The 72,089-nt window shown below is 37.6% G+C and overlaps 1 protein-coding gene across 1 annotated transcript; it reads right to left on the reverse strand.

The window, feature by feature from the left end:
• Window positions 1–28,765: 28,765 nt before the first annotated feature.
• Window positions 28,766–51,747, reverse strand: SLC5A7 (solute carrier family 5 member 7). The gene is made up of 8 exons (XM_069494895.1): window positions 51,570–51,747; window positions 47,596–47,709; window positions 46,678–46,833; window positions 41,038–41,186; window positions 37,698–37,841; window positions 33,122–33,275; window positions 30,521–30,738; window positions 28,766–29,395 (listed from the first exon to the last, which is right to left on the reverse strand). Exons 1-8 carry the CDS (start codon window positions 51,745–51,747, stop codon window positions 28,766–28,768), a joined length of 1,743 nt encoding a protein of 580 aa, XP_069350996.1.
• Between the last annotated feature and the right edge of the window lie 20,342 nt (window positions 51,748–72,089).

Raw genomic sequence — 72,089 nt, forward strand, 5'->3', positions numbered from 1 at the left:
ATTACAGGCATGAGCCACCATGCCAGGCCAACAACTTCTTAACAAAGGGACGGGGTGTCCTAAATGTAGAGATTTTAGGATGCTGATTGCATAACAACTTCTAGGAAATATACCAGAAAAATAAATGGAGTTAGAGATTCCTGGGTTGGGATCCTGGACCTAACTAGGCAAGGTGCTTTACTTTGTCAAATCTTATTTCTCTCATTTACAAAACAGGGATAATAAGAACATCTACCCATCTACCTTGTCAGATGGTTATAAAGATTGGGTAACACAGATAAAGTGTTTAACACGTGCCAGACACATAGAAAGCGTGCACAATGACAAGAATTGCCATCATCGCAGAAAGGATTGCTTGCTAGCTGTGGGAAGAAGGAAAGAAGGTATTTTGGGGAGCGATGCTTCAGGAGGAACTACGGTTCCCAGAACATGTCTCTCTCTCCAGCATCAGAGCAAAGCCTTAGAATCTGCTGTCTCGTGCCTCTTCCCAGCTCTTGGCATTCACACGCCATTGACCAGATCACTGCTGCTCAAATCCATGGTAAGGAGGGGCCAGTTTTTCTTTTTTTTAAATTCCCAATTCATTGCAGACTAATGCTTTTAATAAAACACAATAAAAAAGAATTATTAGAAACAAACATAAAGACATAAAATAGAAGCCTACTGATCACATACTTGGATATTTGTCCAACTGCCACAAAAAGATTCTTAATGCCTATTCTCAATTGTGTACTTACCTTGTCGAGATAACAGACAGTTTGTGAATTAGCACTAGTGTGTGGAACTTGCTTTGAGTAGCACTGGCCTAGACTGCTCTGTGACTTCTATTCTTCCATTAGGTCTCAGTTGAGATGTCCCTTGTCCTGGGAAGCCTTCCTCGAGCTCCCCAAGGCTGGACCTTTCACCTTTCCCGTGCTTCTCTTGCACACTGAGCTTTTCTCAAACTTAAAGGGACCGTGTCTTGTTCACATTCCTATTTTCATCGCTAACAAGACCTGACACACAGTTGATGTTCGGTTGTTCAACAAGCACTGAAAGGAAGCATTTCTTCCAAGTTAGGAGACAATTGAGGTGCACATGACTCAACTCCATGATCACTTGAACTTGGGATAGGATTTTTCCTGACATTAATTAGACTCATTACACCTTTGGAAACAATGCTTCCTTGACAGGAAAATGAAATTCATAAACAACAGTATGTTTGGACCCTGGGGAATTTTTATTCATAGAACCTACCCATCAAGTGGATTTTATTTACGAGCTTCAGAAAGAAAATTGAAGGCTTAGTTTGTATTTCTTTCTTAGAGGTAGATGTATAAATCTTTGGAAACTCTTCCCATCTTGAGATATGTTGCCTTAGAAGATTTGTCTTTGACAAGCTATGATTCTGGGGAGTCACAGGAGACTTACTCAGAGTGTAAATTGATGTCTAGAACAGTCAATCCAAACAGCAGCAGCTGCCTCACCAAGGAAATAGATAAGGCTCTCAGGAGGACTTCTTTTTTCCCTTAAGGATAAAGGGAAATGTGAAAATATGCCTTCTATTTTATAGATGGAGTTTTTATACTTCTTCACTGAGAAAAGGAAGTGCCAATTCCCACTTCATAGAACAGGTCACTTGATGGAAAAGGAAGAGAAAGTGCTGCTCACTTGACAGGAAAGCAAATCACTTACCACCTTGTGAGTGAGGATCAGTTAGTCTCTAATGATTCAGACTGAATAAATGTTTACGACATGCCCATGCGCTAGGCATAGAGCCCACGGTTATCTGTCGTTGCTCTGAAGAGAGAAGTGACTCCCCCTCTTTTCTGGAGACACCCTCAGCCCCACCCTACTCCCTTCCCCAGGGACACGGATCCATAATCGGCAGACATGAGCCCTCGCTCTTCCCCAGTCTTCCAGTTTGCAACTGGAAAGTGAGGACTGAGGCTGTCTTCCTGATGCCAAAATCCTTAGCTCTCCTAGTACCAGAGGGGAATTAGTCTAATCACATGGACCCAGTGACCTCCACTTGCAGGACAGAGTCCCTCAGTGCTGTGGAATTAGAGAAAGGCCTCTGGACCCTAACTTGTAGACCGTACATGATCGGTAGGTTGAGCTTTTTTTGCTCACATGTACGACTATTTCCAAATGTGTGTATCGTGTTATGCTTAATTAATTCAACATTTTAAAATGAACTACTGAATACATCTCATAATTTTTCACCTTTCTTTCCTCAATCAACAGATGACAAAAATGCTACTGCTATCATGTGTAGGTTTGTGAAAAATGTTGAGATTAAGAAGGACCCCCGAGTCTCTGCAAGATTGGAGACAGTGATGTCTGCACCCTCGTGTGCACAGAGCCTCTGGGGCACCGAGGAGGATCCTGTTGCCTCCTCACAACAGAAAAGGCGGGTTGAGGAGAAGACAAAGCTGAGGGGAATCTCCAGGGAAAGGGAATATCAGTGTACCGTCGCCGTAACCCTGCCTCTCTCTTACTCATGGTGAGTTAAGGCGTTATGTGGAGGCGCTTATGCTCTTAAACACCTCCCACACCCCATCCTGAATGCTCTGTGTTCCTGTAGCAAGAACAGGGTGCCCTTCACTGTGGGGCATCCTGGTTTCAGATGAAGCTAGGTGGGCTCACTACCACTTTGAAGTAACACATCTCCTCTCTTCACTTCTTGAAGAAACACCTAGATCAGAAAAGAAGTCTATAAGGCATAAGGTGTAGGGAGTTTGGAAAGAAAAAAGAGTGCCATGGAGGGAGAAAGAGTATGAGTTTTCATGCCATGAATTTAGATTTTGAGGCAAGACAGTTCTGTGTCCATGTGGAGTAGGAATGAGGAGTCAGGGACCTCCACTGGGAGAGCAGCACTGGGGCATGGTGGACTGCAATGATGCATAGATTAAACCAGGCAGGCAGAAGGCCCAATACGCTGGTGCATTGCCAGGAAAGCCACATGTGAGGCAATGGTTGGCCCTGGAGCTCCAGTAGCATAGAGGTGGAGACATGGAAGTAGGGAGTCCTGTGGGCTGCAAGTCAGAGTCTAGGAGGTTTGCTTTTGGAGGACAAAGAATCTGATCGCTAGACAAGCTTTTGAGGACTGGGGTCCAAATACCAGGAGAACAGTGAACAAAAGCCTTCAGCATGATGGAAATGAGAGCCAAGGGCCAAGGGATATCATAGACCCCAGTGACTAGAGGTGGGATGTGCGGCAGCAGAGACCCCTCAGGGGCTGACATGGGAACCCAGTGCGCTACACTGCAGTATCAAGGTCTGGGAAGAAGATAAGAACTAAGCTCTGGGGCCCTGAGTCAACTTAAATACATCTAAGTACTGCACAGCCTGCATCTGAGTCTGCTTACAACAGTGGTATTGTCACTCTGCCTCAGGAAAATTGACTAAGGAGGGTTTTGGGCAGGGAAGTAGGTACTGATACCTTCACAGGAAAGACATCCTCTGCAGCTCCACCCAACGCATGGGGAAATGAGTGTCTTTGGTCTGTGATGCGTGGCCTCCTTGTTAGCAAAATGAAGCCAGCCTGTGTCCATCTATAACTTACAGGAGTTGTGCATTGAATTTGGGGGCTCAAATCACAACCACAGAAAATTTTTCTTTACTGTGGTTGTTTTCCTTGGCACATAACTGCTTTTTGAAAACTCATGGGAAGGAGGGAGCAGGCAGCTCACAGTAGGATTCAGGCATCTGTTGGTCCCCTGACCAAGAGGTCATCACAAGAACTCACCCATCACTGTGTCCACTCTGAAGCTTACCATGGGTGATGAGGGCAGGAGAATCTGTCACACTCCCTGGTACTGGGAAAAAAGAAGGGAGCGAGGAAGACAGCAGGATAAACCTTATTTCTGTTGAGCTTTCACTCCCCCATCCATCCTGGCCACATTGGTGGAATAAAAAGTAGAAGAAGAAGAAAGAGAGGTAGGAGAAGAGGCCTTACCAATTACGTTTTCGAGGTTGAATTCTTAAAACACTGGGATTGAGAACCTGCTGCTTACAGGTCACTCTTCCCCTCTGTGGTGGTGGATTCCTCCTGAGAGGTAGGGAGGGTGACCAATGCGGAGGATGAGTGCTCCACAGGGCAGGGACCTTGCAGTCTTGTTCAACTACTCTATCTCCAGAGTGAACACAGATCTTGACATACCAGAGGCCCATAATAAATATTTGTTGCTTTTATGGATGAACGACCTCTTTCTAACAAGGACTTCTCAAGACAGATTTACTTACTTACTCCATGGCTTCCACTCACCCTTCCAGCACCAGTGTGAGTAAGGTTAGTCATTCACATTAGTTCCTATAGAACAACGTAGCTTAAGATCATTATCTCTGGAGAGATTTTAAAAGATGCCAGTGAGAAGCAGATCTGCTGCTACACTTACTAGGTGAAGCTAGCAGCTCCCAAACCTATGTCATACATATACTTTACCATATAAGGTGTGCCTGCATAATAGTATCTCAAGGCACATGAAAAAAATCACTTTCATTCTAGCATATGAAATATACACTTTATATTCATCTTTGCTTTTTAGGGGGAGGAATTAATGAAATCCGTGCCATTTCCTAACAGAAGTCTAGGGTAAATGAAGTCATTGCTGGCACCATCACAGGGCACTCTGTGGCTGCTGAGTTTACAGAGGATTGCTTCCATTTCTTGCCTTATTTTCACCTATTTTTCTGTCTTTGCTTCTCATTTTTATGCTCTCTCATCTTCTCATTTTAATTTTCTTGCTTCTTTATATTCTATTTTCTGTTCCTTTTATATTTTGCTCTGCTCTGAAATTCCCAAGTTTTGCCCCCCATACCCATAAACAGCCACGCAGAGCTAAGCCACCTGGGAGACACTCTCAGCTTTATATTTAGAAAGAGCCTGTTTAAGAGATCGCCTTCCATGAAGGGATGGGAATTTTCTCCCTGAGGTTATGCCAAGATAGAGGTGTTGGCTTATCATCTGATTTTAACCACTGGAATTAGAAATTAGATGACAGCAGTTTCTTGAAACTGTGCCTAATATGAGTAGTCACTGAAAAAAAATGATTGTTGAATAAATGAATGGATAATTCACGTGTATGTAAATACAAATGGCAAGTTTCACAATTTGATGTAAACAGATGTGGTCTATCTGCAGCTGTGCCATCTGAAAATGGTGACCACCCGGCAGCTTTGCAAAGATTCCATTGAATCTTAGGAAAACAAAAGCCTCACATTCCCTTCTCCCCATCCACAGGGACTTGCTTGGATCTCTCCAAATCCATAATTTGTGTCGTTCCAAGCCATGATTATTTGTTTCTGTGATGAATACTTAATGCAAATGGCAAGCCATGCTGAGGGAGGCTGGCATCCGTGCCCACTGAGAAGGCCAGTGAACAGTGTGTGAAGAGCTCACGTCAAAGGCCATTAACACAAATGAAAATTAACATTTTTCATCAAGGTCTAATAGTACACCAACAGGTAGGCCAACCACTGTGCCACCTGTTTACAGAAACACATTGCTAATCAGTCAGGAAAATCCTCTCCATACCTGTGTTCACCCACATTTGCTCTTAAGCCTTTCGAGAGCATTAAATTAGTTTCAATTAGTAAAGCTAATGTGTGCAGAAATATTGAATATTTTAATTTAATGGAAAACACCCTGCTGGGTGAGAAATATCATTTCGATCTGGAGTTCATTTTTTAGCACAAGCTGTTGGCTACATGTCTTGAAAGGTTAATCACAGCTTTATTACAATGCAAAACACCGATGTTGACAATTTTTTGCATTTCTTACAGATCATTAAAAAGCTTGAGATGAGGCTCCATCTGAAGTTAAGGATCTAATTTGTGAATTTGAATTTTACCTTTTCTCCTGTTGTAGCAACAAAAGAGAAGCCACTGCATCGTGAATGTTTTCTATCATGTGAATAGTTTTTATACAAATGCAATAGTAAAATACAAACAAGCAGCAGTAATGAAACAGTCACCCTTTTCCTCATGATAACCTTGTACACTCTCAGCTCTCCTACTAACTGCCACGTTAGCTCTGTTTTATTTATTGTGCCTGAGGTCTGATTTCCAACCGGAGGGCCTGGGAGGGCCTGATATAATAGAATGCCAGTAGAATTCTAGCTCCCTGTGATTTAGATGTCAGCTTTATTCTCCATAATAAAAGAATAGAACTAGACACACATAATGAAAAAATACATTTTATTGACCGGCTGATGTTTGTATGTTGAATGTTAGAGGGGTTTAGGTTTTCATCCATAACTAAACTTCACAGAGTTGGTGACTGAACACAGTGGATCAAAATAACAAGACAACCTTAAATGTGGCATTTGACAGATTTGACATGTAGAAATACATGTAAAGTGTACAGCCATTGGAAGAAGAAATCTCAATGATCAAATGCAAAACAAAATTAAATACAACGTAAAATGAAAGTAATTATTCTTACCCATCGTATTATGAAGACCATAATGACTCCTTATTATGTCCAATATGTATATATAAAGCACTTGGGTGCTAGAGCTCTAAGGGAAGATGAGGGTGGGGGTGGGCATAAGAGATGGAAAGGGACGAACGAGAGTGTCCCATGGAATTCAGTTTCTACTTTGAAAGTAGGGAAGTCTGAATGTCTTGACCCTGATTTCTGGCTGGGTTTGGACAATGGGTAGTGGCAGGAAATCAGGGTGGGGGGATGAGTGACCAGTGTGCCACCAGCAGAACCAACCCACACTGAGATCCCACCTGGCACCATCCCTGGAGAACCAGCCAGGTACCCTTACTTCATCTTATTAAGAACTAGAACTGGAAGCTTCCCAATGGTTTAGTTTTGCTTGCAGTAGCATTTTAAGTTCTTGAGTGCAGCTCTGGAATCTAATTCAGCTTTGTGACCCTGAAAACCTAGCACTGTGTTTTGCATATTGTAGCTATGTAATTAGTATGTGATAGCTTGAATTACTCTAATCTTTGACAAATAGCTTCATACATATTTTCATAGGTGCATGTATAATTTTTTTTTTTTTTTTTGGGTAGAGTGTGTCTTCTTAGATTTTAGAGAACTAGGTTTCTAGGTACAGAAGAATGAAACATTGTCTCTGGATTTAGCTCTGGGCTAAGAGATACGGAGTGTTTGCAGAACAGTGACAAGAGGTCAGATAGGCTTGCAAGTGTGGCTTGGAAAAAATTACACATTTTGACATTTATGACATGATTTCCATTAATGATAGACTTGGGGTTCCTATTACTCACATAAAGAGTATAACAGTAAGGAGATCACTGCTTCTCCCCACAGTCACTGGGAAACCAGACACCAACTACCTGCAGCTGACAAAAAAAGCACATGGGGTAAGGCTCTGTGGAACTTGAAGATGCCGTAAGATGAGGACTGGATTTTACTCTTGCAAAAATCTATCTTTCAGTTGGTGAAAAGAGAAAATAATGACACTTCCATGAGGGCTATGCACAGTTATGATTACATTTATTACAAGGGTTTAAAAATCCCCCTAAGTATATTTTTTGAGCAAAGAGAGATAAAAATTATAAAAACATTTATTTTATTTAATTAGTGCTAGGCAATATGCACAATTTTGAGAAACTCAGCATGTAGTTTTTCTGTAAGTTTAGTTAGTATTAATTCTCCTCCATCCTTGTATCTTTAAAATTGCATTTTAGTATCTTATCAAGACAGGTGTTTCCATTACACTGTTTATTGAAATTTAAACTTAATAATGGATGTTAAACTAATATTAAAACTTAGCCAAGATGAAAAAAGCTAGAAACAACAACAAAATGTATTGCATAATTCCATTTACATGAAATGTCCAAAATAGGCAAATCCATAAAGACAGAAAGTAGATCAGTGGTTGTCAAAGGCTGGAGGGAGGGGGAAAGAGAGTTTTATTGGTTACGGGCTTTCTTTTGGGATTGAAAGTATTCTGGAAATAGTGGTGATGGCTGTACAATTTTGTGACTATGCAAAATTAGTAAATTGTACAATCTTTAAACAGTTTAATTAATATGGTGTGTGAATTATATCTCAAGTAAGAAAAAAAAGAGTTTTTCAGTAGAGTTCAGAAACAAATCCATTTCTGCACATGGAAGCTCTTGAAGTTTTAAGCTCTCTAAATGAGAATTACTAAAAGTTTTAAATTATAAAATACATAGAACTAGTATATAGTGGGACAATAGAGTGTTAAAACATTTTTAATAACAAAAAAATGAATCCCTGGTGATTTCTTTTTCTTGTTAACCATGTCTTCTTGTAGACTCCCTATTTTTCCTCCTGGTATTCCAATCCTTACTGCACACAAGGCTGGACATTCAGGCTTCATTTCTGATGCCTTTCTCTTTCTTCCATTCTCATTTCATCCCTTTCTCAGTCCTGTCTGCATTTTCTTCACAATCTCCGTTGGTTGACTTTCTTCTTCTATCCATTCCATAAGTACATAAACATTTTCTGAGCTCTCACAATGTGCCTGGCACTGGGTTAAGCGTCCATACTACAAAGCTATGTAAGATACCACGTAAGTCAGGATCCAAATAGGGAAACAGAGCCACTGTGAGTATTTAAAAGTAAAGGACTTTCATTCATGCAGGGGGTTGATTAAAGAGATGATGGAAGAACTGAAAATTCAAACAGAAGACAGTGACTTGACCAGAAATTGGCAAGTACCAGGAGTCACTGCAGCCTGTAGGTGGGAGGTGGTGTCATCAGACCTCTGGGGTGAGATCAGCAATTGAATCAGGAACCCTGTCAGCCTGCTCAGGAGAAAGGGGGCCATGGATGAAGCACAGGTGCCGCTGGAGATGCTGCTAAAGGTGACGCAACAGGGAGAAATACTCCCCCACCCGCTACCCCCTCTCCAGTGCCTCCCATTGGCTGGACAGAATTGGAAGCCAGCTGACATGGGGACACAGCCTACAGGGCTGTGCCCCCCACAGTACAGAGCAGAGCAGGGAAGGGTGGTGAAAGGATCTATGGGAGAGAGCCTGGGGCATGTGCAGACATTGACCCTGTTCACGAGAAACTTAAAGGCCAGCGTAAGATGTAGACATGTAAGCAGGGAAACTGTGATTCACATGCAAATAAAAATACATCTAAAAAGTAAATCATACATATAACTTAGCAATTGACTCTGTCAGGCAGATTCAGGGTAATGTTTTAGCAAAATTTAAAGTATGAATAAGTGTGCAATCAAGACAAGGACAAGCCATCTCTGGAAATGGTGGTAGTATATGAGAGGCACAGAGGCACACAACAGCGGGCTGTGTTTGGGGATCTGCCAACCCTGTAGGGCTGCTGCCTGGTGGGGTCTGAGGTCAGTGACCAGGAGGGGTATTGGCTGGGGCCAGAAAATTGTGGGCTTTCTGGGCTATGCAAAAGAGTTGGGTGTTTATTTTCAGGGGATCTGGAGTTTTGGATGGTTTGAAGCAGGTGAGTGATAGCATCAGATCTGCATTTGTGAAAGCTCTCTCTGGTAAGGGGTAGTGTATAGATATGAAAAGTTGAGATTTGAGAAAATGGCCCAGATGTGTGATGATGAGACGTGGAGAAGATGGAGAAGAAAGGGCAGGGGTGGGGACAGGGCAGAAAGGATGGAACGCTGGTACCAGTTGTGCGTGTCAGATGACTTGGTTCCTGGGGGATGTTGGAGCCACAAATGAGGAGAGAATATCCAGGAAGAGGAGTGCATTTGGATAGGAGAGGTGACACCATGAGTTCTCTTTCAGACAGGAAGTGTTTAGCTGTCTGCAGAAATTTTCAGGGGAGCTGGGACGACCAATGAGAAATCTGGGTTAAAAATGACGATTTGAGGGATGTTGTAGTGTGGACGGTAGTTAAAACCAAAAAGGTGGATGGAGTCTCCTAGTGTCTCCTGGCAGGAAGGGACAGTTGAATACCAGGCGCAACTCTGCCACTGAGGTTTCTTCCCCCGGGCGCACCTCTGCTATCTCCTTGGCCCCTGGCAGGTACAGCGTAGGGACATTGCCTGTACCTGCTGCCCCTGAGCACGTGTGAATACAAAAGTTCCCTGATTGCTCTTAGCAGAGATGGTAGAACCTGGGAAAACTTCATCAACGGGATAATAATGGGGCATAGAAAGACCAAGAATTGAAAAAACAAATATTTTAAAAGTATAATTTTCTCCCTGGAACTGGTTAAGTCTCACCATTTCGAGTGAGCTCTCAGGAAGAAAGAGAGGTCTTCATGCCGAGGTTCCCTGTTCCTGACCTTAACTCTTATCTCCCAAAAGTTCCCCCCTAAATAACCCACCTACAGCCTTCCCTCTTGATTTCCTCTTTTCATTCTGAGAAATTTCTCTGTGCAAGTGACCTCTGCTGAAATGAAGTGATACAATTGCACTGTGCACCCCACATCGCACCACAGCAAAGCCAGAGCAGACACACAATCAGAATCGTACATACACGGCAACCAAGTTGTTTCCTCACAGAAGCAAAATGGCTTTCTTTAGATAATTCGCTAAACTATTCACTAAGAAAATATGGCTATAATGAGTATTGTTCATTGACAATTACAAGTTCAGACTCTAATGATGAAAATTGAATTTATTAATTACAAAAATCTGTACCATTTTCATCTGGGTTTATGATATGGTCCAAATTCACTTTCATCATGGCCATCCCAGCCTCTGAGGGTGACAGCTCAGGTTCCCTGGGGGCAGACGTTGTCACCGCAGGAACTTTGAAACATTATTCTTCCCCTTCAAAACATTCTCTTTCTTTGAAGATCAAAACCTTTCTCTCATCATCATTCTTGTTGCTACAATTGACAAAACTTCCTCCAACTCCCCCTCTTTCCTTAAGGACTTACGGGCTCCCAATCTCTCTCTAATGCACCAATTTATGCCTTTGTTTTAACTTGAACTTTTCCCAGTTTTAGCCTCCCTCTCCCATGGCTACATTCTGGATTTATAACCGCCCAGAACTTTGGCACAACTTTTTAGTCAAGGCCTTTACCCTGAAACAGTGCATGGCGAAATTGCTTTTCTAAATGTCAATCTCTCCAGCCATCTGCCTGGGAACTATTATTCTACTTGGAGATTGCAAACATTGTGCAAACTTACATGAACTAAAATAACATCTCCAAAATATAATTAACCTCCCTGTTATATTTGAAGATGTAAGTCATGTTTTTTCATAAACAAAATAGGCTTATTTTTACAGCTAGCTCCCAGAGAAAGTCATTCCTTAAGGCCTACTGCCAACATTTATGTATCATAATTTTGCTTTCAATTTTGTATACTGATTTTATGGTCTGTAGCATAGAAAATAAAACAACAACAAGAAGACTGACTGTTTTTTTCTCATTCTGTCTATTACATTTGGGATTAACATATATCCTGAAAAGTAACACTCCGTCCCTGAAAAGTGTGAAAGCAACTTGAAGCATGTTTGTGTAGGCATAGATCTTTATACCTATCCAAAGATGTCCTCTGGAGTGTGTGTGTGAGTGTGCACGTGTGTAGACTGTCTTAAAAAAATACGTCCTGTAGAACTGTGATCCCCAGCCCTCAGGCCGTGGACTGGTTCTGGTCCGTGGCCTCTTAGGGACCAGGCTGCAAGGGCCATGCCGCCCCATCCGTGGAAAAATTGTCTTCCATGCAATTTAGGAACCAGGGGCGGGGGAGGTCACAGCAGGAGGTGAGTGAGGGAAGCTTCCTCTGTACTTACAGCTACTCCACATCACTGGCATCCCAGCCTGAGCTCCGCTTCACTATTCCCCACCTCTCCCCAACACCCAGGTCTGTGGGAAAAGTTGTCTTCCATGAAACCAGTTCTTGGTGCCAAAAAGGCTGGGGACTGCTGCATAGAAGTCACATTTTGAAGAGAATCATTCTTTTCACTGCCCTGGAGGATCAGGGTCCAAAATGTATCCTGAAAAAGAAAGCTGAATTCTTTCCTTGAGCCATTTTCCTTCTCTGTCCTAGGCTCCCTTAGTTTAAGATGCTCCTTTGGGCAAATGCAGCCTTAGCCTCTCTCGGTCCTGCGCTGCTGCCCCCACCTCCTGGGCAGCAGCCACCTGGGAGCATGGCCTGGGAAGTTACATGGAAGAGAAATGCCTTCATATGACGGCCCTGCCTTTTATTTCTCTGTCCCTAGGCAGGTGTTCAGCTTCTGTAAGTGATGAGCTTAATCTGCTCTTTCAAAGTGCCCCAGGGGACGTTCTTCTGTGTCTTAGCCATTCTGTGCAAAGTATGCAAGGGTTAAGCAGTCCCTATGTAGCCAAGCTTCTACTAGATTGGTGCAAAAGTAATTGCAGTTTTAGCATTGTTGAAATTTGCCATTTGATATTGGAATACATTCTTAAATAAATGTGGTTATATTATACATCATTTTAATGTGCATTTCTCGCTTTATGTGTTTTTACTAATGACTTATTACTTGCTGTTTATTTTATATTTATTTTAGACTATGGAAATGATGTTAGACATAAGCAAATTCAAGCAATTTTCTTATTCCAGTTCAAAATGGGTTGTAAAGCAGCGAAGACAACTCGCAACATCAACAATGCATTTGGCCCTGGAACTGCTAACGTACAGTGAGTGGTGGTTCAAGAAGTTTTGCAAAGGAGATGAGAGCCTTGAAGATGAGCACAGTGGCCGGCCACGGGGAGTTGACAATGACCAGTTGACCAGTTGAGAGTAATCATCAAAGCCGATCCTCTTAAAACTACACGAGAAGTTGCTGAAGAACTCAACGAATGTTGGCCGGGCGCGGTGGCTCACGCCTGTAATCCTAGCACTCTGGGAGGCCGAGGTGGGCGGATCGTTTGAGCTCAGGAGTTCGAGACCAGCCTGAGCAAGAGCGAGACCCCATCTCTACTAAAAATAGAAAGAAATTATATGGACAGCTAAAAAAATATATATAGAAAAAATTAGCCGGGCATGGTGGCGCATGCCTGTAGTCCCAGCTACTCGGGAGGCTGAGACAGGAGGATCCCTTGAGCTCAGGAGTTTGAGGTTGCTGTGAGCTAGGCTGACGCCACGGCACTCACTCTAGCCTGGGCAACAGAGTGAGACTCTGTCTCAAAAAAAAAAAAAAAAAAAAAAAAAAAAGGAACTCAACGAATGTTGACCATTCTACAGTCCTTGGCATTCGATGCAAATTGGAAAGGTGAAAAAGCTCGATAAGTAGGTGCCTTCTGAGTTGACCGAAAATCAAAAAAATTGTCATTTTGAAGTGTCATCTTCTCTTCTTGTACACAGCCACAACGAACCATTTCTCCATCAGATTGTGACATGCGAAGAAAAGTGGATTTTATACAACAACCAATGATGACCAGCTCAGGGATTGGATAGAGTAGCAGCTCCAAAGCACTTCCCAAAGCTGAACTTCCACCAAAAAAAGGTCATGGTCACTGTTTGGTGGTCGACTGCTGGTCTGATCCACAACAGCTTTCTGAATCCCAGGAATCTATTACATCTGAGAAGTATGCTCAGCAAATCGATGAGATGTACCGAGAACTGCAATGGCTGTGCCCTGCATTGGTCAACAGAAAGGGCCTGATTCCTCTCCACAACGCCCGACTGCATGTGGCACAATCAATGCTACAGAAGTTGAATGAATTGGGCTATGAAATTTTGCCTCATCTGCCATGTTGATCTGACCTCTCGCCAACTAACTACGACTTCTTCAAGCATCTCCACAACTTTTTGCAGGGAAAACGCTTCCACAACCAGCAGGATGCAGAAAATGCCTTCTAAGAGTTTGTTGAAACCTGAAGCATGGATTTTTGTGCTACTATAATAAACAAGCTTATGTCTCATTGGCAAAAATGTGTTGATTGTAATGGTTCCTATTTTGATTAATAAAGATGTGTTTGAGCCTAGTTATAATGATTTAAAATTCACGGTCTGAAATCACAATTACTTTTGCACTAACCTGATAGTTGCATTCAGCAGTGTCCTTTTTTTCCTTTTTTGTTTTTTAAGCCTATGCATCATGTCTGACTGGTGAAGGTATCCTTTAATAAGTAGAGTCATTAGTGCGTCAGCGGAGGCTGTTGGTTCAGTGTGTGATTCACCATGCAGGTCCTTGATTTCTTGGGCTGGCTGACTTAAGGGTGGGGGGTGGGGTGGAGGGAAAAAACTACAAAGCAGCCTAGTTCAGAAAATACTTGGAGGTAGAAGACATTGACTCCACAGCCTCAAATTAAAGTTTGGGGCTATTTATGAATTTTAATTTGGTGTTAATATCCTCGGCCTCCTCCAAGTGTCAGTGCTTAATGCCATGGCAGATTCCCAGGAGTTATAGCAGGCACACTGTTATTAGAACTCCAGAAAGCCATATGATATTAATTTCAGCAGAAGTTTCACTTCAAGTTTTCTGCAATGTGCCAAGTGTCCAAAAACCCATATGGTATTAACATAATGGTAAAATTGGCCACAGAAGCAGTTAGAGTCCTAACATTTTCTCCTGTTTCAATTTTTTAGTAAATTACCCCATGGAAGAAAACATATTGTCAGCATCTCCATTTGGATTTACTGTCAATAGATGACAGTCTAAGATACAGAAATAATTCTAGGTATTCGTCTGTAACTTTATCATGTTGTATTACTGAGAAAATAAGAAACTATAGTAGGTTCATATACATACATATTGAAATATTCATAAAGTTATTTATTCATAAAGTTATATTTATATAAATTATATTTCTATGGTTTCTGGTTGCAATTATACTAGTAAAAGCTTTTGTGTGTAATTATTATACCAAATTCTACTTAACAAGATAGTGAGGTTTTAATATAGCAGAAAATTAATAGAGGACTGACTGAAAATTATGTTTAGTTACAACCAAAGTGGCTGGTAGAATTAAAAAGAAACTTGTAACTTCGATTTGTAGAATTGTAATTGGCCTTGCAACCTTATACTCTCTATAAATGAAACAGAAATGTTCTAGGGGGAAATAACATTTGAAATAAGGGGCATTTGTAAACCCAAAGTGCTGGTGTCTATTTCAACAGAGCAGATTATTACATTTGAAGAGCTGGCCAGCAGGAAGTTGTAGTATTTTCTGAAGATTTAACTAAAGAGTCAACCTTTTTTTATTTGTTTGTTTTTGTTTCTGTTGTTTGAGCTGCAGGCCTATCTATTATTACCAGGAGGTTAGCAAGTGTGATAAGCTCCTTTGGGGAGTTTCATAAACTGCTGGTTCCTGGAACCAGGAGCACGAGGCTGGGGCAAGTGGAGGGGCTGGCTTACCTTCTAAGACTCAACGATGATTTCCTTCTTGAATCAATTAAAAGTACCTATTTATATATTTTATATAGTTAATTATTAACCAAATTAAATTATATATGTATAGTTAGCCCTCCATACCTGCAGGCTCCTCATACACAGGTTTTATATCTGCAGATTTCAAGCAGCTGATGAGTAAAAATATTAGAAAAAAATTTAAAAATGACAATAAAAATAATACATGTTAAAAATACAGTATAACAACTATTTACAAAGAATTTACATCGTATTAGGTGTAAATCTAGAGATGATTTAAAGTATATGTGAGGATGTGCGTGGGTTACATGCAAATCCTACACCGTTTTTTATCAGGGACTTGAACATCTGTGGATTTGGGTATCCTGAGGGTCCTCAAACCGATCCTCCTTGGATACCAAGGGGGGATTTGTATTTAAATCTTAAATTTTAGGGTTATTTATCTGACAGTATTTGGAAACACTCTCTGCCTTGGAGGATGGGACAGCTGTGCGCCACCCCAGCACCTCTGGGAGACCAGGGCCAATCTGTTGCAAGAGTCCTGGGCTCCTGCCACACGGTGACCTGCATATGGAGCTGGTCTCCTCACTCAACTGAGAGGCAGCCCCCAGCCCCCAAAATGACAAGAGCATTAGAAAGGCCTCAAAAACAACAGAATTCTGCATTTGATAATGCAGCAGTAACAAGCTTAGATTTCTGTTCCTCTGACAAAGAAAATTCTCAACTCAAAAGGAGCCACCAAGTCTGGCTCAACCTAACATAGTTCTCTTCTCTGGTCTGTGACCTTTCTGCTGTACCTATAGTCCAATCACTGATATGCCATAAGCAAACCGTGTCGTTTTAATAATCAAAGAAATGCAGACGTCACTGTTTCTTGCCAACTGTCTTTCCTTAACACTTTGCACTAGGCTGACAGCAGGAGTTAACGGGAGCCAGTTTTGTTGAGTAGCTGAGAGAGTTATGACACCAGCCCCACACCACACAGGAGGTTTAAGCAGCAGACTTAGCATTTCTCTTTGAAATACTTTACAAATACTGGTGTGTGTTTTTTGTTTTGTTTTGTGTAGCTTTGCCATTCTGTTCCAAGGATATCCCCTCACAAATCAATAAAAGTGTAGTGAAAAGTATAGACTACAAGCACTTAGATACGGCTCACTGTGTGCCAGGCAGGACTCCAAGCACTCTTCACACTCACATCAGACCAACACGGAAAGTGTGGTTCACAGGAACGAAGTCATGATTTGAATGGTCAGCTCCAGCATTCATGATCTTAGCAGTTACATTCTATGCATACAGGGGAAAAATCATTTTCTTAAGAAACATAAATTGAGCTTTAATATAGAAGCATGAGTCAATTATGGCTAATTTTTGAAGATCACTATTTTGTAAAGTTTGGCACTGGCAGTTTCTCAAAGTTTGTTTTATTTTGTCCCATTTAAAAAGTATAATCAGACCAGGCGCGGTGGCTCACGCCTGTAATCCTAGCACTCTGGGAGACCGAGGCAGGTCTATCGTTTGAGCTCAGGAGTTCGAAACCAGCCTGAGCAAGAGCGAGACCCTGTCTCTACTAAAAAAATAGAAAGAAATTAGCTGGACAACTAAAAATATATATAGAAAAAATTAACGGGGCATGGTGGCATGTGCCTGTAGTCCCAGCTACTTGGGAGGCTGAGGCAGGAGGATTGCTTGAGTCCAGGAGTTAAAGGTTGTTGTGAGCTAGGCTGATGCCACGGCACTCTAGCCCAGGGAACAGAGTGAGATTCTGTCTCAAAAATAAATAAATAAATAAATAAATGAAAAGTATAATCAGAAGTAGACTAGCAAGCAGTGAAAAATGAAGGATAAAATGCAAAGTATGCATTGCATATGCTAAAAAGTGCACCCTCCTAGCCAATGTTCTGTGCACCATGCCCACAAGACAAGCATGAAAGTGTGTTACTGGGAGAGCATTTGGTGTGTGATGTATCAGTTCCTTTTGATCAATAACCTTGCCTTCAACATCAAGATTGGTGGCCATGTCCTGTGTTTCTCTCCTTTTCAATGACCACCTCTACCCCAAATGAGTGACTTACTGAATATTTCTTCTAAGTTTGAATATTCAAAGAGCAAACAGTTTCACTCAAGTTTCACCCACAGTCACTCTCTGTGGCTCATTTTGTTTCAGGTAAAGAAAATGTATCTGCAGCTAGAGTGTTCCATTGACAACTGTTTCTTTGAAGAATTTCCTCTTTAGCAGAAAGCCTTTTAGAGTTCTTGAAGATAAAGTGAGCCTGTTGATATGTAAGTTGTAATTTATTGTGCAAGTTTTTCAAAAGTAAGTGACAACGATATTGAAAATATTTGAGACCATCTAATCTTGATTCTTGGACCTCAGGTAGGAGGCTCTGATTTAATGTAGTCTAGAGAATGGACTGGACCTTTGGGTTTATGAGAACCTTCACAGGAAATTCTAATGTACAACCAAAGTAAGAACCACTGTATGAGACCCTTCAGATCACATAAGCAGAACATTCCTCTATGAAACTAGCATTCTAAACAGAAGACAAGAATATACATACACACTATATATTAATAGAATATACACTTATATATGTAAATATACATATATAATATACATTTTATATATATGAAAGTGTGTGTATGTGTATCTATACACTTTCTTTTTACTACATGATAATGCTTTGACGTTGGAATGACTCATGATTAGAATGCTGTTTTTCCCAGTCAATAAAATCACCTTAAAAATAGGACTAGGCATCATGTCCCAAACTTCCCTAACAACCAGAATCAACTAAGGCATTTGTTCCATATCCATATTCCTGGGTCCCAGGAGCAAAGCTTGAACAGTTTTATACACAAATGTGTCATTAATGTCTCTTAATTGGATTTGTTAATGGAAAGAAAAAATGTGAATCTAAAATTTAATGTTGTCAGTTTCAATGCTCAATTTAATTAGGCAAAGTACTTCCTAAGTCTCATCATTTAAATGTGAGATAATAGTGTTTCTAGAGCAGAGCCTGTCATGAGTCTTGGATCATGTATCTGTTTAGTCCCCTGAGTTACAATTCTTTTGAAAAACACAGATATTCTTCTATTAGCAGTTCCTGGTTTCCAATTCACTCTTAACCATATTATTCCAACTTTCTAGCTTGAAAATCATTTTTCTTGAAGAAAAAAAAAACAGAGAAGCAATAAAAGAGCATTAAAAGCAATATGTGATTCTTTATGGTTTACGAAGCCCCTTGCACTTAGTACTATTTTGACTGATCTTCACAGCATCCCATTTTATAGATAGTAAAACTCAGAAGCTGTGAGTTGCTTTGTACAAAATGCATTAATTACCATGGGAATTATCGAGGTCATTTTGTAAAAAAAATAAAAAATTTATTTAAAAATAATTAAAAGTTTCAACTCAAAAACACGAGTATTTTAATTTCATTTTATGGATAATTTAATTTTTTATTTAATTCTTCATTTATTTACTAGGAAGTATTTAATGTATAGAAACATATACATCAACAATAAATAATAATCCATTACCCATATTAAGAAATAAAGCTGTATATGATTCTGTGTGTATGGATTGTGCGTCAAGGCAAAGGCACCTCAGAAAGAAGGTTGGTATTTGTTTGGGGCTCAGCTCGGGTGGGAGGTGAGGGCAGATGCAGCTGGGTGCAGGAGATGAAAATGCTCTAAAATTACATTGTGAGGATCGTTGGGCAATTCTGTACATATACTAAAAATCACTGAATTATACACTTAAAACAAGTGAAGGAAATTATTGGAATTATTACAGCAAGGCAAATAATTTGAAAATGGTAACCTTAAATTCTTTAAATAAGTAGCATATTAACAAACAGATTTTTCAAGAAAGGACACTTTTAAACCTTCCAACTCATATCTCCTTGAATGGTATTATAGGCCAAGCTTATAAATATAATAATTGTTTATAAGCTTCTTATTTAGAACTAGATCAGGAAGTGCAAAAGTCGCTGTAATAAATATCCAAGTCAGAGTATCTTCTCAACAGTTTCAGCTATTCTATGCATCACAAAACTATTTAAAAAAAGGAAGCTAAGTTGTTCAGTCTTATTTTAAAACAATATTTTAATAAAACTAAATTTTTTTTCTCAAGCAGCTTTTCTTACTTTTCGTGATGCAAAATAATTTGTTGATGAAATTGTAACTATCATTATTTCTGAGTGAATACCATTTAAGCAAACATAAATGTATATATGAAGAAGTCATCAAAGAAGGAAATAAATTACAAAATCATAATTGAAGATAGTAAATTGAAAAATTACAGTAATTTTGTTTAGAGTGATTTTTTGTAATGTGCTTTAGTAAATAAAATCAGGTGTTCTCCAAAAAAATATGAGTCTCTTGCTTCACAATAAATACATTCAGAAGTATTACTATTGCTTGATCTTTGATTTCTACTAGTACCCAATAAAAAATTGTTTCCCAGACTTATGAAATTGAGTAAATGATTCTCTTTCCAATCCAGAAATACTCTTATTAGCCTCAGGGGCCTTTTTCCTTGGCTAACCAAGCATGCCATGTGCTTGCCAGATAGTACCTGAATGTGTGATTCCAACTTGTGAACTTACTAATATCCCATTGAGGAAAGAAACCTGAGGTCCCTGAGTCTCTAAGCATCTCACAGTTTTCTAATGACTGCATTAACACGAGCAGATCAGTGTCTTTAAGGTAGTTGGGCTGGCTTCTTGGTGTTCACATCGATCTCTGTATGATCAAGCACCAGAGTGGCAGGTGTGTTCATTCAGTTTTGTTTCTTTTTACCTCTAATTAGCTGAAATATATGTAGTATACAACTATAAATTAGGCAAAGGCAGGGAATACTATGCTTTGCTTCCACCTTTCTGTTCAATTCCATTTTTGACACATTTATAAGGATCATAAATTAGGACACTTCCCCTGAATTATTTGAAGTCCTGTGCATGATGTGTCTGAAACCAATAGCCTTTTTCTACAGGCAAGAGGCCAGGCAGGGTAAGTAGCCTCCCCATGAGTGATGGATGAGTTCCTGCTCTCACGGAGGCTGCTCCCTCAGGGAAGAGGGGGATAAACGCACAGAGTGGGGAATCCTATAGCTGTGTGGGCATGACAGTAGTCAGTCTTTGATAACCAATGCCTTTTGTCTGGAAAATTAAAAGCATTCTCATTTTTCTGGTTTAGTTTTATTAACTCTTTAGGTTTTGTAGCCACACCTAAATGTGCTTTTAGAAAATATGAGAAAGTTGTACTCTTAGAACATTAGCAATGTTGATACACCCAAGTATTGGGAAAGCACATTTTGACAAAAATGAAAGCGTTTATAGATTTTCCCTTTCTTAAGTTATAAAACGGGCTTTTTGCAGGTTTGCCACATTCGGTCTGCTGATCTAGGGTATGGAGTGAAGACACAGGATCGAGGAAGACTGAGATTACTGAATCCTTTTCAACCTGCGGAAGAATAGGCAAGCAGACTCACAAAGAGAGGCAGGTCAGAGATTTTGAGAGGATGAGACAGAGAAGGGAGAAAGGGCAGGGCCAGGCGCTGTGAGACATTGCACGCTCCAGTGGAGAAAGTTTGGCTTTAAATGGAGTGGAGTGTAATTTTCTTTTTGAGTAAATACGAAGGATGCAGTTGCTGGAACTTCCATTACTTTTCTTCAACTGGTAGTTTCTTTGCTATCTAGCATGAAAAGGTTCGAGGCTCCTCTTGACATTTCTTGCCACAGACTGGAATCACAGCCATTCCCCAAGGAGTACTGATTTCCTGTAGTGGGAAATGGTATTTAGAAACAATCTGAACGTCGGGCTAGTGTTCACTCATTATGGGAATGGCACTTTATCACTTGAATGTGTTAAGCCACTGAGGGCACACTTTCCTGAACCCACCGATGGATTTGTTCACCTTTTAGGCACTCTCACATGGCCCATACGCGCCCATTCACAACACTTCTTTTTTTTTTAATTCTAATTTTGAGAGCTGAACTAAATACTCAAATAATTTATTATGATCCCCATTTCTTACACTTGGTCCAGATTGTCCATTTCTCATGTGATTGCTTAATATCTAAAATTTCACAAAAGCCTATAATTTGAAGCATATTCAATTTACTTAAGCCAAAGTTAAATTAGGTCAAAGTATATTTGGTAGGTCCCAACTCCTTCCTTGGGTCATGCCTCTCATTTTTCTATTCTTCTTTGATTCATATGACTCCTGAGCTATATTTCAGCTAATATCCAATCCCTAATTCCCTTCTTCCAATCTTCTTTACTCCCATTGGCTCCAACTCTATAAGAAACAAAATAATTTTTTAAATGGTTACATCAAGTAGCCTTTTCTTTTTCCTGATTTTTGTGTCCCAGGCTGATTCTCCGTGGATTCACAACGCTGTTCTTGCGGGAGAGCGATCCACTCATGTGTAGCAGACCGAGATCTACGCCTCTCTCTCTGGGAGCAGGAATTCAGGAGGTCACCTCCACTCTACCATTTTTTTCCCCACCTACTCACAACACTTCTAACCCTTAGTATTCTTCAATGTCTATTTTCTTTGCTAGGTGAAATCTGTAAATCTGAGAAGTCATCTGTGGGACAAGTATAGAAAGAGGAAGCTACACTCTTATTTCCAGTCTGGCATCAGATAGATTAGTAGACTAGACTATGTAATAGTTCTTCCTTATATCACAGTGATGTAGACTCTAGATCAGTGTTTCTGAACCCTGGTTGCACCTTAGAGTAGTCTGAGTACTTTCTCAAAAGTACAGATGCCAGGCCCCACTTCCACAGATTCTCAGTAAACTGGTCTAGTATGGATCTAATATGTTTCAAGAGCTTCCCAGCTATTTCTAATGCATATTTGGGACTGAGAACCAATGTTGTAGATTAAAGACTCAAATAATTTCATCTACAATAGCTTTAAGCACTTGAACTACATTTTCTAATGATTGCTAGAACCCACCACCTGGAAATTGTATAAACAGCTCAAACTGAGTATATAGAAAAGCAAGTTAATAACTTTTCCCCAGACTGGCTCTTCCTGTCCTTTTCATGCTACTAGTGGGCTCACACCCTTAGAGGTTTGAATCTTTGGGGTCTGCCTCCTGGATCTACCAGAGAAGCTGCTTCTGGTACCTCCCAAACCATTTTGTTCTTTATAGGGCATCGTCACAGGTTCTGACCTCGTTCCCATCTCTTGTCCAGTTTACAATTGTTTCCCAACAGGACTCTGCTTTCATTTTCTTCCCCCTTTAATCATTCCTATAATTTCATGATATATTTTCTCAAATTTCTCCACCTGCCATTTGAATTAACCCCAGGCCATCAACAGGAATGTTGAAAACTTTCTTTTACTTCAGATTTTATTGTTTAAAACCTCTTTAATTTTTTTTTTAAATTAGGAGGTAAGGTGAACTAAAATTATTTTAAGGATAGTTTTTATGCCACATTTCTAAATAACTGTGATCTCTGAATTTTGTAGATAACAGATGTAGAAAGAGTAGGAGGCTGAACCAAATGTGTACAAAGTCATAATCAGGTGTTTTAATTTTATATTATGTCTTTAAATCTTTAGTTTTCAAAACTTATTTTTTGTGACTTTGTAATTCTCTCTAAAAAATGAAATGTGGGAAATAAATACTTACTAAACATGTTGCTACTTAGTAGAAATTTTACGTAAAAACTAAAATAAAAAGGAATTTGTTATAAAATAGAACCCTATGTAGGTTAGATTTTTTTCTAAAGGCTAAATTTGGACTTAATGTTGATTAACAGAAACTAGAACATGCAGCATCCATTGTGTATATTCAAGCTCTGTGAACATGAACAAATGTGTTTGGGACTGCAAATGCTTTCCATGGGTTCAACCCAGATGGTTCCCTGCACTTAAGTCATAGCTTACATTTTGTGCCCATGGCCATCTATGCCTGGGACATTTTAACCTATATAGAGTGAGGTGGTTTGCAATACTTTCTTGACCCTGATGTTTTCAAATTTCATGTTAATCCTTATTGGTATCTATTAGCACTTATTTCCCACCCCACCCCCAATATACACATTTACGAGCTAAAGCCAACTTTGGGTGATTTTCAAATTAAAAAAAAATTACTTTTTAAATATCTTATTATTGTTATTACCTCTTTAAGAACTCTTTGAATCATGTGATACTTTCTAATGGAATGATCAGAAATACAATCAAACTAAATAGAATTTTCACTGACGTTTCCAAACCTGCAAATCTGTGGATTTTTCCCTTTCTGTTCTTTACCCTTGGCACAAAATATTCTTGGCAGGTGATGTTGCCTGAAAATTCTAATATAAATAATGAGGTAAACTTTACCATGGATTTAGCCACTCCTAGTTAAACTGATGGTCATACGTGGAGCACAATTTTGGTGCATGCAGCATGGCATGAAAATTCTTTTATGTCCTTGAAAAGCCAAGTAAAGCAAATATGGTCTATAGCTCAATGTACTTTAAAACATAACTCTTCTTTCTTCATTTCTAATGTAGAATGCACTCTAATAACCAGTTGAATACAAGATTAAAAGTAAAAATGCTTTTCTAAATAGCTAGATATATTTTGTCATAATCCTCCGAGTTGGAAAGCTATATTTACAGTTCCATGTCTTTACACCTTTTATGTGTGTTCTGGCAGACAACCTTGTACGCATCATGTAATTTACTAATAACAGGTAAATACCAACCCCATCTGGGATGCTGAGGCCCGCAGAGGTTAAATGACTTGGCCAAGACCACACAACTCTCGAGGGCCAGCTGCTATTTGAAGCCATGTGTGTCTTCTCTAGACCAGCTCTTAGCTATTGTCTACCAAGCTATGCTGCATTCCATGAGCAGGTTTCCTAAGAAGGGTCTAGAGATATGAGACCTTAAAGATTATTTCAATCAGAGGACTTACATAGATAAAACAGATCAGAGAGTTTCAATAATTCTCCCAGGCCCCAAAGCCAGTGGGTGTGACTGCTAGCTCTGTTCTTCTGCTGGGGCTCACCTCAGCTGCCTTTGCAGCACTCTCAGGGTCTGTTTTCATTTCTTTCTTTCAGTAATACATACTGCTCGCAATTTTATCATTAGGCTTTTAGTTTTAACTGGTGCTTACTTTTAATTGCTTCTAGATCATAAATTGATAAATCAGCACTGCAGTTTGGCTCCAAAATATGTAACTCACTATGTCTTTTAAATTGATAACTACAGTTTTCAAATTAAAAATAAAAATGGAATTACCGTATCCTCTGATTTTAGATGACTATTAAATGACTATTTTTTTTTACTGTTTTGGAGCTTTTCTTTAGGCAATTGTATTAAAAATGTAGAAATAATCATTACCATTACCCTGCAGCCCTGTGGGTCTCTCTCAAGAGTGGGTCTATCTTAGAGAAATGCTAATGATCAAACTTAAACTCTATACATACAATGGTTAAAATGAAGATAACATACACAGCTCCAATATTATATTCTAGTACATTCCTTTTTCTGGCTCCTAATAATTCCTCTATAGTATAGATTCGTGATAAAGCAGAAATGCATGCTCTCCAAAACTGTGTCTGTAACAGTAGACAACTGACTCAGTGTGGTATTTTCCTGACTTAATGACTCATTCTTGCCTTTGTTCTTCCTTACACTTATTCTGGGCCTCTCTGCCCTATGGACATCCAAAGGCACTAATGTTTATTATGATGAAGGTGTGAGAAGCCAAAGTTCTTCTGAGAGTATATATAATCGCACTTTTAAAGATACCTTGAGAGAATTAGAAAAGAGATATGGAGTACATACTTAGAGCATAATGAGACCCAGTTCGTCAGTTAGTGATTGGTTGCACATCCTAAATCAACAACTGTCAAACAGCTATTTGGTTTTTAAGATACAGATTTTCTTTATGTTAATGGAATGTATATAGTGTGGATTGCCCGGCTGGCTCAGTCTCTAGAGCATGAGACTTAATGGAATGGATATAATGTCTATTCATTTCTTTGATTCATAAAAGGTCTGTGTGCAGTGGTAGAACATCTTTTCCAAGAAAAATAATTTACATTTTGTTTTGAGATATGATATCATGTATTGCCTCAAGACTTATGCAAAGTGTAGCATTTCCACTTGGCATTTGCATATCCTCCAGTAATAAGATGGTTTATTTTAATTTCATTGCATAATTCTCTTGAAGCACCATGTATATTTATTTTAAGGAAGGGCCCCAAAAAGCCAAACCTAGACAATGATATCCTAAATTGCACCAGCACAATTTAATACAATACCATTACATTTAAAACATTTACACATGTAGTTGCAAATCTACTTATTTTAAGCATATTTCATATAATATTTTGACAGACAAAAATATATGTTTTAGAACCATTATATGCATCTGTCTGTTCAGTAACAAACTTACAATAAATTATCCACTATAGCAAACTTACAATAAGTTATACATTATACCAGAGTAAATTTTCATGAAGGTTAAAAAAGAAAAAGCCATAATTTATGTTTAAAATATAATGCTAATTCATTATTTCCAAATAAAAAACCAATAGCTTTTATATTAGATTCACTTATTTCAAGCTTACATTCATTTGATATTCACATAAAATTCATCACTTGTAAGTGTAGCAATGAAGTTGAATTTTGACACTGAGTGTTTGAAAGCTTGACATTGCAGTCCAGCTACATGCTTGATGTTCTGAATAATATATGTGCACAAAAAATTTAAATTACACAAGAAACATGGTACAATGATATTCAAAGTATGAAAACGAAATATATATTTTATTCTAATGTTTTATCCACAGATATTGCCTCCCACGATTAATATAGCCAGTGTCTAAGTGTTTCCATTGTTTTATTTTCATTGAGGACAGGTTTCAAAAACCAGTTCCACGGAGTGAAGCTGGATGCAAAGCTGTCGCATTACTCGCGATGTCAAAGCAGAGCTGGTGATGGACACATAGTGTCCTCGTCTACATTTTGCAGCTTTGTGTCTTCCTTGGAAATTGAGGGGAAATTTATGCATGCATGTACATAAATAAAGATCTTGTGATCATTGTTTGATTCCTTTTCAACTTTTTTTGTACTTAAAAACATCATCTTGCTAGTAGCACATTTATTTGTGGATTTAATAATAAGCTTGTTTTTACATACTTAGTTTGAGAATAGGTGGAATTATTTAAGTCACCTAGTTTTAGTATTTTGGACAGAGTAAACATTTTTTCCTGTATCTGTTTATTGTTAGAAAATGAATTGAATGGAAGAAATTTTTACTATTGATACTTATTCTTTTTCAATGGATTTAAGTGTAGTTACTTGTTTCAATTGCCACCCAACACAATTGTAAAATATAATATCTATAAAGAGACTGTTCTTCCCTGTTGTATTCTATTGTAGTGTCAGTGTTAATACACAGGATGGAAGCATGTGCCTCAGTAGGTTAGACAAAAGCTCATGCTGATGGAATGGACAAAAGTCGTTATTCAGGTACGTGCTGGAAGGGATGGTGCATCTGAAATACCGTGTTCACTGGGAACCGCAGTCTCTATCAATTAGCTACTTTTACATGTCGAATGTTTTGATCTCTGTGGCTTTCCTTTAACAAATTTCCTGTCCCTTGCTCTTTTCTCAATCCATGTCTGAGAATCTGAGACTTCCATCCTTACCGGTTCCAAAAACATACTCTTTCCAAGTACGCCACAGGGTACTGAATAGATTCTGGGCAAAAGGTGAATAAACAGAATTCTTTTTTTATTTAGGTGTATAGGATGTTAGGTAAAGATTTTGAGAGAAATGTAATATTCACCATCAAGTTTTGATAAAGCACTGAAAATGGGAGACATTACAACATGTAAAATTATGTAATTCCACATTTCAAAAATCACCCTGTAAAGTTAATTCATGTTTAATGAAGAAGGAAATATTTGATGCTTTGAGACAGCAATTAAAACCTATGAAAAGGAGTTCTACAGTCAAAACACAACTTTCCTACTTAATGCTGAACACTGAGTTAGGTTTATTGTGTTTATGAATATCAAAAAAAATTTTCTGAAAAAAGTATCTTAGTTTCAACAATTCACAATGGCTTTCTTTATTGGATCAAATTCCCAAATAATTTTTCAGCTCATCAGTTCACTTTGCTGTTGTAGACACAGCTCCAGTTGTTTCTATATTGTGTGACTAGTGGGAGAGCATTTGAAATTCTATATTAAATACAAACCATTATACATATATATTAACTCCAGAAAAGGAGCAAAATAATATTTAATGACCAATCTAATGAAAGTTACATAGACATCGGATGTTAAAATTGATGGCTTCTTTCCTTTAGGATTTAGTTTTATTTTCTGCTTTCTTCCATATTTTAAAATTCACTACGGACTTTTCGTAGTGTTGATTTGTCCAGTCCCTTAAACTGGTTTATGTGGAAAAGTGCCACAGAGTAGATCCTTTAACAATAAATCATCCCCATTAATGAATATCCAAAAATGAGTGGGGTTTTTTTTTTTTTGTTTTTGTTTTCAGTTTTACTACCATCAGGAAGTGATGTGGGAGCTGCCGGTAATAAATATTCAATGAAATACATGCTAATTTAGCCATTTGTCTCTCATTAACCATAACCAGTGCTCTATAGCTACCTCTCCTTACATAAGGCTCAATTTCACTTACAATATTAATTTAGATACTAATTTAGATCTTTTTGATCATGAGGCAAAACTTTATATACTTCAGATGAAGATTAAAATCCACTGTTTTTCCTATTACTTTCTGCTTAATACCTTCTTGATTTATTGCTTTAAGGTTGTCAGTGATCTTTCTAGGCTCCAGGTACCCTCTCCTATGCATTAGTAATTATAGACATACACAAAGTGTGCCAGGGCTCCTTGACAAAGATGGACTCTGTTTTCCTATTACCTTGCACATAAATCAATGCCACTATATAATATTTTTTGTGTGTTTGTTTTGCCTGGGCTCAGAATATTACATACTATTACTAAAGGAATAACAGATTGCATATTCAGCAAATGTTATAGCTCAGAACATAAAAGAAGGAGTTAATGAACACACCAAGAAAAATCAGCTGGTTGATTCATTGCACCATTCATTGGAGTGACTATGAGTTATTCTCATAGCTTCAGTGTGATAATTAAACTAGACTCACCCATGCATTAGCAAACAATGTTTGTATCAGGATTATCCAACTTCCTTTTTCTTAGGCTCTTTCATATCTCCTTTTTTCATAATAAAGGTAAATACTCTGTTTGGCCCTCTGTTCTTTGAGTGGGGCCTTATTCACTTTTTATACCTGACAAAACTATATCTAGCATCAAAATCAACACTATTATGGATGAGAAAGGATGTTGTTGCTTTTTCATGGATGTTTCCTTCTAGATTGGCTTGTATTTATACAATTGCACTTTATATGGATTTTTGGCCTCCTGATGTTGTTTCTATGTTTAATATATTTTTATATGTTGCAAACCACCTTTCCAGAACTACTCTATTATAGTGCTCTGTTTGAGAAAGCAGCGTTTTACTGAGACGGGGTCATTGTAGATTATCTTCAGTCCCAGACCCTTCGGGACTGGAATCGATATCAAGGAAGGCCTCTTTATTGGTGAAAGTTGTGCTGAGAGTTATGCTCTGTCGAGGCTTCACAGGTGCAAGTTCATCTAATTTAATATTTTCATTTCTGACCAGAATTGTCTTATCCATGTTTTCTTCACTGTGTCTTGCAACAACAGCATCAAATACATCTAATTTTGGTGGCAAGCTTCCACTTTCAAATAGGTATTTGGCTAGATAAGAGATGCAAATGTTGGCTAAGAAGGAGGTAACCATGGCAAGTGTTTTAAATGGGAACCTTTGATTATATATACCGTTCTTATCGGGGTAGTAGCCAGGGTAGAAGATCAAGGGCTGTAGGTACAGGTATGGCTCCCCTCCAGTTATTCTTAGGAAAAGGCCGGAAACATAGCCTGCCACAGCCCCGTAGGTGTTGGTTCCCTTGACAAAGAGCACGCAGAGCAGCTGGGGGAAGATGATGATGTATACGAGGTCGGAACTGAGGTACCACAGCCCATACACAGTCTTTGTCAGCAAAGCCATGGCTGTCGCAGATGCTCCAAACACAAACACTGTGATTCGCATGACCCAAACGATTTCTTTGTCTGATGCCTGTAAGAAATTGCACAGGGTCAGCTTTTCACACAATGTGTTGGCTCATGTAGGCCAAGAATGAGATACATTTTGTGCTTTAAAACTGGTCTAAAGAATTCCCCATTTAAATGGCTCAATCTGTGGGAAAACCTAACCTAAACTGGGGTACCTGAAGCAAAAAATCCAGGTGGCCTCGTGGGTGGACCTTTGGAAGGGGTTTCTCTGTACCTTAGCATGAAGCAGAGACCACCTGAGCCTTTCTCTGGATGCACTGGAGGGGGAAGAGGTAGGGTGAGCTAACGTGGTGTCACAGAGGGATAGTAAAGCAAGGGACTAAGTTTACATATTAAGATACAGTTCTTAAGTGGCATGGAGAGAACATGGACCATCCCTACCTCCTCTCTTCATAGGAAAGTGCTACCATCTTTAAGGCTAACCACCTTCTGGTGCCCTTGAAAAGGGCTTGTCTAAGGAGTTCCCTTGGTTAAAAGCAAACAAACAAACAAAGCAGAACAAAACAAAAAACACTGACCAGTTTGTTAACTGTGATCTAGACAACTTAGAGAAAAGCAAAGGTTTAATCAAGCAAGAATGTGGAGAGGGACTTTTGGTCGTTAGTGACCACAACAGCATGTTGTTTTGCAACCACTTGATTCAATAAGGAAAATCAAATTGAGAGAAGATTTTGGATTTGGGAGTTCAAGCAAAAGCAGTCCAGATGTTACACAAATGCATGTAAAATAATTTCCCATTTCCTGCTTCCACCATGGTTCTCTAGTCTCCTGGTGTACTTAATTAGACTAAAAGTTTTGGTGAGATATTTTAGGTTTCATTACTCTTTCATCAGAAAGACAAGAAGTTTAAGTTATAGCAATTATGACTGTACCTCTTGGGAAACAGTTATATTGATTTGTTTCCTTCATTATTAAAATGAATAACATGTATTGATAACATCCATTTAGAGCAGAAATAAAATTTGTTGTCATTTAATTTTGCATGCTTAATCAAAATAGGGTCAGGTTTTAAGGTAGAATATTAGTAAATATACATATATTTACTATATAATTATTTGTATATAAAAAACAAATACAACAGCAGTAGCAACAACAATAATAAATTACAAGTTGGAAAAACCGTCCTTACATTTTGTCTGAAGGAAAGCTGGTAGATGTTCCGAGCAAACATTGAACTTGCTGACAAGATGGAAGAATCTGCTGATGACATGACAGCAGCAGAAACGGCACCAAGACCAAAGAAAGAAATGTACACAGGACAGAGATACTGCAGAACAATTGGTAAAATCATGTCTGCTTCTTCCTTGTCCTTGGGATCTGGAAACCCATATGCAGTCTGGTTCCAGTCTGTTGAATAGAAACAACAACCATAACAACCACCAAAGAGCCATATGCTCTTTATCCAGCCAGGATCATCCTATCTACTAGGTGGTTTTGAAATAAACTCAGAGTCATGTAAGTTAGTCTACTTAGGTAGGAAGTCCATGGACTGATCAAGTGAGAATGACTCATATGTCCTGACTTCTAATGGGTTAAGTATTGGTCACAGCTAGTCTAATTCACAACACCTGTGCAGGTCATGTGGTGAGATATACAATCCTTTTCTGCAATGGTGGTGTTACATTGTGTAGGATCATGGAAAACAAATGCTCTTAAACTGAATCATAGAGTTTTCCTTCATCCACTTGGAAATGCGACAGGATATTCATTGCTTCTTCCTTAGGGCTTAGTTATCCACGTATAAATAGAGAAAGACAGCAGTGGGGCATTCTCAGCCATCATTTTCTTGCATACATTGCATTTCTCCCAACTAATTCCGCCTTGCATGGAATTTCACTAGATTAAGGGCAGTCATTCTTATGGAATAAAAAGTACAGTCATAGACTGAAATTTTCTGGAGGTTTTTTGATGTGGTATGGTAAGAGGACTTAAAACATAAGTTTATGTTTGAATACACGGCTTCTTTACTCTTTAGTCATAGCATGTGTTGGAGAATACAATAGAACTCTTAAATGTACATTAGCATAGTTCATTTTTTATTTGCTAAACTTCTTTAATACCATGATTACATGACCAAATAGGAGTGGTTTCCTTTGGATTCTACCATTTTTTCTTACCACATTTTCCATTACAATTGGCATTGAAGCCATGCTTCGAAGAAGCCAATTTTATAGCCTTGACTGAGATGTTTTTAAAACAGAAATAACAACCAAGCATACCTAATCCAAGAAAAAAGTAGGCTTTATGAGTTTGCTATCCTACAACACACACACACACACACACACACACACACAGAATGTCCAGATCTATTTTCTGCTTGCAAGAGAAATGCTATTTTTTTCCCAAAGGAAAACACTCCATATCACCTTTGTCAGTCATCTTTTTTATCTTTTTAAAGTGTTTGTTTATGTCACAAACAACAATGAACAACTGGAATGGAAAGTTTACATTATGAACCATGACTGCTCTCTTAAAAGTTAAATAATATAATCGAATAAATAGCTCTACTAATTGAAAGTCAAAGTCACCACGTGAACATCAACTTGGATCATCTTTACAAAACACAAAAGGGTGATAGGTGAACTTTCTCTCTAATCATTTCAAATTACCTCTATCTAGAAGACTCCTTTGAATTTGGGTTAATGCGATATATTTTCATTGAATGCTCTTAAAAGTTGTATAGCATGGGAACATAAGGGTCAGGTAATTAATAAGTTCAATCAAACTAAAGGTGTGATTTTAAAAATGTTCCCCATAGAGGTTAACAGGGAGATAAACATTTCATAATGCTTCTTTTTTTTCTTACCAGTTTTAAGTAAGTTATTTTCTAAGTAATTTAGTTTCTTAGTTTATCTAACCATACACTTACTGACTGATTTCTCCAAGAAAGAAAACATTTTTTTTTTTGAGACAGAGTCTCACTTTGTTGCATGGGCTAGAGTGCCATGGCGTCAGCCTAGTTCACAGCAACCTCAAACTCCTGGGCTCAAGCAATCCTCCTGCCTTAGCCTCCCGAGTAGCTGGGACTACAGGCATGTGCCACCATGCCTGGCTAATTTTTCTGTATGTATTTTTGGCTATCCATATAATTTCTTTCTATTTTAAGTAGAGATGGGGTCTCACTTTTGCTCAGGTTGGTCTCGAACTCCTGAGCTCAAACAATCTGCCCGCCTCGGCCTCCCAGAGTGCTAGGCTTACAGCCTCTTAATTAGCAAACTATTGAAAATATAAAGCAGGAATCTCAAGTTCAAAGTGGGCTTACATGGTCATGATAATGCCAGGTAAGTCAGTGGCTCTCAACTCCGGCTGCACTTAGCCTCACCAAGGGGGCTTAACAGAACACTGGTGTGTAGCTTTATCTTAGATTATTAAAATAAAGTGAAGTAGGTCGGAAATCAGTATTTTTAAAAGTACTCCCCTTACTCCCCAGATGATGTCAACATGCATGTTGGTTGAGATCCACTGTTGACAGCAGTGCATAGGAACAATGCATAAATGCACCAAAATCGGGGAGGGGGTGTGCTCACCAATGTTTTATTGGTGGAGTGAGCAAATAAGAAAATGGGAGACTGCTGAACTATAATACAATTTACTGAATGTTAAAGCTGTATATGGGAACATGATGAGAAAAATTCACTATGTGGGGGTAAGAGGGAAAGGAGACGGGGATACAGCTGGGTGGGGATTGGTAAACTAACTGGCACCTGTGGTGAAGCTGCAAGAAATTTACCTGTTGATGCTCCAATGGCCCCGATGAGTATGGCTGGGAGAGCCATCACCAGGCACCCGAAAGCTGCCAGGAAGGACAGCACTTGCGCATAGGTGGCTGAGGATGAGGATAGGACCCTCTGGAAGTAGGCTTGCCATGGGATTCCACCGAGCATCTGCGTGAGAACCACAGACACTCAGAGTAAAGTAGAGGTTTATTAATAAACATGTTTAGAATAGTCATAATTATGGCTTTGAGATATTAATAGAAAATGTTCTAAATGCCATAGTTCTCAATTGCTATCATTATATTTGCTGTGGTGTGAAGTTTATGTCTCCTCCAAATCATACATTGAAATTCTAATCTCTAAGGTATTAGGTATTGGTGGGAAACTTTGAGAGATGATTAGGTCATGAGGGCAGAGCCCTCTTGAATGGTATCAGTGTCTTATAAAAGATGCCCAGAGGAGGTTATTTCCCCCTTCCACTCTGTGAGGATATAGCTAGAAGGCACCTTCTATGAGGAATGGGTCCTTGCCAGACACTGAATCTGATAGCGCCTTGATCTTGGACTTCCCAGCCTTCAGAACTGTGAAAAATAAATTTATGCTGTTTATGTGCCATTCATTTGTGGCATTTTGTTATTAGCAGCTCGAATGGACTAAGGCAATGTTTTTGCCATACTTTCAATTAGGCAACATTTCCTTAAATTATTTTCCTTTATAATGATGTAGAACAATCCTTTCTTTTCCTTAATTTACAAACCTTAATCTGCATTAAAAACCACCCAGAAGCCTTCAATTTGTTCTTATGTGGAGGTACTAACCATCATAAAATATTCTCGAAAAATAATTAAGATTCTAAAAGTATGAAGATCTAAGTCCATACAAACCAATAAATATTTATAGCCTCCAATCATGTGCCAGGCAATGTAATGGTTGTAAGGGCACAAGGATGAATAAGTCATGGTTCTTGCCCCAGAACTTGCTCTCCACTGGGACAGTCAAGGTATTATGGTGCTTTCCAGAGTGGGATGTGCGGAGTGATCAAGGCAATACAGTGGGGCTCAAAGAAAACATTAGAACTTCTATTTATATTCATTTATACCTTATATCTAAATGCTATATATTTTTAAATATGATTTTTGTCCAGGCACAATGGCTCATGCCTATAATCCTAGCACTCTGGGAGGCTGAGGCAGGAGGGTAGCTTGAGCTCAGGAGTTTGAGACCAGCCTGGACAATAGCAAGACCCCATCTCTACTAAAAATAAAGAAATAAAAAAATAGCCAGGCATGGTGGCCTGTGCCTATAGTCCCAGCTACTCAGGAGGTTGAGGCAGGAAAATCACTTGAGCCCAGGAATTTGAAGCTGCGGTGAGCTGTGATGACCCCACTGCACTCTAGCGTGGGCAACAGAGAGAGGCCCTGCCTCAAAAAAAAAAAAAAAAAAAAAAAAAAAAAGGAAAAAATAATAAATTATTTTCTTGAATCTTCTCTCTTCTTTTCTTGGCTAATCTAGCTAAGGGTATAATAAAAACCCAGACTTCACTGTAGTACATTATGTACTAATACAAGCAATTGATAGATACACATACCTACATGGGGTATGTACTCAAATTTCTTATTGAGGATATACAATCAAAAATTTGAACTATAATGCAATTTTTGGCACGATCTAAAGAGCGGATGGGGGTGGGAGGAGGGGATGGGTGCATACCTACATGTTGAGTGTGATGTGCTCTGTCTAGGGAATGGACACACTTGAAGCTCAGACTCGGGGGGATGGGAGGCATGGGCAATATATATAACCTGAACTTTTGTACCCCCATAATAAGCTGAAATAAAAAAAAGAGGCTGTATGGGAACAAAAATGAAAATTAATTATTTGGGGTGACACGGGGTGGGGAGAGAGGAAGGGCGGCTGTGTGGTCATCAGGAAAACCTACAGAAATGCCACTGAGTCAGTCCTGGAGCACTGAGAGGGTATCCCCAGTGGAGAAGGAGGAAGAAGAGTACCTGAGAGAGAGACTAATAGGAGGAAAAACAAAACAAAACAAAACACAATACCACCTAGGCAGCTGTGAGACCAGTGGGTATTTGGTGTGATTAGAGGTCAAGGTGTGTGGGCATGGTTACAGAGGAGGCTAAAAAAATGCTTTCATTTAGGTTACTGTCACTACTCTAGAAAAGAATCTGCATTCAGTAAATATTTATTATGTGAGGGAATGACCTGATGAATGAACTCGCAGTATCACAATGTACTGAGGTTTCTTCAATTGCCTGTCTCTCCCACTGGGCTCTGAGTTCTGGGATGTCTGTCTTGTTTATCATTGTCTCACCTAGGCCAAGCACAGTGCCTGTCACATATTGATTCTGGAACAATTTCCTTCTTACAAAAGCCACACATGTTTAAAGATTAAAAACAAAAAGCTAGAAGAAATTCTAAAATTCATAATCCCATTCTTCAAGTCAATATTCTTTTCCTTTCATTTTGCATCCTGTTAATAGATCACTAACATCTTCCATGTCAATGAATTACACGAACTGATACATCATATTATAAATTACATACCCATCACCTTGGGCATTTAGGTTGTCAGAGGTTTTTAAGTAAGGTAAAATCTGACCTCCATTTACAAACAGAAGCTCTTAGGGTGCAATGGACTGAATGTGTCCCCCCCAAATTCAAATATTGAAAGCCCAATCCCAATGCAATGGCATTCAGAGGTAGGGCTTTCTGGAGATAATCATCAGGTCATGAGGATGGAGCCCTCATGATGGAATTAGTGCCCTTTTAAGAAGACACCAGAGAGCTCTCTTGCCCTCTTTCTACCACGTGAGGATAAAATGAGCTGTCTGTAATTTGGATGAGGGCTGTCACCAGAGCCCCACCACGCTGACATCCTGCTTGGACTTCTAGCCTCCAGAACTACAAAAAATAAATTCTATTGTTTATACATTGCCCAGCCTATGGTCCTTTATTACATAAGCTCAAACTGCCTAAAACAGAGGGTAATATGGACAGTGGGCCTGGGGGATAAGAGGTGGGCAGGCTGCCATCAGGGAGGCCAGTGGGGGCTCTTACATCGGCCAGGTGAGGAATGTGGTTGGCCCAATATAGGCTAATACAGGGACAGTGGGCAGGCTCCCAGGGGGACTGGAGTTACCTAGACAGTGTCATGAGCAGGACTTGACAAGTCATTTTCATATAGCAGATGTCTGAGAGACAACTGGAAGATGAGAGACCATTGGGAAAACATTTCAAGGCTCATTTCTGGAGTGAGTTCATTCATTCATTCAACATGTATTGTTTCATTTCAACTCATTTTACAATTTGAATCATGCATTTGACTTGGTCATATAATTTTTAGGGTTGGAAGAAATTTAGCAATCACTGGATAGGATATAATGTCTTATATCAAAGATAAGTAGCCTGAGGACTAAGGTGTGGTGTAGGGGAAGAGACTTTGAGATCTGGATGTTCTATATCAACCCCTAACTCAGACAATGGTGTGATTACCAACAAACTGCCTAACTTTTCTGAGCTTCTTCATCTCCTCGCTGTAACCATAAGCACACCCACCCGCAGGTGCAGTACATATGCGTATGTACCCCTATCCCTTCCATTCACGATTATAAACCATTCCAGAAAAATGAGAGTCAGCAGATTAATAATCTTTAAGGAAAAAAGCCCTTCAATCCACTAATGTAAATACATTTTCCCTCATATTTCCCTGCCTCCTTACTAGAAAATTTTTTACTGGGAAAGGCATGCTCACTTTGAGTGTCAAGGTAATGTTAAAATTTAGCAAAGTGCCATGAACCAAAAGTCATAAAATATTGTCAACCCTCTAAAGAGAAAACAAAAATAACCAATATTCCCTCAATTTTGACATAAAAAGCAACCAATTTCTTATGTTCAAATCAAATATGATGTGTTATTTTCATATATAACCTCTCTAATTAGCAAAGTCGTAAAATCTTGTTGGTTCTCCTGGTTTTCCTTCTTTTCAACCTGTGATCTGCCATTATTTCTGCCGTGTCTCCCTCCCCCACCAGCACCATCGCTGAGGTTCTGCCTGCGTGTTTTCAAGCCGTCTCTGGCTCTCAAGGGCTTCTCTCCTGGCATCTTTCCTGAGTGACACCTTTCTTCCCAACTTACCTTATGCACTTAGGGCCTGTGGCACGACTAATTCACTTACTCTGTAATTTAAGACTGGACGAGTTACTTATTTCAAGACACATTGGCTTTTAGGCCTTAATTGAAAACACAAAATAAAACTTTTAGGTGGCTTGGCTTTCAGATGGTGAGAGATCCCTGGGGGATGGCACTGTACTGCCTGACGTACGTGGGGACAGGCAGGTGGACACACCACACACAACCCCACGGTGCTGTCCCTCAGGGCCTCATGTGCTTTCTGCCTCGACACTATCGGACACAGTCAGGATGTGGCTCTGCCCTCCCGGTAGAGAGCCAGCAATTCAGACATAGACATTACCTGTAGGCAAATTTTTTAGTATAAATATGAAAATCTTTGAAATGCATTTTATTTTAGGAACGATTAGATCACATTCCTCAGGTAAGAGCATTACTTACCAACAATAGAAAACTATCAAGCCAAGTGTAGACTTCAAATGACTCAATGGTTCCCAGCCAGGGCTCCTGGTATTTAGTGTGCACAGCAGTGAATCCGATGTCAGAGACTGCAGGGTGTGACAGTGCAAAGGGGACACTGATCCACTGTAAAAGGAAGCGACATTGGAGCCTTAGGCTATGGATTTTAATTGTCTGGTGTATGCAAGGTTTATACACCTCACAGACTGCATAGCTTGGTAGTTCCTCTTGTTCACACAGAGAAGGACCTCAAATCATGTTCTCTTTGGGATTACATTAAATATTGATTTAGAAAAATTAAAATAACGTATTGTCTACTTCTGTGCTTGATTATACCATATCAGATAAACAATAGGAGCACTTATCAGAAACCTTTGGGAATATATCATTTGAGATATAGATAGATATTGAGATGCATACATACATATATAGACACACACACACATACATGATTTTACATGTTGTGTGAATTAGGGAAAAATATCTAGTCATTAAAGTGACAAGCAAAGATCTGATTGAGAAATGTATGAGTGAAACAAGCCTTCAAGGGTAGGCCCAGAACTAACAGTTAGAAGAGAAAGGAATTGAAACAGGAGATGGTCTAGATGGAACAAGGCAAGGAGTAGAGGCATCTATGGTGCATGGGTATGTGTGTGGTTGTGTATGTAGGTGTGTGTGCAGGTCTGTGTATAGGTATGTGTGTGTGTGTGTAGATGTGTGGGTGTGGGGTGTGTGTATGTAGGGGTGTGTGTGGGTGTGTGAGTGTATGGGTGGGGGTGTGTGTGTAGGTGTGTGGGTGTGTGTGGGTGTAGGAGTGTGCAGGTGTGTGTGTAGGTGTGTGGGTGTGTGGGTGTGTGTGTATGTAGGTGTAGGGGGTGTGTATACAGGTGTGGGTGTAGGTGTGTGGGGGTGTAGGTGTGTGCAGGTGTGTGTGTAGGTGTGTGAGTGTATGGGTGGGGGTGTGTGTATGTAGGTGTGGGGGGTGTGCATATAGATGTATGTGTAGGTGTGTGGGTGTGTGTGGGTATAGGTGTGTGCAGGCGTGTGTGTAGGTGTGTGGGTGTGAGGGTGGGGGGGTGTGCATGTGTACTTGCTCCCATATTTGTTGGGTGACAAGGTTTGCTGGCATGAAAGTGGCTTAGGGAAATGGAAGAGACAAAAGATAGATGTGTGGAAAGAACTTTGAATTGCAAGTAAAGGATCTGTGTTTTGCTTCTCAGGCAACCAGAAGCTAGAGAAATTTCTTCTGAGTCTTAAAAAAGATTTCAGTTGAATTCCTTTTGAAATTTAATATTATAGATGTGGACAGTGAATTTCATGGAAGAGAGGCGTTAGGGAGAGCAGTAGGTGTTTTCAATACCACCCAGATGAAGGCCTGAAGCACAGCAGTGACATTGGAATGGAAAGACATTGGTGCTAAAAAGGTTTATGAAGAGACAGTCTATGACTCTTAGATTATAAAAGGAGAGAGAGGTCAGAGAGGGAAAACCAACAGAGGGACCTCAAAATTACAGTTTTGGAGTTTCAAGGGTGATGACAAAACCAACAGAATTAGAGAATTTAAGAAAAGAGGACATTTTAAGGTGTAAGTTAATTATGTATGCATGTGTAGGAATTAAAGCTTGGGAAACAACTGTATTTAGTCTTTTATTCGGCCAATTCAATAAGGCCTTCACTAGCAACAGTCAGAACTTCATTCTTTATCAACTTAGCTACATTTTGCAGCAGAGCTGCATTCTAACATATTTGCCCTATCATCTTTACACTTGCACACTTGATTTATGCACCTGTGTGTTTTAAGTTCTGGTCTCATATAAAGCAATGAGAAATCACATATGTCATCAGTAATAGATTCAGCCCCTGGGCTTGTGTTTCTTAGAACACCTAGTGCATCAGTTACCAGAGCTGTCATGGCCAAACTAACCTTGCTTCCGATGTTCTGCAGAGGGATTTATTTCTGTGTTCTCTGTTTTATTTCTGGAAGTTTATGATGATGCTAAGGAAAAATCAAAACTTCGGTACTGTCCACTCAACTTTAGTAATTTAAAGATAAAAAGTGGAAGTTCTCCAGAAAATTAATATTCAATTTCATTCAGTTAAACAACAAATTCAATTAAAATATGAATGAATGAAATTTCATGAAGTGCAAATAAAATGTCTAGGAGAAAAAGAGGAAATATTATCATCTTTGCTAGCATATGTAAATTTACAGTTAAATTATAAATCTGCTTATAGTCTGTTCTTTTAAATTTTCCTCCAGGATGTTATTAGAGATGCTAGAAAGTTTTAAAAAAGAGGTGGGATATGAGATTCTTTCTTCATCTTTCTTTTCTAAGTGTCTAGTGTAAAAACTAAAATAGAGTAAAAAGCTTTCCATTATAAGAAAAAATAAAGAAAAACAAGGGGAATCAAAGTCCTTCGAGTATCCTTGGGAAGACGAGTTGTGATGTGCAGTGTTAGCTTGCCCTGGCCAGGGCCTTTGCACAGGGCATGGCCCCTATGAGCTCTACAACTGCAATGATACATGTGTAAATGAGATAATGTACGTGAATCCATGACGGCCCCTGGCACACAGTGGGCACACCATTTTCTTTACACTTCTTTCCATGTTTTGTAGATGTTGGATATTATTATATGCATAATTATAGTCTTCACATTTTAAGATGTGAGTTTGCAAAGAATCAACCTTGACTAAAATGTGCTCAAGAAACACTAAGGTGCTTTTAAAGTAATACTCATAATACCCATGTCTCATAATTATATAGTACCTTTTATCTAATAAAACATAAAAGCAATATATGATAAATTTTTCCAGTGCCTTATATAATTAAGCCTTTTCTTTGTTTTTAGACTACAAGTAGTGATGATTAATATTGGAAATCCAGAGTTTTTCAGTGGGATAATTTTGTGTCCTCTGAGCAGTCTATGGTTAACCAAACTAACATAAGGAGAGGATAAGAGACTCGTACAGGTTACCCCTAAGATTTAACTTTTGTTAACTCTGCGGAAAGTGTTGCCTTCAATACTCAAAGGAGATCACAGGTAAGTTTCCATCAAATCTAGGCATGATGAAAAGGAAGATCTAGACTTCTCTAATAATTAAGCAGAGGGCTCACTTTTCTGTCAAAATCTAACAAAATGACTAGAGTTTTTTGTCTAATTAATTCATAGAGAAATTTAAACTTTTATATAGTATGTGATTTCTTATGTATTACTCATGGAAGATAACATTTCTACTAAGTTTTGCTGAGTCAGTATAAAATGCATTATATTTTACAGGAAAAAAAAAAATGAAGACAAAGCTGCGCCTGACCCCACTTACCAGTCCTACGAAAATGCAAAAGAGCTGAACGACATCTGTGTAGGCCACTGAGTAGAGCCCGCCCACCAGGGTGTACAGAGTGGCGATGAGCGCGGAGACGATGACAGAAGCGCGCACGTCCACGTCGATGATCACGCTGATGGTGGCGCCTGAAGGAAACAAACAAGGGAGCTGCGGTTAAGGTGCACAAGTGGATTCTGATTTCTGTACAAGGACATATTGGAAGTTCAGTGATAGTTGATATTTCCCCCTGCATCGTTTGAAAAGCATTGGAATTTTTGTATTGAAATTTTTATATATTAATTATCTATCTATTCTTGCTTTCTGAAATTAGTGCTTTGCTAACTTATTTATGTGGAGATCACCTGAAATCTGTATCATGATTACAGAATACCCTGAATTACTGATAGATTGAATTCCATTATAAGAACTTGCAACAACTTCACTATCTGAAACTCTGAATTAATTAAATACAGTTATGTGTTGCTTAACAACAGGAATATATGCTGAGAAATGCATCAGTAAGCGAATTCATCACTGTGCAAACACCAGAGTGTACTTACACAAACCTAGATGGCATAGCCCACTACACACTCCTGTACAGCATGTTGCCTTACTGAACACTGTAGGCAATTGTAACATAATAGTAAGGATTTGTGCTAAACATATCTAAACATAGAAAAGGACAATAAAAACATGGTCATCCCGTAGGACCACTGTGCATTCTGTTCTTGATTGAAAAGTCATTATAATAGTCATTGCATAACTATATATGCAATGTATTTTATTCACATTTATGAGAAAACAAGGCTAAGAAGCATGATCTCCAATTTCCACATTTTACAATTAATATCTATTTGCTATTTTGCATTTACTCTGCCTCTTGCTAGCATCCTACAGCTGACAAATAGTTAATGTATCAAAAAGTTGAGAAAAATGTATAGGAGAAAATAAAAAAATTAGTAAATTGTATCTGTTAACTTTTTCTCTCTCAAATTCTTAAAAGATCATTTTATTTTATTAAATAGGGGGAACATGCCAGTCCTGCTCCTATGACACCAATATACTGAAGAGCCTTAGATTTAAACACCATATTTTAAGTAATTTTCATTACCAAATTTTATATTTGTCTTAGAAATAAAATTTATGTATCTCTTTCTTTATAACCTTGTTTATTGTGTTTGTCGGTGCCTATATTCCCACTGAGAATATTGTGGTGTGGACAGTTAGGACCACTGTGGTTCTTGAACTGACAGTTCATAATTCATTTCTTGCTTTACAAGCCCTTTCCCCACTGTTCTCAAAACTATACAGTTTATGTATCATATTATTAAATGTGGCAATGATACATATTCTAGCACACATGCAACAAATCTGTGGTTTTCTGTATCATCAATTGCAGCCAACCGTCCTATACTCGCTTCCCATTCTCAATTGGCATGCTAATAGTCTACAAACCCCATCTGAGATGAAAACACATTATCTCAAAGAGAAATCTAAGATATTTTGATCTAAAATATCACTACAAAATATTTTAGAGAAATTTTTAGTGCTTTTGCTATGATAATAAGATTATTCTTTCAAGTAAAAATTCAAAAGAAAAATCTAGTAAGGAGTTGGAGGATGAAGACAAAGGGGTCGCTTATTTGTAAGTTGCTTTAGAAAATTGACTGAGTTGTTATATAAATATTTAAAAAGTTACTTTTTTCCTCAAATCATTTACTTCACACGTTGAAACTTTACTTGAAACTCTGTCATTCTTCTTTCAGTATAGTTCTCCACTTTAATAACACTGCTAACTTATATCCCATGAATTATGAAAAGTTCAATTATAAAAGAAAGATTACTGGACTAAGACCCTAAGGATTTGTGGTCCTTATATATGCTGTCATTTGATTGTAACTCAGTGAATTTAGAGAAGTCAACCACTCCTCTATTAAGAGTATAATAACTTTTCTCTATGATATTTTCTGGTTAATAAGATCAAATGTAGTGAGTAAAACAAAGTTATAATTTCAGAGCTGCTGTTAAATATTGGTCTACTTATGAAGCTATAAAGTAAATATAATGTAAGTAAAGTTATGAAAATCCACTGAATTTGAGCTGTTAGAAGTATAAATATACATTGCTTTAAAAAGTTGTAAGATGTTGTCCATTTATGCCAAGAAGATAGGTTAGGATTCTCCTATGTTTCAATGGTGAACTATGCACATTCACCATAAGGCGGTAATAGATATTATACTTGTATATTCTTAAATGTCTCAAGTTATTTTTAATAAACACTAACCCTGAATTATGTCCAACTATTATTTATGAAGAAAATATAGGTATTAATTAATTGATTTCAAGCAATAGCAGTGATGTTTTTATATATGTTGTTTGATATATGTGAGTCTGTGTGAGTGTGTAGAGAGAAACAGACTTTATAACATATTTTATCTATGTAGTCATGCATGATACAATAATGTTACTGTCAGTGATGACCACATATACATACATGGAGCTGAAAAATTCTTATCAACTAGTGACATTGTTGCCATTGTGTTACAATTACCTACTGTATTCAGTGCAGTGACATGTTGTATCAGTTTGTAGCCTACGAACAATAAGCTATACTATATATCCTAGGTGTGTAATAGGTTGTACCATCTAGGTTTGTGTAAGTGGACTCTATGATGTTCCCACAATGACGAAATCAACTTTTGTCACATTTCTGAGAACACATACCCATCACTAAGAGATGCATGACTGTACATTGAAATATACACACAGATATAGACACATATATACAAAAATAACAAATTATAACAAGTCCAGAGGTTAGCTACTGTGTTCTGTAATTCCAAAATACTTTAGAAGCATTAGCTTATTAATTATATTCTCCCTTCAGGTCTCTGCTATATAAATTCATTTTTATTCAGTGAGAGTGAACATTTTGTATTTTGTTAGATATTCAGCCCACTCCTTTTTTGATACCTCAGCAGGTAGTTTGTTCTTAAAACCAAAATTTGCTGGTGTTTAAACCAATGGCAAATAAACTCCCATTACTTCTCAGCTAATGAGAGCCAGGTGGGAAGAGAGGTGTATTTTTACACATAATTTCATTAGGATGTAAGTGCAGCAGTAGGTGTGGAGGATTATTTTCTAGCATTAGGGAAGTGCAACATTATCCACTGAGTTATTACTATATTTTATAACTATAAAATTCTCTTCTTTTCCACATCAAGTTGGGGACCAATAAAATAAAATAAGATTATATGGGAGTTTGAGAAAGGAGCAAAAGATAGTGTACAATAATATTTGATATAATATCACACAGGCTGCATATGATGTTAATACTGGAGCCAGAAGACAAGATTGCAGTCCAGAATATATAACATAGAAGAAAATTCATCAGATCTTACTTTTATTGTGACCACATAAAGTCTGGCTGTAAAGCCCTGTATTTCCATTTGTAAAAAAAAATAAAAAATAAAAAATAAAGAATAATACACATGAATGCCCAGATGCCAAAAATTGACATGGCTCACTGGGGAAGGTTGAGCAACTTCCAACTCTGCTGATCTTCAAGAAGGAACTCAACACTCAGTAGGATGGGGCAGATTTCCCCCTGATTAAAAAGTAGGGTATTGTACCTGAAGATTTCCCATGATCCCACTGAAATCTCTTGTTTCCTAAATCTTGCAAGTGGCCTGAGAATCCAAGGGCCAAGGACAGTTCTAAAGAATCTATGTTCACTTTCTCGGTCCCTAAAAGTGTCTACAACCCAATACCTTATGATGTAATGTGATTACATTGAGGAGAAAAGAAGTAACATTGTAATTCTTTTTCTCTTTTGAAGAAAGTATAGCCACATAGGACTCACTCATTCATTCATTCGTCCGTGATAGGATTATAACTGTTAATAAGACACAAGTCCTGCCTTCAAGAAACTTACAATCCATTTTGTACATTGCAAGGAAATTGGGCATGAAATAGGTAAACAGGCAAATAATTATACAAAATGGTAAGTCCAATGAGAACAAAATTCCAGGTGCCTGAGGAAGCCCATAGGAAAGGCACCCAGCAAGTTCAGCAGGACTGCTCTGAGGAAGTGATATCTACCAGAAGATCCCAAGGACACGTTAAGGTTGGCTAGGCAGATGGAGGGGGAAAGAGTGGAGATGAGTCCACAGCACAGGCACTGGGCTTGCGGTATCAGCCGCAAGAGCCTAGGGCCATCGTTCTGGTGGAAGAAAGAGGGCAGGCAGGGCGGGGGACCAGGGGCGGGGGGCCGGGGAGATGAGAGGAGAGCATCAAAGCCCGGGTTATACTTAGGAGCCCTATTGAAAAGTTTGGTTTTGAACAGGAAAGGGACATGATGAGATTTGAACTTAGAATTTGGCTGCCATGTGGAGATGAGAGGTGGAGGGCAGAACTGTAAGCAGGGAGATAGTTTCATTCATCCAAATAAGGGAGGCTGGGTAGGGCTGAGGCAGGTAGAAGCAGAGGCGGATAGGGGAGGAGCCAGGTGGAGGCTCCCACAGGTAAGGATGGGTCCCAGGGCTGAGCTGAGTATCCTGCAGGATGAAGGCGGATCTGCCGGAGGTGAAGCAGCGCACTCCTCTGCAGAGGGCGCCAAACTTCCCAGCTGCTTCAACAGCTCAGACGTTCAGACATTGTCATCTGGCGCCAGGCAGCGCACCTTCAAGTCTGCATCTCTAAGACTAGAGTGCAGGTGAGGAGAAGTTCAGGATGGGGAAGCCTTCTTAGATGAGTTATTAAGGAGATGTTTAAACCGGAGGGGAAATCCTTGTTACAGTTGGCCATACTTAATATTTCCACTAATAAACCAAACCATTGTGCTTTTTAAAATATCAATTTATTGAAATATTTCAAGTGTGGTAGTTATCCTGTGTGACTTACATTACTTACCTATTCCATCAGCAGAGGACTGGTGAGATCTCACTTCTCTAAGAATGTTCTTTGCTGTTGGGACTCATACTTGGTTTTATATTTGCTTTTAATTAGACATATTTTATTCAAAAAGCCAACATCTCTAGAAATATTAATGCTTTAAAAATAGCATGCAATACTCTTCTTCAAAAAGTTTAAATAGCTTTGTATTTACATTTATATCAATTAACACGGCAGTTACTAGAAAGAAAACAATGGAAATTAAAAAGTTCTCAGTTTACAGAAAGGAGACTTACCGGAATAAATTAAGATCCAAACCATTGGTTTACGTGTATTCAACACCAAGAATATATATTGGTATTCCCCCTAACCTCTGGCTCCTGAACACTTGTTTTGAAAATTATTTTTAAATAAACTGCACTTTTTAGTTATGCATAATTAATTATGCTTTGATCAAAATCATATGTGACGTATAAAAACAACTCTTGATCATTATACTTTATGTTATCACTCTAATGATGCAATTCACGTTTTAAAAATGCAATTGAGGTTTTATTTAACCTCCACAGCCACACTGTAAGTAAATACAGAATTTATGTTAAGCTTTTATGAATACAAATGTAGCTCTATATATGGTTTTAATAAAAATCTTTTAGAAACCAAGGCTGAAGAAAGTAAGTTTGCATATCTGATGTTTAGTTAACTAGAGAGATGCAGTGAGAACAACACTCAGTTGGTCCTTACCCAACGCAGAGAAAATTGCTGCAGCCCAGAACATTTCTCCCATTAGTGCAGGGATAAATAGGAGCCCACCCATGCGTTTTCCATAGATCTGCTGAAATGGGTCTAACATGGTCACATACCCCTTGGAACGCATAGGTTTTGCAAAGAACAGACCACCTAGAAGAAATAAACAAGTCTTTATGAGAAGATAAAAAATTCATAATATAATAGTCTTTGCCAACCTTTTACTATGCTATAGTTTCTCAAACAAAATGTTGTTTTGAGAACATGTGTATGTATTAAGGAACCAATCTGAAATATCCTGTGAATATAGTACCGAGAAATATTTATCAACCGAATATAAATTCTTTAGTATATTTAACACTGTATGTGCCCAAAGGATAATTGGACGATGTAACTGAGGCATGTTAATTAAAAAAAACCTGTCCAGAACAGTGTTCATTAAAATGCCTTGGTACCTTTGTATTACCCAGCACAGCATTTAGATATTTTGCATAAGCACAAGATCCAATAAAAGTACACTGAGTGAAAAAAAAAAATGAACTCCATGTTACATAATATTTTTACCTTTTATACTAGTTTGATTTACAAAAAGAAACTCAGGTACAAGTTGATTCATTTTTAATGATATATCCACAATGTTTTTGAAAGAAATAAAATATGATTATGGTAAGAAATTCACTGCCCTGATAGCCATAGGATCAAAGGAATTTTTTGAACATATCATATTCCATAATCAAGAGATCAAATAGTGTTCTGCTACTTACCAAGTTCTGGTAACAGCTACTTAGAGAGTTCTCGTGACGTTTTTTCCACAATAATCATTCTCATTGTTTGATTTATTATTCCACTTGTTATTTATACTCCTATTCGTTATGCTTTACTGAGTGAGTCACTGAGATTTATACTTTCACTTACCTAAAATCAGACTCAGAGAATATCCGATTGGTGCCTGAGCCCATGCTAGACCGTAATCAGGTACATAAACTGCTTCAGCTGTGCCGTTGATATACCCTCCTCCGACCCAGGTGGCTGAAATAGAATGAAAAGTGAGGGAATGACACCATCTTACCTGTTTTAGCTTACACCTGCCTGTCCAACGCTGTGGCCACTAGCCATATGCAGCTATTGAGCACCTGAAATGTGCCTGCCATGTGGCTAGTGTGGATTGAGATGTTCTATGAGTATGAAATCTGCACTGGATTTCAGAGTTTTTCTTTTATTGATCACATGTTCAAATGGAGGCATTTTGAATGTATTGAGCTAAGTAAATTATATTATTAATATTTATTCATCTATTGCTTCTTATTTTTAAATGAGGCTTGTAGAAAATGTAACATTACATTAGTGACTCACATTGTATTTCTACTGAACAGTGCTACTCTAGGTGTTTTCTAAATGCATTTAGTCATCAAGCTTTTTAATGTTATCATATATAATAAATCTGAATTCAAACACAATATGTCATATGACTATTTCTATTCTCAATAGTTCTATAACTTTTCCCCCAACCCCCATAATATGGGGTCAAATGCCTCTATTTCAAAGCCCTTCCATTTTAATTACATTGATCTTTTCTACATTTATTATGGTTATTGTCTTTGAGGAGTGCTTTGTGTGTGTGTGTGAATGTGTGTGTACACACATGCGTGTATACATGTGCGTAAGTGGATGTATATGTATGTGTGTGTGCCAGTGTGCTCTTCATTAATAGTCTTTTCTTAAACACTCTGAGGACACAGGATATGGCTAATCTGATATGCATCACAACTAAGTTGTAATTACTACTTTAAATTGTTAGGAGAGTGAAAGGAAGAAAAAGATGACACTTCTACTCCAAGGTGTCCTAAAGTAAGTTTAAATTTTGCCTCTCTCTAAGTACCCAACATATATTAATACTTAGGGTCTAGACCAGCACTCAGAAGAATGAAAAACGTTGAATGTATACCCACTCATAATTTTTTAATTTTAATCTGGGTGTCTTAGGTATTTCATAGGGAATATTAAGAAACACGTCTTCACCAGATATATCAAATTTCTGTAGCATAACAACTAAAGGAGGGAAGTCAAAAACCAAAGAATACAAGTTTTGGTTAAACAAGTTTGGGCCAAGAATGATCTACAAACTACCATTTTTTTCTGAGAAGACAATATAACATTTGATCCTTGCTAAAAAACTAATATTGAAGAAGACAATAAATCTTTGCAGTTTATATCCTTTTAACGTACAATATGGTAAAAATATTTAAAACAATCCCTATGTAGAATTTGTGTAAAATTATGAGTGTTACAGGTTGGTAACAAGTTTATCAGATATGAGAATGAATTCTAGGCTGTATTGTTCCATTGGGAATAAAACTGAACTCTGTTGAGTTCTCCAAAATATCACAGGTAGAATGTAAGTAAATAAAATTATATGTATATGAAACTATCTAAGACAAGTGTTTCTATTGTGTTTATGCCAGAATTCATCTGACATTTAAGCCAACACAAGAAAGAAGAGGGAGTGTCTTAGAGTTAATATTAATTTTGAAAAGGCTGACACAAAAAGACTTTCCTGCAAAAGAATTTTAAGTACATTTAAATGGAAATTTATATACAAATCCTGAAGTAGACATTTAAAAACAAAGTACGTCTTTAAGAACCACTTCCATCTTCACAGCAGCTTTTGCATCAGGTGTTAACAAATAGCAAATGCCATCATTTGTTTTTGTCATTCTAAGCCCTGCTAAAATTTTAAAAAGAACTTTTTTTCACTTGGTGTCTAACAAGGGCCTGAAGAAATGAATTCTATAGGCACAGAACCTGAGACTTTATCTTCTTGCTAGGTAACAGGAACTGCCAACACACCAGCGACATTTCACTGCTTAAAGTAAATGGTCTGATAGTCTTACAAGCACAAAGCTTATTAGTGATCATTTTTCATTGTGTAGGTCTCTTGTCCCTTGTCCAAAAAGAAAATTGGTGCCTGAATGATTGCAGATATTATAACGTAGAAGTGAAGACTTCGTTACTTATTATGATTAAACTAGTCCCTCCATTTTTAATCAATCTAGTTCCTTCTATGCCAGAATTTGCTCTCCATGTTTGTATATTTTGTGTCAAATTCAGGAGTGAGAATGTGGACTCTTTTAAAATACATTCATTTTAAAAGAATCAACATTTTCAACATCTATTCGTTATAAAATATATACAAGTCAATGAATTGGAAAAGGTTAGGTAACATGGTTCAGATTTTAAATGAATTATGACATTGACCATGATTTTTTTGGGTTCTGAGAAAGAGAAAAAAAAAAAAAGCTTTAAAAACTGAGCTAGACCATAGCACTTTATAAGAAATAGCGTCATTCAAATATTTTCTATATGCTTTCACAGCCTATTAGATTGAAAAAAATCACTCCAAATAGTAAAAATACATTCTAAAATGTTATCTTTATGATCATACTAAATAGAATATTAAACTAGAGTAATGTAACACTATAATGATTTGCAGTGAACAAAAATACTTTGATATACAGCAGCTTATTTATTTCTTTCTACTGTTATTACAAACTATGCATCTTTATAAATAAATAAACTGAAGCCAGTTACAGGACTGCATGTGGTGCAGGCATGGAGGGCCCAGGGATGGCTGCCAGAAGACCTGGGTTTGGTCCCAGCTCTGGTCCTTGTTAAGAATGTAACCCTAGGTCTTCACTTTACCCCAGAATCCTGTCATAGGACTGTTATAAAGACCAAATGATTCCATGTACAGTTGATGAAGGTTTAAATATAAAATGTAAATTTCTGGATGTAAAATCCACAGTCCATATAGAACATTATAGGTTTCAGATGACCAGATCGAGACATTCAGAACACGGATGCCCCTCTCCCAGACTGGTTTGGTAAACTATTTGATATACACAGTGAAGCATTTTTAAGTAGCACTTCATGACTGAAATCGGGCACCATTTGACTATAAATTCCAATGGTAAATTTTTCCAACACAGTGTTCCTGTTAGTTATAGAGTATGTCACTAAGGTTCAAAAGGCTACCAAGACTCTGAAATGATATATGTGTGGTTGGTGAAAGTGTATCTAATATTAAACACACAATTTTAAGTTGTTTTCAATGGCCAAGGAGAATATGGAAAAGAAACAAATCACGCTTTAAACAGAACCACCTCAATCAAAGGATGAAACAATAACACAAAGAAGGTTTGAATGACAGAGAGCTGCAGAAGGTGGCCCTGGGATTCCTATAAGGACACGCCCTAGCTTTCTTCCTTTTATACCAAGCTTCCTAGAAATCTCTTCTTTAGTGTTGTGGAATCATAATGTGATTGTTTTCCAGTGAAGAATTAGTTATTAGATGGGAGATTTAGTTTTCAAAACAGGGCATCAGTCAGTTTGGCATTGTATTGCTCCAGATTTATTTATTCAGGTTAAAAACCATCACTAGTTCGTATTCATTGACATTTACCATTTAAGAAAACTCAAAGTCACAACTCTCTGCATGTATTAATGGACAGGTTGAGATGCTGCCGTCACGTTAATTAACAGATACATAACGTGTAAGGCTAGGACGACTCTGCATCCCCCGCCTCTTTCTTCTTACTCTTGTCTCCATCCACTCAACAGCTCCGAGAGCCCACATTTGTTTCATTAATATCCAGCCCAGTGATTTATTATAAAATCATTTCCTTCAGGTACTACCGAGTTGAAATCATTTTATTTTTAAGTTTTAAATAAATATAAAATTATTTTAAAAATATATAACTAGGTCACATAAACAATCCCCCCACAGGACAAAGAACAATGTTTGCTTTGTCACTCCGAAGTCACATGCTGTACACTCACAGAAGTCAGGGAAGGGTGGTGGACTGCACAGAGCAGGCAGCACCGGCACCTACCCGTCATGGTGAATCCGCCAACCAACAAACCGATGTCTCGGCCCCCAACTATTATGGCTTCACTGCGCTCCTCTGCGCTGCCACTGTTTTTGGTTCTCCAGGCAGCCCATATTCCAACCAGCAGTATCAGAAGGTAGAACACGATGATAGCTATCAGTCCTTCCACATGGAAAGCCATTTTTCATCTAACGGTCCAGATTCTTCTGCAGCTGGCTACTTCATTAAGACTTCTGAAGAAAATACAGTAATGCATTATAAACCAGCCAAGCACTATGCACATGTAGGCAGCCGGGAATAAACCCAGCTGGCTCATGAGAGATCGGGTGCAGCTTAAAGAACAAATATAGCACTGAAATTGCAGGTGAAACTGGTAGTTACCAACAAGTGTCCACTATATTATCCTACTTCTGTTTAATAACTGGACATTGTTTTGTGTTTTCAAGAAGCAGGAAAAAAAAAGTAGTTTAACAAATGGAATCATAATCATTTTGTATTTAATAAATTCTTTCAATTTAAAATTAACCTTGTCATGTATCTTAACTTAGAAACTCAATAAATCATTTACAAAGGATACGGCTGTATTTGCTTTGTCGAACTCAGTTACTATACCAGAATTATTCAGTAATGTAAATGTACCATAAAGGACTACTCTGAAAATTTTAAAATATTGGTTAATTCATTCATTCTTCTATCCATCCTTTCAAACAGTTTCAGGGAATGGTTCTAAAAGTAATCCGATATAAAAATATCTGGGGGGAAAAACAACTTTAGGAAAATCCATTTCAAAAACACATCAACTCCACATTTTCAACAAGTTCTTGGATTTCAAGTTACTGTATCAACTAAATATGTTTTTGTTGTTTAAAAGGTCCTCCTTCTTCATCCTCCTCCTCATCCACTGTCCTTCATTCATTTCACCCCCGCCCCACATTAATGGTATATACAAGAAAGGATTTAAAAACACGGATTTCCTAAAAACATAACAGAGGGGCAAGGGTATTGAAAGCAAGACTCTTAGAAGACACATAGCAAGTTCTAAAGCCTCCCCTTCTGGAATTCTTTCTCTCTTTTATTTTTTTCCTTTCGTGGCCACAGTTATTTCATGAACCTCAATTCACACACACACACAAGTTTCTAGGGGAAACTCAGATATTTGTGCACGCGGGTGGGTGATGAGACCTCGGGCGAAGGAACTAGTCTCCCTCCGATTCAGGGGAAGCAAGACGTGCGCCCGCGGGCTGGGTGGGCTCTGCCTTTGTGAGCAACCAAGCCAGCAAGTTCTTTCCCCGAGCAGTCCTGCGCGCTCCCCCGGCCCCCTGCTGTCCTTCCTCGGCCCCCTCTGCCAGTCTCCTGCGCCCAGACTCTGCAGCCGCTTGCACCCCGAGAGCCTCGGTGCCAGACCACCGCCGACCCGCCAGCGCATCCCCACGGAGAGGCAAAGGCGCCGCTCTCCTCCCCTCCAAACCCGCCCGGCTAGGTGCCCGCATCGTCCCCGAGGGCGCGGCCCCTGGGCGCCGGGGCAGCCCGCTCCGCTCCTACCTGGAGTGGTCGCCGTGCGAGGAAGCGCTCCGCCCGGGGACGCCGCCCCCGGGAGCCGTGGGGGTGCGGGCGCGGGTGCAGAGACGGAGGGTGGGGTCAGGGGTGCAGCGCGGTGGGGCGGTGGGTCCGGACCGCTCCTCACCCCGCGTCTCCAAGACCCTGGGAGCGCGCGGAGTCGACAGGTGCGGACGCCGGCGGAGGGCGCGCGGCGCGGGGCGAGGTGGCTATCGATCCCCGTATTGGGAAAAGTCCCCTTTATAAGGACGGCCGGCGGGGGCGATCGTCAGAGGTTGGGAGGCGGACGTCAGAGGAAAGTGGTGCTGAGGCGTGTGCTGGGGACGCTGCCCTCGCGAGGAGGGTGGGTGTGCGGGGTGCGAAGGGAACCGGCCCAGGGAGCTGGGGCCGAGCCTGGGTTCCGGGCCAGCGCGGCCAGCCGCGGCATCCCCATCTCCAGGTTCGTCCCCGCCACTCCCTCTCCCTCCTCCAGGAAAGGGGGCCGTGATTGTGTAAGGTCCTTCCTGATTCTAACTTCTCACGACTCTGGTTGGAAGCAGGGAATGGGGTGCCCGGGAGACTCTGAGAGAATTTTATCTTCCGATGGAGCGGTGGGAAGTCCGGCAGACAGAAGCGTCTCCGCCTCGTCTGCCCCGACCACAGCCCGGAATTGTTTCTTGAGACGTCTCTCTCAGAGCTGAGGGTCCTCTCCCGCTGCCTCTGCCAGCTGATTCTGGAGTCCCAGGCGATGGGTTCCCCGAAGGAGACATTTCTGGAAGGTTTAGAAAGTCCTTTTTACATTCATACCCCTTCCACTTAAAAGTGGGGGTACAATGAAAAACTCTAGCAGTTGTTAGAAAGCAACACTGTTATCACATAAGCCAGACAAGATAGCTTTCCGTGTAGAGCCAGCTGGGTTGCTTGACTGCTACAATATGCTATTCCAGAGTTTTAAAAAATTTCCTACATTAGTTTAAATATATCTATATTTATATACCTAGATATCTATGTCTTTTTACCTAGGTTATATATCTCTGGATATAAATACATATCATAGATGTATTTATACATCTAGGTATATGGAGATAGAGGTGTATTGTGTATTTATGGACATGTATGAATGGCTATAGAAGAAGGGGGCGGGTGGCCCTCAAGCCACAAAATCACAAGTCCTCTGGCCACTTTCTCGTTCTTTCTGTATGCCACCATGACTGTGTATTAAACAGTAAAATATGCAAATCTAATAACTGGTGGAATAAGTAAAAGTACTTTTTCACTACTCTCCACCTTTCTCTAGGCCAAGTTTCAGCCCAGCTCCCATTTTCTTACACTGGATTTTGAAATGAACTTTCAAATTTATATCATTACCCTGTTTCTTTGTTCTCTGAGTAAACAATAACTGCATCCAACTGCTGTGTTTGAGCTGAGCAAGCCTGTGGAGTTCCAACAGAAATTAGGATGTGGTAAGGGGCCTGCATGAGTAATTACCTCATCTGGGTTGTGTGATTAGTTTACTACTTTGCTGGAAAAGACTGGATAGCCTTTCAACATAACCCCATTTTTGCATGAAAGGGCTATGAATTTAAGCAATTTTATGGAACTGAAAGAGGGGAAAACAGAGATGAGATTTTATATGATGACCCAAGTATCTTAAAAGAAGTTCATTCATTCATTCATTGCTTTTGTTTTTAACCGTTGTGACTCAATTTCTGATTCTGGGCCTTAGCCACAGGCCAATTTATGTCTTGCCTGCCAGAATATACTTGAGGTGACGATGACACAAGGCTGATGGTTGTAGCAGGCAAGCATGGGCAATGGCGGTGTCTGAAATAGTGCACGGGGCTAAGGTCATAGGAAGCGTGACTCAGATTCAAAGAGCGACTGAAGAGGCAGCTGAGTATGAGAGTCGGGAGCGCAGCCAGGGCACAGGCTCTCCGAGGGCCCACCTAATCCACTTTGAGAAGCCAGGCTTGCCAGACTCTAGACACAGCAGCAGATCTGAGAAGGGACGATGACCTTGAAAGGGCCCAAACAAATTCTGGCCTGGCAGAGCAGCTGTCCCCCATGACAAAAAAACACCAGTTGAAAATGACAACTGCTGATGTATTGCGTCTAGTTCTGGGGAGACATTTCCTCATTTGCTAAGTCTTTTGAGCTCCTGCGTCTGATCTAAGGATGACGCTGCATGTGAGTTTCTGTTCCGGGGTGTACCCTCCCAGACACCCTTTTCTTCTTTTGTCTTCAATGTGCATCTCTTCCTCTGCTCTCCTGAGAATATGTGCTCACGTTTGGAGCCAGGGAAATATATGTCAGTGGGAGCTTGATTCCAGCTTTGGGGAATAAAAAGCAGGTTTTACATTTATAACTCATTTATTTATTTAAAACACGTTTCCTAAGTGCCTTTTGTGTTCCAGACACTTTCCCAAGTATTGAGACTGCATGTAGAAAATGTTGTAGCCCTTGCCCTCAAGCAACGAGTCATCTGTGAAAGGAAACAAAAGCTCCACTTCAGTATACTACTGTAAGTGCTAGGAAGGATGTAGTGTATCTATACACACAGATTTTAGGGAAAGCATGAACAAAAGGTCTTAATCAGACTGAGGTATTCTTCTTGGAGGAGGGGAGTTTTTTTGTTCAACAAACACATGGAGGCACCTACTAGGTGCTAGATATATACTCAAGTGACTGAAATGAAAAGATCCCTGTCCTCAGTGAGCTTACATAATCCTTACATAATGCTGTTACACAACAGCATCAGCATCACTGTTTTCTTTAAATAATAAGGACAGCGCTTAGTCTATACATCTTCAATGTGTCTCAAATACAAATCAAATGCATATTGAGATTTTGGTGGAGGGCAATTTCCTTAAGTTATTATCCTTCATAATGTCCTAGTTTCCCCATATAACATTACCTTAAACCTTTCATAATTTTAATTGATTACATTTAGCTTCAGTTGCAACTGGCCAGTCATTTCCAAACCAAGGCGATGATCAGAATTATAGAGTGCTTTAAAAATTGCAGATCCTGTGGCCGCACAGCAAGAATTCTGATTCTGTAAATCTCAGGGAAGGGTTTGGGAATCTTGTTTTCTTCCAAAACTTCTCCAGTGTTCCTGATGGCCAGCTGGATTTGGGAGACCCTTCTGCATTTCAGGGGGACAAGAGCTCTGAAGTCAAAACTGACGACTTTACCTCATACTAACCGGAAATGAGATCGTTATCAAATTATTTCATCTTCATTGAGTTTTAATTTTCTTATCTGTAAAGCAGAAATAAAAAAATGCAAGGTTAGTGTTGATCTCATAAGTGAGGTTTCATTGAGATGGTATACAGTTAGCCCTCCATATCTGTGGGATTGAAAATATTGGGGGAAAAATGCATCTATACTAAACACGTACAGACTTTTTTCCTTGTCATTATTCCTTAGGGAATACAATAACTATTTACATAACATTTATATTATATTAGGTATTCTATGTAATCTAGAGATTATTTAAAATATGTGGAAGGATGTGCATAGGTTATATGCAACGACTAAGTCATTTTATATCAGGCACTTGAGCATTCATGGATTTTGGTATCCAAAGGAGGTCCTGGAACCAATTTCCCACGGATGCTGTTTCAGACATTTGGTGTAATACGCTTTCTCCCATTGGTGCTCAATATATGGTAAGCAATTGTTGCTGCAGCAGCTTCTGTTATTGCTTTGATTCATTGTTTGAGCCTGCTGATGTTCTGGCCTCTAGTGGCAGTTAATTACACAGCTGGTGCTGTGGATAAATGTCCCTGCCCCTTTCTAGTGCTTCCGGGGTTCCTATAGTCTGCAAACCACATGATAGACTAAAATCTAGATGCTACTTCTTGACCAGATTTTAACTAAATCCAGTTTATGCTTTTATAGGCAGGGCTGGGAGTAGTGGCAATAATCCACTTTCACAGAGATACATGGGGAACATATATCCAGTTTCTCCTTCCTCAATCTCCTCTGCCTCTGTTTGACACTCAGTTCTTACCTACAGTTCTCAGCTTCTTTTGAGGGACACCCATTTCACCTTTACCACATCATATGAGGTGAAGCCTTTTCCATTCTCTTAGACTCAGTTCAGACATAGATCCTAGAGAAACTTCCACAACCCCTGTCTTTACCCAGACTGGGGAATTAGTTCCTCTTCTTGGCTGTTCTCCAGTGGCACTTACTATTACCTATTAATTGTCTACAGATCACATATCTGTCTCTCTGTTAGCCTGTGAACACTGTGAAGGGAAGGATCACATTCCACTCATCTTTATATACTTAGCACTCTGATTGGAATACAACTACACAAAAACTTAGTTGAAGTGAACTGAATTATTTTTACAGAAGGAAAAAAAAGACTCAAAATGAGTAAGGACCTGAGAAATCATTTAATTAAAAGCTGTGATAGAAAATTGAGATTTGGAAGAGGCAAAAGTGGCCATTCTTGTGGTTATGTACATATACGTCATTGAGGGTTTAATTTGCACTAATTCACATAAGGTCACATAACAGTTAATGGCAGTTAATAAAACGAAGTTCTCTCATCTTCTCTTGCCTCCCAAACGAATGCCCTTTAACCTTGTGCAAACTGTGCTTCTACACTCAGTTTATTATTGCTCCAACCCAAAATTGCACCTAGTCTTCATTTAAAATCTTCATATTTATGCTCAGTTTTGCAATTAATGTAATCAAAACAGTAGTAAAACAAGCAGTTGTAAAAAAGATGGAGAAGAAATAGCTCAGGGATTAGAGTTAGTAGGGGGAAAACTGGCTTTTGGTAAAGATTCTAATGCACCAATCTGAGCACATTATAATAGACATCCACATGCTGACAGTACCAATAGCACTAATCACTTGGGTACAAATCAATTTAATTCAAATGCAGTTGTGCCCAGCAAATGCCCAGTTTTTTTCTTGTGTCCTTATGATAAAGGCCTATGATGACTAAAACGTCATACTTTTAAAATAAGCAGTTATACAGGAATTATGCAGTTGCATACTCTCATCATCATGAAAAAAAGTATCATAGTGATGAATAATGTATTTTAGGGTTAATTATTCCTCTCTATTGTTGGTATCAGAGTCATTCTATGCAATCATTGCTACAGTTCTTGGTAGCAGCAAAAGATATTTTTCCTTCTGATTACCTTTCTGACATTTTATTATGAAAATATTTGAAAAAATTTCAAGGTTGAAATACATATCAAAGTTAACACCTGTATGCTCACTACCTAGATTCTACCATTAATGTTTCTTCATCTCATATCTGTCTGTCCATCTTTCTATCCATTTATCAATTCATCTCATTTATTTCATGCATTTCAAAGTAAACAGCATAAGTACAATGCCCCCAAACACTGAAGCAATCATACAATTAACTAGACAATAACATATACACGGTTTTTTTTTTTCCTATTGAGGTAAAATTTAAAAGGAATAAAATGCATGAATCCCGAGCATATTTACTGAGTTTTGATAACTGCAAGCACCAGTGTAAGGCAAACCCTGATCAAGATATAAAACATTATTTTTGCCCCAGAAATTCCCTTATATCCCTTCTGAGTCAAGCCCTGCCATTGTCTCTAAGAAACAAATGATGTTATGATTTTTCTCCCACTATAGAATAATTTTGCCTATCTATAACTTCAAATAAAGTGAATCATACAATGCTTATTTGCACTTAGCATAATATTTTTAAGATTCATTCATACTGTTGAGTGGATAAATAATTTGTTCCTTTTTTGCTGTCATATTCCATTGTGTGGATACATCACATTGGTAATCCATGCTCTAATTGCTGAACACCTAGGGTGTGTCCAAGTTTTGATTATGTATAATAATAGAAATTGCTATGAACAAGTATTTTTGTGGACACATGTTTTTATTTCTTCATATCTTTAATAGCACTGGGTGTTAGTCTTATTTTAAAATAATTTATATATGTATATATATTTATTTTGGCCATTCCGGTGGTTGTGTACAGATATATTATTGAAGGTTTATTTTGTATTTTCCTGATGCTCAATAATTTTAAGAACTTTTTCATGTGCTTAATGATCACAGGTCTTGTTCTAGGTCTTGTTTTGTTCAGAATATATTCAAAAATTTTCCCATGTGTGGTTAGTTGCTTGTCTCTCTATTACTGGATCGTAGACATTGCTTATATAACCTGGATATCTTTATTATGTATATGTTTGTGAATATTTTCTTTCCATCTGTGGCTTACCTGTCCATTTTCTTAATGAGAATCAGAAGTTTTTAATTTTGAACAAATATAATTATTTTCTTTAGTTTCAGTGTTCTAAGAAACCTTTGCTTATATCAATCAAAAAATATTTTCTAATGTTTTCTTTCAAAAGCTTGTAATTTTAGCTTTAACATTTTGTTCTGTGATCTATCTCAGAGTAGATGCATGTATGGTATGAGGAAATATTACATCATTTTTTTCAAATATTTTTCTATCCCATTCTCTCTCTCCTCCTTTTCTGTGTCTTCAAGTATATGAACATGAGACTTTGTAATTTTCCTACAGATTTTTAGAGTTCCATTTTTCAGTCTTTTTAAAATGTTTTTCTGATTGTATAATTTTTATTTATATATCTTTAAATTCACTGACCCTTTTCTTCCTGTCATCTCCATTCTGCTCTTATCCCATCCAGTGATTTATAAAATTCACCTTTAGTATTTTGTGTTTCTGGAATTTCTTTTTTTAAATTTTATTCTTTGATACTTTCTTTTCTTTTATTTTATTTCAGAATATTATGGGGGTACAAATGGTTTGGTTACATAAATTGCTTTTGTATAGTTTGAGTCAAAGTTATAAGTGTGTCCATCACCCATATAGTATGCATTGGCAGTACTCTATAATGCTTAATTTCAATGTTTTGGAGTTCATCTGTGTTTTCTGTTGTGAATAGATGAGATATTAGAATAGAAAACTTGATCAACAAATAGAAATGTATGCTTATGGGAAAATAGAAGTAAGCTAAATCCTACCTTTATTGTTCCTTTTCTCTATTACTAACATCAATACTATACCCTCAGTTTCTTTTGATAGAGGATAAATGATAATAAACCATATCCAAAAAGAAATAACACCTTAATAATATAGGATTATGCATCATATAGACCTTTTGTTTTCAAGTTGTTTGTAACACTATTTCAGACTTTGAGTCATAAAAATAACTGTTATACTTTGTTTTGGCTTTTTACATTTCTATCAAATTTCTTACAGATTTATATGTGGTAAGGAAATTTTTCTGTGATTTTATTTTCAAGCAACAAATTGAAATTTACCACCAGTTCCACATTTGTTTTCTTTTTGGAAATACTGACTTCAACATTTCCAAAGGAAAAGCTGTCAAATGAAAGTGTATACAAGAGAATGTGTTCTTAATACAACTGGAAGTTTAGATTACTGTAAATCCCAGAAATCAATGTTACCAATCTTTTATGTCTTTTTCATTTTGATGACTACTCATTGATATTCCAATTATAATAATGCCAAAATAGAATTTTGCAGTTTTTGTGATCTCTCTCACTATTTATCCATGGGAAGCATATCAAGCTGAATGTATAATTTTTATTTTCTGGTCAATAGATGCACTATAAAAATCATTACATTTTTGTTACATATTTTGCACATTGGAGATGAATGTGAAATTATATGTAGGTATAGATATACCTAAACTAGACAAACAAAATTCAAAAGTAATAGAGCTATCTCATGTGCAATTCATATTAACACAATAGAGATTTGTTTCTGCTATTTATATTCTTGAAGTATGTGAGTTCATCTCTGTGTAGATTAGGCATTATAGAGAAGGCAGCCATATAGATAAGGCTCATCTGGTGAGCATTATAAAGTTCCCAACTGAGACCTTTAGCATTGTATAAGAATATCTATTGAGAGTGTTTAGCAATCTTAAACAGATTGTTATGATAAAATAAATTGCTAAGAAAATCTGTCTTAATCCCATTAGAGAATTATTTTCATAGCACATCCCATAGAATATTCCCTCTGAATGATGTTAATTACTTTTTATTAAAATACCTTTGGAAACATGGAGAGAAGCTAAGTCCAATAAGCTTTTCTTCTGTTTTGTTTTGATATGGAGGATTCCCAGATCATTTCGAAAGCTGATAGGCATCACAAAATAGGGAATGATACGTACTTTTGTCCAACTTTTTAAATCACTGAACTCTTTTATATGAGAGAGCATCTTGTAGAAATTTTGCTGCTTAGATTTTTCTCATGTATTATACTATTGCTATCTTCTTGTAGTTTGAGGGATAATATATATTATTTTTAAATAAAGGAGATGGAAGTTGATGCCAGAAACATACAAATGCAGTAATATATGTTATTGTGCTATGTCTGCCTTTTCTCCAAGTTCATTTACTCTCTGAATCTACCCATGAACTTAATTATAGGGAGTCCATAAACTCTAGTTAAGAAACCCTGTGCTATAGCATGAAAGACATTAGATTGTGTATCATATGGCAATCACTTTTGAAGAAGAATCTTACAATATTTGGTAAAAAGTATCTGTTGTTTTTGCCTTCTCACATGTTTGCCAAAATAATTATATGTTAAAAAGGTATCATTGCTTTTGTTGAACAGAATTGAAGCACAAAGTATCAGTAAATTTTAGTAATTTAATTATATATATTTTCAGATATCACTTTACCATGATTTACAAAAAAATTACATATGGGTACTGAAATCAATGAAACTATCCATATTGTGTAAGCTAAGGCAAATTTTACAATGTTGACTTAGAACTGTGTTCAAGATTATTTATCAATAAAAAGGAACAAAAGAAAACATGATATAGAGCAAACAATTGGCATTTTCTTTTACACTTGGCTGCTGACCTAATCACAAAATTACCTGTGAAGTCAGAGAAACTTTTTTACACAAAACATTATTTGTTATCATGATTTGATTTAATACCAGAAATTTTTCTAAAATTTTATATTTAGGATATCCAGGTTAAATATATAAATAAAAATAATATTTAAAACATGGAGAAGAGACATGATAGGTCACATATAATGGAGACACAGACTCCATACACTTAGTTCATTCAAGCCGTTAAACAATTACAAATAAAAGCAGAAACAATTGCCATTACTGAAGTTAGTAGCATCCAGAGTTGCTATGCAAACATTATCTTAAATGTCTAGTTTTCAATTAAAAAATTATAAGATGCATAAAGATACAGGAAAGTGTTACCTCAAAATAGAAAATCACATAGGAACCTCTGAAGGAACCTATATGTGAGACATAGCAGAGAAAGAGTTCAAAGCATGTACCATAAATATGCTCAAAAACAAAGAGAAACCATGTTTAAATAGTGAAATGAACATGAACATAAGATGACAATGACTAATCCAACAGAGAACATAAAGAGAAAATATAAAAAAGAACCTTCTGGAAATTTTGGAGTTGAAAAGTATATACCAAAAATAAAAAATTCAGCAGAGCTATTCAACAGCAAATTTGGGCTGCCAGAAGAAAGAATTAGTAAATTTCAAGATAAGTCAATTGAATATTATAATCTAAAGAACAGAAAACAATGAATAAAAATAAAAAGAGCCCCAGGGACTTGTAGGACATCTCTGATGTACCAACATACACTCAAAAGCTTGCAGAAGGAGAGGACAGGGAAAAAAAGTGGAAGAAAAAGTATTTTAATACAATGGTCTGAATTTTCCAAATATAATGGAAAAAATTAATTTGCATATATATGAAGCTCACCAAAGTCCAAATAGGATAAACCCAAAAGTTTAACAGCTATAAACATCAGGCTTTTGTAAAACAGTAACAAAAACATATCTTGAGAGTAGCAAAAGAAAAATGACTCATTTTGTACAATAAAATCACAATGACATTAATAATTGCTCATCATAAACAATACATTCCAAAGGACAACAGGATAACATATTCCAAGCGAGGAAAGAAAAAAAAAAAACAAAACACTTTCAACCAAGAATTCTATATGCAGCAAAACTGTTTTTCAAAAATGGAGACAAAATAAAGGCATTCCAAGATAAATAAACACTAATTTTAAAAGGTATCATTTACAATCAACCCAATCAAAATGAAATACTTAGATATAACTTAACAAAACATGTACAGAATATGTATGTTAAAAATTACCAAATAGTGATTTAAAAAAGTCAGAGAAGACCAAATAGAGAGAAATTTACCATGTTTGTAGGCTGGAAGACTCAACCAAGTAAACATGTCAATTTTCCCAATGTACATTATGTTTAGTAAAATTCTACTCAAAATCACAGAAAAGCTTTTTGTAGGCAAACACAATGTTCCTCTAAAATTTATATGGAAATGCACATGCCTTAGAATATTTAAACAATATTGACTAAGAAGAATAAATGAAATAATCTATCTACCTGATATTAAGACAACTATAGAGTTATGCTAGTCAAGGGTGTGTGATATTAGCAGAAGGGTGGGCACATGGATTCATGGCACAGAATAGAGACCCAAAAATAGATACACACAAATATTCTTAACTGATTTTTGACAAAGTTGCAAAAACAATCCAATAGAGGAAAGATAACTTATTTTAAATTTAAAAATATTAAAGGGGTACAGATATTTTTGTTACATGTATACACTGTATAATGCTGAAATCAGGGCTTTCAGTGTGACCATCAATAGGACAGTCTTCACTGTACCTAGTAGGTGAGTTTTTAACTCTCCTCTACCTCCCATCTCTCTTATTAGTTTCCAGTGTCCTTTATAACTCTTTGTGCCCTGTGTACCCACTGTTTAGCTCCCACTTATTAGTGAGAACATATGGTGTTTATTTATCCATTCCTGAGATACTTCACTTAAGATAATGGTCTCCAGTTCCATCCAAGTTGCTGTGAAAGACATTATTTCATTTCTTTTAATGGTTGGGTAGTACTCCATGCTATATATATCGCATTTTCTTTATCAATTAATGAATTGATGGGCACTTAGATTGATTCCATAGCTTTGCAATTGTGAATCGTGCTGCAATAAATATTCGAGTACAGGTGTCTTTTTCATAAAGTGATTTCTTTTCCTTTGGGTAGATATCCAGTAGTGGGATTGTTGGATTGAATGGTAGGTCTATTTCTAGCTCCTTGAGGAATTTCCATGCTGTCTTCTGCAGGGGTTGTACTAGTTTGTAGTCCCACAATAGTATAGAAGCATTTCTTTTTGTCTGCATCCATGCTACCATCTGTTGTTTTTTGACTTTTTAATAATGGCCATTCTGACATGGGCAAGGTGGCATTTCATTGTGGTCTTAGTTTGCATTTCCCTGATGATTAGTGATGTTGAACATTTTTTCATGTGTTTATTGGACATTTGTCTTTCTTCTTTTGAAAATATCCTATTCATGTCTTTTGCTCACTTTTTAATGGGGTTGTTTGTTTTTTTCTTGCTGATTTGGTTGAGTTTTTTGCAGGTTATGGATATTAGTCCTCTGTCAGATGTATAGTTTGTGAATATTTTTTTCCCATTTGGTAGGTTGCCTGTTTAGTCTGCTGTTTCCTTTGCCATGCAGAAGCTTTTTAATTTAATTAAGTCTCATGTATTTATTTTTATTGTTGCTGTATTTGCCTTTGGGGTCTTAGTCATAGAAAGATAACCTTCCAACAAATGTTGCTTAAGCAACTGGATATCTACAGCCATCCATCCCCCTACCCACCCACACACACACACACACACACAAAGCCTTGAAGTCAATTACAGCTATACAAATCTAACTCAAAATGGAGAACAGACTTAAGTCTAAAATGTAAAACCATAAAATCTTTGGAAAGCTTACAGGAGAAAATCTTAAAAGATATAGAGCTAGGCAAAGAATTCTTAGACTTGATACCAAAACCATGATACATATAATTGATAATTTGGGCTTCATCAAATTTATGTTTTTGTTCTGTGAAAGACCCAGTTAAAAGGATGACAAGGCCATATACAGGCTGGAAGAAAATATTTAAAAACATTTATTAATCAAAGGACTAATAGAGTTTGTTAATAATGCTCAAAACTCAATGGTAGAAATATAAACAATCTAACTAGAATGTGTGTAAAAGGCATGAAGAGATATTTCACTGAGGAGTATATACATGTGGCAAATAAGCACATGAAAATATGCTTAGCTTCATCTGCCATTAGGGGAATACAAATTAAAACCACAATGAGATATTACCATGCACCCAATGGAATATTCAAATAATATTACTATAATGTCAAATACTGCAGTGCTATGAAGAAACTAGATCTCTCACACATTGCTATAAAATGGTAAAATTGTAAAATGTAAAATTTCCACATTGGTTGTAAAATGTTAGGGCCACTTTGGAAAATAGCTTGAAAGTTTCTTATAAAATTAACATGTAATTACCATATACTCAAACATTTACATTCTTAAGCATTTATCCCAGAGATATTAAGACTTAAGTTCACATAAAACCTGTACAATAATTGTCACAGTAACTTTATTTGTGATAACCAAACTAGAAATAGTGTATATTTCTTATAGATAAATGCATAAACAAACTGTGACACATCAATACTATATGGGATAGTCCTCAATGATAATGATAAAAATTAATAAACACAACAAGTTCGATGAATCCTCAGGTAATTTTGTGTAGGGGAAAAAAGCCAATTCTTAAAGGATACATATAGTATAAATAAATTTCTATAATATTTCAAGGACAAAATTTTTTAAATGAAGAACAGAGTAGAGGTTGCCAGAGGTTAGAAATGGGTAATTAGTGGGCAGAAAAAAGATTGATATTGATAAAGGGCAAAATGAGGTATCCTTGATGTGATGAAACTTTTCCTTATCTTGACTCTTTTAGTAGATACATGAACCTACATGTGATAACATTGCAGATAAATACACAAAAATGAAAATGGGCACATCTGAATATTAGTAGATTGTGTCAATGTCAATATCTCAGTTGTGATATGGTAGTACTGTAGTGTATGTACCATAGTTTTGTAAGATATAATCATTGGGGTAAACTGATAAATGTGTCTCTCTGTGTTATTTACTATAAATACATGTGAATCCACATGCATTTATAAATTTTTATTATCTAATACAATTTCAATAAAATATTTTAAAAATATTTGAAGAGATATTTCACTAAAGAAAGTTTAAGAATGGCTATAAAGCACATGAAAAACATATTTACATAATTTGTCATTAGAGAAATACAAATTAAAATCCCAATGAGATACCACTGTACACTTACTAGAATGTCTGTAATAAAAAAGACAGACACAGAATTATTTTTTCTAGATCTGTGAAATAGGATGTTGGTATTTTGATGGGGATTGCATTGAATCTGTAAATCACTTTGGATAATGTGACCATGTTAATAATGTTGATTCTACCAATCCATGAGCATGATATGTTTTTTGTCATCTGCAATTTCTTTCCTCAGTGTTTTGTAATTCTCTCTGTAGAGATTTTTCATTTCCTTGGTTAAGAATATTCCTAGGCATTTTGTAGCTATTGTGAATGGTAGTGAGTCTTTGATTTGACTCTCAGCTTAACTGTTGGTGTATAGGAATGCTACTAATTTTTGTACCTTGATTTTGTAACCTGAGACTTTGCTGAATTTATCAATTCCAGAAGTCTCTTAGTGGAGTTTTGGGTTTTTCTAGATATAATAAGATCATATTGTCAGCAAAAGTGATAGTTTGACTTCCTCTTTCCCAATTTGGATACACTTTATTTCTTTCGCTTGCCTGATTTCTCTGGCTAACTCTTTCAGCACTATGTTGAGGAGAAGTGGTGACAGTGGGCACCCTTATCTTGTTCCAGTTCTTATTGGGAATGCTTTCAGCTTTTGCCCATTCAATATGATGCTGGTTTTGGGTTTGTCATATATGACTTTATAATTTTGAGATTTGTTTCTTCTATGTCTAGTTTGTTGAGTTTTTTTTAATCATGAAAGGGTGCAGAATTTTGTTGATTGGGTTTCCTGCATCTATTAAGATGATCATATGATCTTTGTTTTCACTTCTGTTTATGTGGTGAATCACATTTATTAATTTGCCTGTGTTAAACCATTCTTGCATCCCTGGGAAGCACTTAGTTATGGTGGATTATTTTTTTGATGTGCTGTTGAATTCAGTTTGCTAGTGTATTATTGAGGATTTTTACATCTATATCCTAAAGGATATTTGTCTATAGTTTTCTGTTTTTACTGTGTCCTATTCTGGCTTGGTATCAAGGTGATACTGGCTTCATAGAATGAGTTGGGGAGGATTCCCTCCTTCCTGATGTTATGGAATAACTTGTGCAGTATGAGTACCAGCTCTTCTTTGTAGGTCTGGTACAATTCAGCTTTGACTCCATCTGGTCCAGGGCTTTTTTTGGTTGAAAATTTTTTTATTACTGCTTCAATCTCATTGGTAATTACCGATCTGTTCGGGAGTTCTATTTCTACCCAACTGAGTCTTGGGAGGTTGTGTGATCCAGGATTCTGGTACAATGGTAATATTTGATATCTTGACCATAGGTGGCTACTAGTTTGTGTACATGGATTTTCGAAAACTTTGCAAATGTACATTTGAGATCTTTATATTTTACTTTGTAAAATCTATCTCAAAATAGATACATGAATATTGACTTGTTAATAGCATGCATAACAAAGTGTTTGTGGTTGAAATTTGCTGATGTCAGCAACTTACGTAGAAATCTAGAAAAAAATGAAATAATTTGATGGATATAGGAATGAATAAAGGAGCAGATAAGTAAGTGTTAATAATGGAATCTGGGTCATGAAACTATGAGTGTTCACTACATAGTTTGTGTGTTTGAACATTCTTATAATAAAATGTTGAGAAAAAAGAACCCAACAGGTATTTCTCCTGCTATTACTATTTGGTAAAGTTTGTAAGCCAGTTATTTAAGACAAATTTATCCCTTACTACACTTGATCAGGCCAGGAATTTTTTTATTGAAGAGACAATTCTAATTTCAACAAAATTCTTGATCTCACCCAGAGGTTTGTGCAATGTTATTACTTAAATCCTTAAGAAGAGTTAGTACTGCTACTATATGTCTTTATTTCCAATTAGAATTCCAGGAAACTATGGAAAGAAAGATGACTGTGTGACAGCAAATGGCTTGGAGGTCTCCAGGATAAAATTTCAAAATCATATAATTGATCATGGTTTTCTGGTTAAGGGCCCCTAGTTAACAGAATTAAATGGAAAGCAAATATATCTGGAATAAACATTTTTGGAGCAGTTGTTTAACGGTATTTTTAAGTCAGCTCAGCACCAAAAAAGTCTGTGAAGGTAATTGGCTAAGATATAAAGAAAAACAAGTGAGTTTGCCAAAATTGTATGCTTGCATTTCATAGTATTTAGGGTAAATACCTGGTACTTTTTATTTTATAAAGCCTTCTTACTAAAAATGTAATTTTAATAATTTTCAATGCTTCTTATGTTTAGCAAGACATAATTACATTTTATTCAACTCCTTTATATTTGCTGGGTTCTTTGAAATAAAAGAGCATGTTCTTTTCTTTTTCAGTTAAAATGTCAAATGGTTAGAAAATGAAGACTTTTGTTATACTTAATAGTATATTGATTTCTCTCTATGTACACATATGTGAAACTATTTTTTATTGTACTGTGTGTTACTTTAAAGACAGAAGTAGAGTAACATTTTTCTTTCATCCTTTTGAGAACTTTCTCCATTAAATTTAAATTATGCTGTTGTAGGAGAGTAGTTTTACATGTATCATTTTAATGATTGTATAAGATTCCATTTATAGAGAACATAGGTTTTTCAAGATATATAATGAATGGACTGAATTAAATAAGCTGTTACTAAAGCTACTTCAGACTATGTCAGTGAGCTAACTGAGCACATTTGGCATTGACTTGTTTGTGATTGCAATAGTGATACTGAAGTTTTTAACACCTTATTTTTTAGAGCAGTTTTAGGTTTATAGCAAAATTGAGATGAAGATACAGAGATTTCCCAAACGTCCTCTGCCCCCTTCCATCCACAGAGGCTTCCATTATCAACATCCTCCAACAGAGTGGGGCATTTGTTACAATTGATTAATGTACATTGACACACCATTTTTACCCAGACACCATTGTTTATATTAGGGTTCACTCTTGGTGTTGTACAGATGTGGATGAATGTATAATGACATCTATCCATTATCATAGTCTCATACAGAATAGTTTTAGTGCTCTAAAATCCTCTATGCTCTGCCTATTCATCCCTGCCTCCCCTCTAATCCCTAGCAACCACTAACATTTTTACTGTTGCCATAGTTTTGCCTTTTCCAGAATGTTGTATAGTTGGAATTATAAAATATGCAGCCTTTTTAGATTGTCAACTTTTACTTAGTTATGTGCATTTGTGTTTCCTCCATGTCTTTTCATGCCTTGATAACTCATCACACTATCTCGATTACTGCAGCTTTATGGTAAGTCAGTAGTGTCAGTTCAGGTAGCGTCAGTTCTCCAACTTTGTTATTCTTCAATATTGTGTTGGCTCTTCTGGGTCTTTTGCTTCTCCATACAAACTTTAGAATAGATTTGTTGATATCTACAAAAGTAACTTGCTGTGATTTTGACTGGGACTGCATGAAATCTATAGAACAAGTTGGGAAGAACTGATATCTCAATGATATTGAATCTTCCTATCCGTGAACATTGAATAACTCTCCATTCATTAAGTTTTTCTTTGATTTATGTTATCACAGTTTGGTAGTTTTTCTCATATAGGTTTGTACTTTTTTTTATATTTATACTCAAGTATTTCAATTTCTTGGTTGATAATATAAATGGCATTGTGTTGTAAATTTCAAATTCCACTTGTACCTTGTTGGTATATAGGAAAGCAATTGACTTGTGTATATTAACCTTTTATCCTGCAATTTTGCTATAATTGCTTATTAGTTTCAGGAGTCTTTTGTCAATTATTTCAGCTTTTCTACATAGACAATCATGTCATCTGGAATCAAAGACAATTTTATCAATATTTCTTCTTTCCCAATCTGTATAAATTTACTTCATTTTCTTGTCTTATTGCATTAGTGAAGACTTCTAGTATGATGTTGAAAGACACTGGTGCGAGGGGACATCTTTATCTTTATTAAATTAAATTAAATTAAATTCAGCCTAAACTGCTTTTATTCTGTCATTGTTGTAGCTGTTGTTGTTTTTATAGACAAGGTCTTGCTCTGTCACCTAGGCTGAAGTGCAGTGGCACAATCATAGTTCACTACAGCCTTGAACTCCTGGGCTCAGGAAATCCTCCTACCTCAGTTTCCCAAGTAGCTGGGGCTACAGGTGCATGCCACCCCTCCAGGCTAATTTAAAAAAAATGTTTTTCCAGGCTGGTCCCAAACTCCTGGCTTCAACCGATCTTCCCATCTCAGCCTCACCAAGTACTGGGATTACAGGTGTCAGCCACCTGCTTGGCCTAAACTTGCCTTTGTACTTTGAATCCCTACATAGTAAGCTGGAAACTTAGTATGTAAACAAACTGTAATCTAACTTAAGAGTACATTCTTAGAACAAATGACCAAGTCTCAGCCAATCACAGTAGCCAAGCTTCAAACAATCATAAACTGCTGCCAACTGATCAGACCACATCCATATAAGGCCAATGCCTTGTCATGTCATGTCTAAAATAAGGCAATTGGCTGAGCCGTAACCAATCAAACTATAATAAACTCTGCTAAATTTAATTTGTGTAAATTTTTTCTTTTAATATTTTGTTCCTGATCTTAGTGGGAAATCTTTGAGTTTCTTAAAATGGAGTATAATGTTAGCTGTAGGTTTTTTGGTAGCTGTTGTTTTATCAAGTAGAGGAATTTCTCCTCTATTCTTAGTTTACTGTGAATTTTTATCATGAATGAGTGTAGGTTTTCCTCAAATGCTTTTTCTGCACCTATTGATATGATTATGTGATTTTTCATCTTTAGCCTATTGATGCAATGGATTACCTTAGTTGATTTCCAAATGCTAAACCTATTATCCACACACAGGGTAATGTCTGCTTGGTTATAATGTGTTATTCTTTTATAGATTGTTGGATTTGATTTGCTAATATTTCATTGAGGATTTTTGCAACTATGTTCATGAAAGACATTGGTTCACAGTTTTAATTTCATAAAATGTGTTTGGTTTTGGTGTTAGGGAAATACTGGTCTAATAGAGTGAGTTAGGAAGTATTTGCTTTGCTTTTATCTTCTAAAAGAAATTGTAGAAAGTTGGTGCAATTTCTTCCTTAAACATTTGGTAGGATTTACCAGTAAACTTATCTAGGCCTGATGCTTTCTTTTATGGAAGGTTATTCATTATTAATCAATTTTTAAATATATTATGTCTAGTGAAATCATCTATTCTTCTTGTGTGAGTTTTGGCAGATATGTCTTTCAAGAAATTTGTCCATTTTATTTGGGTTATGAAATCTCCGGGCATGCAATTGTTCATAGCATTCCTTTATTATTCTTTTATGTCCATGGGATCTGAAATGATATACTCACTTTCATTTCTGATATTAGTAATTTGTGTCCTTTCTCCTTAGTTAATCTGCCTACAGGCTTATTAATTTTATTGATCTTTTCAAAGAATCAGATCTGCTTTTGTTGATTTTCTCCATTGATTTTCTATTTTCAATTTTATTTTTTTTTGCTCTAATTTTCTTTCTTTTCTTCTGCTTATTTTGGGTTTAAATTTTCTTCTTTTTCTAGTTTCTTAAGATGGAAGCTTAGATGGTTGATATTAGATCTTTCTTCTTTTCTTCTTCTTCTTCTTTTTTTTTTTTTTTTGAGACAGAGTCTCACTCTGTTGCCCCAGGTAGAGTGCTGTGGCGTCAGCCTAGCTCACAGCAACCTCAAACTCCTGGGCTCAAGCAATCCTTCTGCCTCAGCCTCCCGAAACTACAGGCATGCGCCACCATG

The sequence above is a fragment of the Eulemur rufifrons genome, chromosome 19 (assembly GCF_041146395.1).
Source record: "Eulemur rufifrons isolate Redbay chromosome 19, OSU_ERuf_1, whole genome shotgun sequence".
In the NCBI taxonomy this organism is placed as follows: Eukaryota; Metazoa; Chordata; class Mammalia; order Primates; family Lemuridae; genus Eulemur; species Eulemur rufifrons.

Bases quoted from the DNA above. Each gene is read 5' to 3' on its own strand.
- SLC5A7 (XM_069494895.1), bottom strand. From the start codon at position 51,747: ATGGCTTTCCATGTGGAAGGACTGATAGCTATCATCGTGTTCTACCTT. The intron at 47,710-51,569 runs GTAGGTGCCGGT...ATTCTATTTCAG, and splicing joins TGGCGGATTCACCATGACGG to CCACCTGGGTCGGAGGAGGG. The intron at 30,739-33,121 runs GTAAATTTCTTG...TCTATTCAACAG, and splicing joins GGCCATTGGAGCATCAACAG to ACTGGAACCAGACTGCATAT.